General features: G+C 37.8%; 3 protein-coding genes across 3 annotated transcripts; all 3 read left to right on the forward strand.

Moving 5' to 3' along the window:
- Nucleotides 1-23,275: 23,275 nt before the first annotated feature.
- On the forward strand, nucleotides 23,276-24,217 carry LOC149156683 (uncharacterized). The gene has a single exon (XM_089444834.1). The coding sequence runs from the start codon at nucleotides 23,276-23,278 to the stop codon at nucleotides 24,215-24,217; it is 942 nt and encodes a 313-aa protein (XP_089300960.1).
- Nucleotides 24,218-32,430: 8,213 nt separating this feature from the next.
- On the forward strand, nucleotides 32,431-35,046 carry LOC149156684 (uncharacterized). The gene is made up of 2 exons (XM_089444835.1): nucleotides 32,431-33,945; nucleotides 34,345-35,046. The coding sequence occupies exons 1-2, from the start codon at nucleotides 32,431-32,433 to the stop codon at nucleotides 35,044-35,046; spliced, it is 2,217 nt and encodes a 738-aa protein (XP_089300961.1).
- Nucleotides 35,047-62,682: 27,636 nt separating this feature from the next.
- Nucleotides 62,683-64,403, forward strand: LOC149156685 (uncharacterized). The gene is made up of 2 exons (XM_089445126.1): nucleotides 62,683-63,364; nucleotides 64,005-64,403. The coding sequence occupies exons 1-2, from the start codon at nucleotides 63,221-63,223 to the stop codon at nucleotides 64,248-64,250; spliced, it is 390 nt and encodes a 129-aa protein (XP_089301252.1). The 5' UTR covers nucleotides 62,683-63,220; the 3' UTR covers nucleotides 64,251-64,403.
- Nucleotides 64,404-72,089: the final 7,686 nt, after the last annotated feature.

The following is a 72,089-nucleotide window of genomic DNA, read 5'->3' on the forward strand; positions in this document are numbered from 1 at the left end:
TAAGCAATGACACATGGAAAACAACATGGAATTTCATTGTCAGAGGCAATGCAACTTGATAGGCTACTGGTCCAATCCTCTTAATAATCTTGAAAGATCCACAAAACCATTATGTCAGCTTGGCACATGATCCAATCCACAAGGAGCTCTTCTTCAGTTTGATGTGTAAGTACACCTATTCGCCAACCTGAAACTCCTTGAAGACCCTGTTCTGATCTCCATATCTCTTCTTCCTATCTTGTGTTGCCTTTAAAATCTTCTTGATTACCTACATTTCCCGATCCATGTCCCCCAACATGTATGGTATAATAAACACCCTATTAATTTGATCACTCCAACTGATGGGAGTATTACAACTTCGTCCATACAATGCATCAAACAGACTCATCTTCAAATATTCTTGATACCCATTGTTGTAAGTGAAATCTACCAGTGGAAAGTACTCTTCCCACTTTCACTGATGATGCATCCCGTACATCCTCAACATGTCCTCCAATACCCAGTTGATCTTCTCAGTATGTCCATCTGTCTGTGGATGATAAGTTGTACTAAAGACCAACTCTATGCCCAATCCTGCAAACAACTCCTTCCAAAACTTGGAAGTGAACTTTGCATCCTTGTGTGACAAAATATTCTTTGGAACTCCATACAATATGACCACGTCCCTGATGAAGACCTATGCTACATCACTCGTTGATAATGTAGAATTCACTGGAATGAAGTGTGCAACTTTTCTAAACTTGTCCGCAACAACCATCATGGAATCATGATGTCTAATTTTCCCCGAAAAACCTCTGATAAAGTCCATGGAAATGACATCCCATTTCCATTATAGAATCACAATTGGTTGTAACAGTCCACCTATATTCTTACACTCTGCCTTCACCTACTAACAATCCAAGCACCTAGCCACAAACTCTCCTACATCCTTCTTCAGATTCGGCCAATCATAAAACTTCTTCACTACGGTCAATGTCTTATGATAGACTGGGAGACCTAAATATGATTTCGCATGAAACTCCCTCAAGATCACCTTCTTGAGCTCACTATTATCTGGCACATATATCCTGTCTCTAAATCTGATCAATCCATCTATCGTGAGACAATAGTCCACATCTTGTTTACTTGCACCTGTACCTATACATGTACTTTGATACAACTTGTGCACAATCTCCATAGAGCTATCATCATGTTGACTTGCCTGAAAAATCCTATCCTATAAATCTATCCCATAGGAGCTCATAGCTACTATATGATTCACCTGTATCTACCTAGTAATAACATCTGCAACCATGTTCTCTTTTCCCTTGATGTACCTGATATTGAAGTCAAACTCATTGATCGCGGCCAACCATCTAGCTTGCCTGACATTCAGATTTGGCTAGTCAAACAAGTATCTCAACCCATTGTGGTCACTCATCAGTACAAACCTCCTGCCAAGAATATAGTGCCTCCACATCTTCAATGCATGTACGATCTATGCTAACTCAAGATCATGTGTCAGATAGTTCTGCTCATGCTCATTCATATTCCATGACTCATAGCAGATTACATGTCCTTCCTGCATAAGGACTCCACCAAGTCCTCTCCTGCAGGCATATGTACATACTACAAATTATTTTTCCAGATCTGTGATCTTTAACACTGGAGCATGTGTCAACAACTGCTTAATCTACTCAAAATTGGCCTCACACTCCTCTGTCCATTCAAACTTCTTACCTTTCATCTGCAATGATGTAATGTGATAAGCAATCTGTGAGAAGTTCCTAATGAACCTCATGTAATAACCTTCCAATCCCGTGAAGGGTCTCACCTCATCTACATTTTTTGGAGCTTCCTACTCCATGATGGCTCTTACCTTTTCTAGATCCACTGCTATGTCCTCCTTGGAGACAACATGTCCCAAGTAATGTACCTCAGTTTGAAAGAAACTGCACTTGTTGAGCTTAACATACAACTGATGCTCTCTTAACAACCTTAAAACTACTACTAAATTCTCATGTTATGTGGACTTATCCATATTGCGGACAAGAGCAATCTCCCTATACTTCAAATAACCCAAGTAACAAACAAACAGGAAGTGTTATCTTTCTCTAGACCCTAATTGACTGAAAGAAAATACAATGATAGAGGAATCTTACCGATTAAAAGAAATGATTGAACAAGTCCCGCTCAAAGCTTCAGTCTATTCACTCCTCAATGATTTATATTTCCTCTCGTCACTGCCTGTAACTTCTCCATAAAATCCTGAAAGGGATATGCATAGACAAAGAAAAATAAGAGATCAAAGCATCCAACATATAATCAAATAGATAAATGGACTAATTAACCCATCATATGTCATAAACTAGTCAATATGTAATCAAAATCTATGTAGGTGATCAAGGAATCCTACAAATTAAATGAAAAAAGATGTAATTGAGAAAGAACAATTTATTTTATATTAATAAACTAAAGAAAAGCCTTACAACCATATATCCTTGATGTTTCGATTACCTTCTACAATATCCAACCCTTTCCCTTGCAAGAATATCCTTCCAACTTTATTCCAATATCATAAACCTACCTCCAACAGTCCTCCCCCAATCCTCAGACCTATAGTAGCTTTAGAGGCCAAGAGTTAGAAGTTATTGATCCATTATCCAAGGGATGAGGTCCACTAATAGTGGGATAGGAGTTCTAAAAAGAAAGGAGAGTTAATCCATGATGGGAGGGAACAAGGATGAATAGGCACCCATTTGAAGCTTGTTGGTTGGGATAGATGCTACCAACAATGCTTCTAGGCTTTAATTTTTATTTTTTACATTGGTTGAGTCATGTTCACATGTCATAGTGTAAGACAATGGGTACTTATGCGCAAAAATTAACTAGGGAACTATGAACGTAGCCAAAACAGGGCTTTTGTACCATGGGATCCAGGAATTCCACTTTCTTTGGGATGATTTAGATTCTAAATTTACATGGAAATGCTCTTGGGACACATTTGTGGATAACGAAAGATCCAAATAAATGGTAATTTTCCTAATGTGACAAAATGACGTGTAACAAATTTCCCCCTAGAGAGAAAAGTCAGAAGAGATATATGATAACTAAAGTGCTTTATCATGCCAAGGTTTGGGTTAGAGGCTTCAATTAGAGACCTGAAACAATCAATCAAATGTTACAATGCAATATATAATATCATCGTTGAGGTGGTAATTCCCATACTCAGAACATAGATGTCTCAAAGAACAGTATGGAAATACATCTGAAGATCCATGTCAAAATATGACATAGTATGAAAGAAACCATCAATGGATCTATGTTTACAATCATGAATATTTAATAACTCCATGCAACCTGGATGGATGAAACTAGATCCAGGGTCTTGATCTCCATCTCTCGAACCGTAGTATGAATCTAGTAATGAGAGTGTATGTCTCAAAGTTGAACATGGTAGAAACAACTTGATTACTAGTCAATGATGTGAACCCTTAACAAGTGCGAGAGAAACCACCAATAATGATAATGGATCTCAAGGAACATCCAGTACAATATATGAAGTGTGAATCGATGTGCTAATGTCGAACACTCATAAAATCATCCAATTTGATGCAGGAGCATCAACCCACGAAAATCAAATTTATTTTTCATGCCTTCTAGAAGTTGATGTGGACAGCAAAGCTGAGCGACGGGAGGAAAATCTGCTTAAAACATATTTGAAGTGGATTAAAGCGGATATGTCTCAAGAAGACTTACTATTATTAACAGTCTTGCATCAATTATGGAGCATTCTGTTGGAGGAAATAGTGTTTGTTGTGACTCAGTTGAGTGAGTTTAAGGATCTTATGAGGGAATAGCGGATCTGGAATGATCCAATCTATTTCCATCCATTCTTATAAACTAGTCTTCGTGCATTCGTAGGCGATCCAGGCGCATGTATATCCAGCACTGCCAAGGCAACCTGGCTCATAAAAACGTATTGTAATCTGAATTCAGAATTAATAAAAGTCATGTGTTTTTCGGTTATAAGTTTCTTTCATTATGTATACAAGTATGTCAATTCTTAAACTGATCCTGCGTGTTGTTCTGAGAAGTATGAGACGGCATAGCAATGGACAGTTGTAGTGGGTTGCAAATCATATTTGGGAACGTTGATTAATATCACATCGGTTTGTTGAAACTACCGATTGTTGGAGATCATCGTGAACGATCAGATCAATCAGATCGAGGGTGTAGTCGTATGTATAGAATCGCTTTTTTTAAACGCATTCAAACAATGTTTAAAGGGATGGTTCAATAGTTAAAGAAGATCTATGTTTAAAAGTTTTATAACGCTTCCGTCGAGGCTTCGTGGGCATAACCCACAGGACCAGGTTCGAGTTTTTTTACATGGAAAGGGATTTTGGCAATACCGCAAGATCTCTTTTCATCAAGTGGTATCAGAGTAGGGAAAGGATTTCCTGCGAGAAGGGAGAAGAGTGCAAATAGAAGGAGCAGAGGTACAATTGTTGAAGACTGGAGAATTTATGGTATTATTGTCGCACAGAGATCGACAGTAGAATGTGAGATGATTTACAGCAACCTAGAGCAAGGTGTGCTCAATTGGTTCTAGAGAAGAGAACCAGAAGGATGCCAAAAGACCGAGTGCGGAGGGCTTGGTGAGGTATCGTGTAACAGAGGAGACTGTTACTGCAGAGGTTGGTTGCAGCTCACAAAGATCATAAAAGTAGTTCCACTGAAGATATGCAGTGGGTAAAATTGCTAACGACAAGCGGAAGCATATGACCAGAAGGTCATAAATTTTTGTGCCTCGGGAGTCTGATGCAGGAGCATCAACCCACGAAAATCAAATTTATTTTTCATGCCTTCTAGAAGTTGACGTGGACAGCAAAGCTGAGCGACGGGAGGAAAATCTGCTTAAAACATATTTGAAGTGGATTAAAGCGGATATGTCTCAAGAAGACTTACTATTATTAACAGCCGTGCATCAATTATGGAGCGTTCTGTTGGAGGAAATAGCGTTTGTTGTGACTCGGTTGAGTGAGTTTAGGGATCTTATGAAGGAATAGCGGATCTGGAATGATCCAATCTATTTCCATCCATTCTTATAAACTAGTCTTCGTGCATTCGTAGGCGAGCCAGGCGCATGTATATCCAGCGCTGCCAAGGCAACCTGGCTCATAAAAACGTATTGTAATCTGAATTCAGAATTAATAAAAGTCATGTGTTTTGTGGTTATAAGTTTCTTTCATTATGTATACAAGTATGTCAATTCTTAAACTGATCTTGCGTGTTGTTGTGAGAAGTATGAGACGGTGTAGCAATGGACAGTTGAAGTGGGTTGCAAATCATATTTGGGAACGTTGATTAATATCACATCGGTTTGTTGAAACTGCCGATTGTTGGAGATCGCCGTGAATGATCAGATCAATCAGATCGGGGGTGCAGTCGTATGTATAGAATCACTTTTCTTAAACGCATTCAAACGATGTTTAAAGGGATGGTTCAATAGTTAAAGAAGATCTATGTTTAAAAGTTTTAGAATGCTTCCGTCGAGGCTTCGTGGGCATAACCCACAGGACCAGGTTCGAGTTTTTTTACATGGAAAGGGATTTTGGCAATACCCCAAGATCTCTTTTCATCACAATCGAATGTGAATGATGAGAACATATCATTGAAGGTGAGAAACCTACCATTAAGGCATGTAGGCTCCAAAGTACTAAAGGTTCCTAGATAAAATTCCTATATAGTGAGATGAAGTCTATAGAAAGCGATTTGTCGCAGGAGGGCTTACAATACGACACTCATGTCAAGTTTTGAGAACAACAGTTTAGATCAATTCAGGACTGAGTTAAGGATGGTCAATGCAACTAAAGGTGAACACTGACAAAGTAATTTGACTAAGGTTAAACTTCTCTTGAACATATCAAAGACATGACATGATGACTTGGTAGTATTTGACTCAAAATAAACCAAAACCAACCGAATACTTTCAATGAGGTATGGTCAGCTGAGAGGCAATTGGATTTCCCAACTTGAACACAAAAGTGATGGAGTGTCATGTTCAAGAGCGACATACTGCCCTTTACAAATACAAAAAAAAGATTCTTTCTCACTTTTCCCCCACCATTATTGGGAAGTACCTCTTTATTTTTTACTATCTTGAAGAGGATAACATATGCTTGTCCTGTAATCTCATCCTTTGGATGAGTCCTTCGAATAAATTTTTATGAATCATAGGAGGGAGTGGTTTAGTCTCATCATGCTTAACGAGCCTTGTACTGTTTAATTTTATGAGTCCAGTAAAGGGGAAACTCGATGTCGTTTTCATGTTTAAAGAGTTTGAAAATACACGAAAAGAAAACTCATACAACTCTTTCACCGTAAAATTTTAAAGAGCCCGGAGAAAGTAAAGGTCAGTGTTTTTCAGTTTCAGGGAGTCAAGAGAAAAATATTAGTAAACTCCACAATTTCCTTTTTCATAAATTTAGTCCTTCAAAGGGATGGACTACACAAGAGATCCGGACATGCCATTACCTACTGGGATGTAGTGGGGTGATATAGGTAAAACTTCACACTTAGGTTTATTTTTGAAATATTTCATTTTTCATTGTTTCTTGGCATCCAAAATTAATTATCCGAAATGATCATGTAGATTTGGCCCCAGTAAGACCAACTAGCTTACAAAGATATCATAGGTGCGGTGAGCAGCTAATAGTTCCCATAGTTCCAAACTTCAGATGCGAGAGAGAGACTAACATAGATATAACACAACCTTGAGAAGTTGACCTTGGATATCCGGATGTCGCAATATATGATATGCCTCTCCACTACCAGAGGCATACTGCAGGGTTTCCTGTACCTATTAGTTGTTTACTACGACGAGTAGCATGCATTATTTTCTGCTACCATGATCATCATCATGCATAGTGACTAGTCTCAAGGTTAGATTTTTTTATTTTTGATGATGTATCGACATGTTGGGAAAATAAAGGCCACAAGACCTTATATCTTTTGATGAATTTTCTGTAAAATCCACACGTTCTATAGATGCTTATCTAATGAAAGCTACTACTTCTATTTTAGTCTATATTGTACAATATATGGATGAATATTGCATTTAATTCATTACAGATGCTTTACAAATTCCAATTTAACACATAATTAGAAAATGCATTAGTTAATCTGCTTAGCTTCTCAGAATATGTTGATACTCAATGTAATCAAACTCTCTTTCCAAGAGATGAACCCACAAAATCATTCTTAACATGGAAGCACTTCTAACTAAATAAAAACCATTCAAATGTAATATTATGAGTTGTGAGTCTAACCTAACGATTAATAGACGAATTCCAAATGAAATGGCATCAGATAACAGATCAATCACTGTGCTATATTCTACAATATTATTCGTTGTTTGAGCAAGGCATATCCCATGAATAGAAAGTAACTCATTTGTGGGTGAATAAACGACCTAGGCAGTAGAAGACAAATTCCGAGTCCAGTAAAGGGGTAATTTGATGTCTTTTTTATGTTCAAAGAGTTTGAAAAGACATGAAAAGAAAACTCATTCAACTCTTTCACCGTAAAATTTTAAAGAGCACGGAGAAAGTAAAGCTCAATGTTTTTCAATTTTACTGAGTCAAGAGAAAAGCATAATTAAACTCCAGAGTGTCCCTTTTCATAAATTTAGTCCGTCAAGCCCAAAAAAATGGTAAAATAATATAGGATAGAACCCTATTGACCATTGTTAGTCAACATATGCCTTTATTGTAAATAGTCTGGTTCAGTCTGTAAAAGGGGTAAAAAATATACTAAATAGATGGTTGTTCATTTAATTTTACGAGTTCGAAAAATCAAGTACTTAGCGATATTTTCGTGTTTATGGAGTCTGAAAAGGGCATAAAGATAATTCCAAGATTTTTATTTTTCATAAGTTTTAATGAGTTTTGAAAAAGTGATAAAATGTACTCATTACCAAAATGATTCTATTTCTGTTAATGACCTGTGAACGACACACTTTAACTCGAAATAATTATCTATGTGTAAAAATAAAGTGAAAAACATTATAGAATTGGATTTTAAAATTTAATAGGCAAAAAATAATATTTAAATGGCCCTAAATACTTATAAAAAAACACAAAAAGTAAAAAAAATTACCATTTGTGTTTTTAACCTTTTGTGAGTGATAGAGGTCATTTTCACCAGAAACTTCAGATGCTGATCTCGGGAAAACTGTAGGGAAAAATTGTGATTTGTCTCTTCTAGGTAGATTATCTTTCCAATATCTTCATTTTTGTATCTTTTATTTAGTATTTCACTGTATATTTTGGCTTTTTTGGGAGGTTTTTCAAAATAATTTTTCACCTCGATGTGCGCAGGTCACCCTTATCAGGCCTACACACATCAAAGAGATTTTTGATATTGTGTGCGTAGTTTCAAAGAAATATAATGCGCATATGCATAATGTTCATGACATTCATCTGCACATAACATCAACGACATAAAAAATAAAATAGAAAAACCCCCAAATTCTTTGTTAATTCTCTCAATGATTACTTTTAATGATATTTTGTGTTTATTTGCAGGGTTTTGAACTACAAATATGAAATGGAGAGAATATGAGAATGAAGATAAATACATACATTCTCTAAAAAATCCTATAACCATACATGCCTTGAAAATTTTTGGCTTGTACAAGTTTTTCCCCATTCCAGAAATTAAGGCCCAATTAGACTTGCTAGAATGGATGGTGGGCAAGTGGAATGATCAAGAAGAATGTTTCATAGTCAGAGACCATAAACTTGTCATTGATGTTGATGAAATTTACTTCCTAAGTTTACTTCCATGTCGTGGGGTGGAACTCAATCTATATGGGAATAGGCGAGGTGATGAAACAAATGCCACCTAATTTCTACAACATTGCACTCGAGGGGATGCTCTCAAATATGGCAAAATTGACATCAAGACGATAGCTCAACTTCCTTTGAAAGTTATCGGGTTCATTTTTGCACGGTTGTGTGGTAGTGCAACTTTGCATTCACTCACAAAGGCTTAGATAAAAACCATCGTAGAGTGTTTGTAACCTAGCATATTCAACTGGAGCGAGGTTGTAGTTGCTAATATGGAAGGGCAACTAAGTAAGGTTAGATGATGTAAGCTCAAAAACTTTGGGTATGGTGCCTTTGCTATTTCATTTGATTTGGAGCAGATTCCTCTTCTAGCTCCATAGGTAGCTATAGAGAGAGGAGGACCTCGTGACCCTTACATGGTGAAATGGGTTACTCTTATGGCATGCCATGGAGGTGACGAAGGACCAACGATCAGATACACATCTAACTTTTTCAGGTGGCTGTAAAATCAAATCATCATGATTGAATATTTTTCTTATGTAGGGATGGACTAAACAAGCAATCTAGACATGCCACTACCTCCTGGATGTAGTGGGGTGATATAGGTAAAACTTCATACTTAGGTTGATTTTTCAAATATTTCATCTTTTGTTGTCTCTCGGCATCCAAAACTAATTATCCAAAATGATCATGTAGATTTGGCCTTAGTAAGACCAGCTGGATTAGATAGATATTATAGGTACATTGAGCAGCCAGTAGGTCCCATAGTTCCAAACTCATATGCGAGAGAGACACTAACATAGATATAACACAACCTTGAGAGGTTGACCTTGGATATCTTAGATGTCGCGATAGATGATATTCCTCTCTACTACTAGAGGCATACTAAAGGGGTTCCTAGACCTATTGGTTGTTTACTATGATGAGTAGCATGCGTTATTGTATGCTACCATGATCATCATCATGCGTAGTGACTAGTCTCAGGGTTAGATTTTTTATTTTTGATGATGTATCGACATGTTGGGAAAATAAAGGCCACACGACCTTATATCTTTCAATGATTTTTTTGTAAAATCCACACTTTCTATAGACGCTTATCTAATGAAAGCTACTAAATTCTATTTCAATCTATCTTGTACAATCTATGGATGAATATTGCATTTAATTTCATTATAGATGTTTTACGGATTATAATTTAACACATAATTAGCCAATGCATCAGTTAATGTGCCTAAATTTCTCAGGATATGTTGATACTCAATGTAATAAAACTCTCTTTCCAAGAGACGAAATCGCAGAAACATTCTTAACATGGAAGCACTTCTAACTGAATAAACACCATTCAAATGTAATACTATGAGTTGTGAATCTAACCTAATGATCAATCGATGAATTCCAAATTAAATGACATCAGACAACAACTCAATCACTGCGCTATATTCTGCAATATTATTCATTGTTTAACCAAGGCATATCCCATGAATAGAAAATAACTCATTTGTGGGCAAATAAATGACCAAGGCTGCGGAAGTAAAATTCTGAGTACTATGAATAACACCATCAGTGAAGCCAATGTAAGTTTTAGGGAGTATCAACATTTGCAAATCAAATGTAAAAAAAGATAAGTAGGAGAAGTAGCTGAAAATCGTAAAAAAATGCTAAAACTTGCCACAGGTAAACTATGGTACAATAATATAAAAATCTTTCACCAAAAAATCTAAGCATAATATCTATTTAGTTAAAGACCATTTTTGGGCTTTCCCAAAGGGATTCTGTCATAATCAACTAGTTCATAGGCCCATTTTATTAGTGTGCATTTTACAACATAAGTGCCATGCCACATGGGCTTGAACTTACCAACACCTAACTTATTGTGCTCTTGATCATAAACCAATACTAAATCACCTTCTACATACGAACGAGGTTTGGCATTTTTATGTTACTGTGCTTTAACTGATTTCTTTTGGGCATCCCTAGCTAATGCAGCATCACGGGGAATCTCATTGAGATGCGCTAAGTAAAAGAAACATTCTTCTTCAGAAGAAGTAGATGGAAATAATTCAATTTCTAGTTTCAAAGACGGTATCTCACATTCATGTTAGAAAATTATACATTACGGAGAAATGGAACACATAAAATATTGCAGAAATATAAACACAGAAAACACACAAAACAAGAGAGACACAGATATACGTGGTTCACCCAGTTTGGGCTACGTCCACCCCGAACAGCCAGTCCTTCCTTTCTATTATCCAGCAAAATGAAGAGACACAACCTACAAAAAATCTGCTGTAATATCCTCTGTTTTCTCTCACAGTCTCACCTCTCTGTTTCTCGCTCACAAAATAAACATCTATTTTTCACAGCCTCAAATAAATACCCTCATACAAAGAGAGGGGTTGCTTTCTAGGGAAAAAAAACCCTAAACTAAACATAAGTTCTACCATCAGATCATCCGCGTGGAGGGGTGTACAAGACTTCCTGGGGTATACATCCGGCTGAAACAAAGACCTTTGAACAATCATGCTCCACACACAACAATCTCCCACTTGGAGAATGATTGTAGTAACTCCACTGCTGCTTCATTTGCTGGACAATGACTCCTCTTTGGACCTGGTTGTTTTTCATCTTCATCGTCATCCTTGAAGACCAATTGAAACTGAGCATGTTCTCAGTTTCTCCCTGGTTACAACTTTTGTTAGCATATCTGCAGGATTCTTGCTAGTGTGTATCTTTTCCAGCTTCAACTCTCTATCTTCCAACACTGGTCGTATGAAATGGTACTTGAGTTGTATGTGTTTAGTCCTGGAATGAAATGCTGAGTTCTTTGCAAGATGAATGGCACTTTGACTATCACTGTATAACGTGCCCATATCATGCTCCTTACCCAATTCACCCATAAACCTTTGTAACCAAATCATTTCTTTACTAGCCTCTGTAGAAGCAACATACTCTTCTTCTGTTGTTGAAAGTGCAACAACACTTTGGATTTTTGAAACCCAACTGACAATTGTTCCTCCAATAGTAAATACATATCCTGTAGTGCTCCTCCTGTTATCTCTGTCACCTGCCATATCTGCATCAACATATCCTTGTAGGGAGATTTTTGAACCACTAAAGCATAATGCTTGATTTGTGGTACCTTTCAAATATCTGAGAATCCATTTCACTGCCATCCAATGTTCCTTTCCTGGATTGTTCATGTACCTGCTTACAACTCCCACTGCATGTGCAATATCAAGCCTTGTGCAGACCATTGCATACATTAAGCTTCCAACTGTTGATGCACATGGAACTTTAGACATATAATCCATGTCTTCTTGGGTCTTTGGGCACATTTCCTTGCTAAGTTTGAAATGGCTAGCAAAAGGTGTACTAACTGGTTTTGCATTGTGCATGTTAAATCTTTTCAACACCTTTTGTATGTACTCATTCTGAGACAATGTTAATTTAGGATTTTTCCTGTCTCTAGTTATTCTCATACCAAGGATTTGTTTTGCAGTTCCCAAATCCTTCATTGCGAATGAATTTGCCAATTTTCTTTTGAGCACATTTATTTCCTGCATGTTAGATCCTGCAACAAGCATGTCATCTACATATAATAACAATATAATATAGCTGCCATCATTTTGCTTTTTCAAATAAACACAATGATCAGAGTGACATCTAGTATAACCTTGTTCAGACATAAACTTGTCAAATTTTAGATACCACTGCCTTGGAGCCTGTTTTAAGCCATACAAGCTCTTCTTCAACCTGCACACTAGTTTCTCCTTCCCTTTCACCTCATATCCTTGTGGCTGCTGCATATATATCTCTTCCTCCAAATCCCCATGGAGAAAGGATGTCTTTACATCTAACTGCTTAAGATGCAAATCTTCAGCTGCTACAAGACTTAAAATGGTTCTGATTGAAGTTATTTAACAACATGAGAAAATATTTCATCAAAATCAACACCTTTCTTCTATGCAAACCCCTTCACCACAAGTCTAGCTTTATACCTCTGTTTTCCTCCATCTTCTTCCTTCAGCTTGTAAACCCATTTATTCTTCAATGTAGTTTTTCCTACAGGCAACCTGACTAAATCCCAAGTCTGGTTATGCATTAAGGAGTCCATCTCTTCTTCCATGGCTACCTCCCACTTCTTCCTGCTTTCAACTTGCATTGCTTCTTAATAACATTCGGGTTCACCGGAATTAGTCAACAATAAACAATATAATGAAGGAGAGTATCATTCAGGGGGTCTACTTATCCTAGTAGATCTTCTAACACCACTTTCAGGTGTTTGGGGTGCCTATTGTTGTTGTGGTGGTTGCTGTTGTTGTGGTTGTTGATTACTATTATTTTCAGGCACCTTTCCTTTTTCAGTGATTTCATCAAGAACTGCGTATTCCTTGTTTTCCTTTTCCTGTTTCTTTTCCTACAACTGATTCTTATACAAGACCTTTTCATTGAATATTACATCTCTACTCCTAATGATTTTGTGATTTTCATAATCATATAAGCGATAACCAAAATCATTAACACCATATCCAATAAAGGTACATTTCTTTGACTTTGCCTCAAGCTTTGTTCTATTTTCTTTATCAATATGGACAAAGGCCTCACAACCAAAAGGCTTTAAAATAGAGTAGTTTACCTTTTTACCTGTCCATGCTTCCTCTAGAACACCACCATCCAAGGGACTTGATGGCCCTCTGTTTATTAGATAAACAACAGTATCTACAGCATCTGCCCAAAACTGTAAAGGCAATCCTGCATGCAATCTCATGCACCTTGCACGCTCCATCATTGTTCTGTTCATCCTTTCTGACACACCATTTTCTTGTGGTGTTCTTGGAACTGTCTTCTCTCTGCAAATTCCATGCTCTGAACAGTACCTATCAAAATCTTTGCTGCAATATTCACCTCCATTATCTGATCTAAGACACTTCAATTTCTTTCCTATCTCAATCTCAACCAAAGCTTTCCATTTCTTGAAAGTATCAAATACATAATATTTATTCTTAATACAATAAATCCAAGATTTTCTAGTTGCATCATCAATAAAAGTGACATAATAACGAGAGCCACCGAGAGATGATACCTGAGCAGGTCCCCATACATCTGTATGCACAAGCTCTAATTTTTCATTCTTCTTTTGTTTCGCAACTCTGAGAAATTTGACTCTCTTCTGTTTTCCATAAATGCAATTCTCACAGAAGTCAAAATCAACATTCTTCAAACCCGGCAACAAATTCCTTGAGTGAAGAATCTTCATCCCCTTTTCACTCATGTGTCCAAGCCTATGATGCCATAATGTTGCATCTGCTCCTTTGGAAGTTAAAGCATTAACAGAGTTAGAAATACCATTGCCTAAATACAATGTACCAACCTTTTCGCCTTTTGCTATTACCAGGGCTCCTTTGGTGACCTTCCAAGATTTATCTGTGAAAGTTGTCACACAACCTTCACCGCCTAACTGCCCTGTTGAAATCAGATTTTTCTTTAGATCTGGAACATGCCTTACCTCCTTTTATAGCCATTGGTATCCATTCTCCCGTTTTACAAGAACCTTACCCATTCCAACGATTTTACAGGGTTTATCATCACCCAGACGAACTTGTCGAAAATCTCCTTGAACATAGTCATGAAAGTATTTCTTATCAGGTGTGGCATGGAATGAAGCCCCTGAATCTACCATCCAGGAATCAGTAATATTTTCGAAAGAAAGAATCAAAGCATCTTGTAACACCTCACCTGTCACATTTGCTTCATGATTGTTTCCTTGCTGTGCATCTCCTTCTTTTCCCTTTCGAGATCTACAGTCTTTCTTTAGGTGTCCTTTCTTTCCACATTTCCAGCACTCTATCCCCGATATGGACTTGGATCTGCCTTTCCTTGATTTACTGCGATATCCTGAGCTCTTTCCTCTTTCCATTTTTCTTCCTCTAGACTCTGCACTCAAAGCATTTCCTGATGTCTCACTGGAGCTTTTCCGTCGCATTTCCTCGCTAAGGATAGCACCGAAAACATCATCAAACTTTAAATTACTAGATCCAGAAACGGAGTTACTAATGGCCATTACCAAACCATTCCAACTTTCTGGTAATGAGCATAAGAATAACAGATCTCTAACTTCATCATCAAAGTTTACCCCTACAGAACTTAACTGACTTGTAACTGTATTAAAATCATTTAAATGGTTTGCAACAGATCCACCTTCCGACATATTCATATTAAATAGCTCTTTCGTAAGAAACACCTTGTTTGAGGCCGAGGGTTTTTCATATAGTTTCGACAACGTCTGCATCAAACCCTCTGTCGTGGTTTCCTTCGAAATGTTGAAGGCGATTGACGCAGCAAGGCACAACCGTATTGTTCCGAGTGCCTTTCTATCGAGAAGGTTCCATTCTTCGTCTTTCATACCCGTCGGCATCTTTGTTTTTCCGCCCAATGGTAGGTATAGATCTTTCTGATACAGATAATCTTCCATCTGCATCTTCCACAACGAGAAGTTTTGGCCATTAAATTTCTCGACCCTAAACTTACCATCTTCCGCCATTGCTCCCACTCGAACCAGGAACCCTTCTTTCCTGTGAGTTTATCAGCCAAATAGACCTTCAGCTCTGATACCAGTTGTTAGAAAATTATATATTACGGAGCAATGGAACACATAAAATATTGCAGAAATATAAACACAGAAAACGCACAAAACAAGAGAAACACAGATATACGTGGTTCACCCAGTTTGGGCTACGTCCACCCCGAACATCCAGTCCTTCCTTTATATTATCTAGCAAAATGAAGAGACACAAACTACAGCGAATCCGCTGTAATATCCTCTATTTTCTCTCACAGTCTCACCTCTCTGTTTCTCGCTCACAGAATAAACATCTATTTTTCACAGCCTCAAATACAATACCCTCATAAAAAGAGAGGGGTTGCCTTCTAGGGCAAAAAAAACCCTAAACTAAACATAAGTTCACCTTTGGGGGGAGGCACTGATGCCTCCCCCATCAGAGTGTTCATCTATTTTGGCTACCAGATGCATCAAACCTGCATTGGCAACAGTACTGCTTGGACCTGAGAGGCTTCTTTCTCTGTCTTTGCGTCGTGTAATGGTTTGTCACAAACCCTAGTCCACCATTTTCCTTCCAGCTCACCTTCGCACTATTAGTTTCAAGTTGATAACATCAGCCTTCGTTCATGAGAAACCCACTATTGTTATTATTGTGCCCTTACATTATTATTGTTATGTCAGTTCTCATTATATTATGACCCCTTAGACTCCTATATATAGAAAGGAGGTATTGTCATTTATATCATCAAAGAATTGTTCATTTGTGTAATGTAAAGGAGGTTGCCACCTCGAAGAGGCTGAATTCTAAGGTGTTTATCTCTCTTTTCTAACTTTTTGTGAGATGTTTTCATAACATTTGGTATCAGAGCTTTGGATTCTAGTGTTTCGTTGCTCCAAATAGGACATTGTGGCATTGTAGCTATAACGTTTTTACTACGACATTTGAGAAGATAAAAGAAAACATTCATTTGAGCTAAAATCATTTTGAACTTTGGGTCTGAATTTTAGAGATTATCTCACTATATTTTCAGAGATATGATATGAGGAAGTTAGGGTTTTGCAGACTCCCGAATTATATTCCAAACAGGTGACCTAGGGAAAATCGTCATAAATTTTGTTTTGAGCATCAGATTGAAATTTCATAAGAAGTTTTAGAAAGAGGACGACCTGTAGTTTTCTTTACATCAGTTTTAGGTACTCAAGTCAAAATAGTGACACGTGGCACTTCATAAAAATTCTCTCTATTGAACCAGTCTATAATCAAGTCACCGTGGAAGATTTGGCATAACTCTTTCTTAGAGAATCCAATCCTGATCAGACTTACCGGGCTAGAAAGAGGACTCCAAGGGCTACTGCAAGACATGATTTTAAATATTCAAGATCTGTAGTTATACAGATACAACACATTCAATATCAAGCTCTTACAAAGTGAAAAAAAAAGGTGTGTAGTTTTTTTTCTAAATTTTGCATAAGATTGGTTTGAAAAACTAGTTTGAAGGAATTAAAAGGGAATAGTGAAGAATTGTTAGCATTAATCGATGCCCTAAAGAAAGAAAATGGAAACACCTAGTAAGCAACCTGAAATCTCTAGCATGTCTCATCAAGAAGAGGAAGAAATGTAACATGATATATCAAAATTACAAGACCAAGTACAACAAATTTCACTCTCACAAAAGGTAACTAAAGCTAAGATGAATGATGTGGAAGCTAATATGAATGGAATGCAAGTTAAAATGGATGGCGTGGAATCTAAGATGGATGGCATGGAAGCTAATATGAATGGCATGGACGCTAATATGGAAGAATTGAAGATAAATTTTAATAAGTTGCTACAATAAATGGTTACTAATGGTGAAAGGGTAGTAAAGGAAACTCCTGATGAGAACAAAAGAAATGTTAATAATGATTTAATAGACTCTAATGTTGGATTGAAGACCCACCATGTTCCAAAAATCGATATGAGGAAGTTTGATGGCAAGGATCCTGGAACATGGATACTAGAGATGGAGCAATTTTTCAATCTCCATAATGTGAAAAACACACAAAAGGCACGTATTGCAACTTTATATTTGGAACCAAATCTATTTGTATGGTATCGATGGCTTTGCTCTCGTAAACAAATTGTCACTTGGTCAATTTTTATGGAAGATATGATAGCACATTATGAGGATACAAAAACAAAAACCTTTTATAGCCAATTGATAAATCTCAAACAAAAGGGTTCAATGATGGAGCACATTGAGGACTTCCAAAAATTGAACATAAGGGTAAAAGATATTCTAGAGGAGCATAGGATTGATGTGTTCATAGGGACTTTAAAGGATAATATCCAACATGAGGTTTGCCTTTGGGAACATGATTCATTGGAGAAGGAATTTAGGTTAAAAAGAAAAATGGAAAGCAAAATTCTGGCAACCAGGAAGCCTACCACTCACAACTATAAAGATGGAAGTGTTGTTGCCCCTAGCCTTACACAACCTACAAGGTTTACACCACAACAATTGGAAGAAAAAAGATCAAAAGGGCTTTGTTACAGTTGTGATAGAAAATACACTAAAATTCATAAGTGTGCTGAGAAGAAATTATTTTACATAGATTGTGAAGAGGAGGAAGAAAAGGAACAAGAAATGTCAAAAGAAGAGGATATACTCCAAGAACACACCCTAGATAAAGAAGAATTGAATCTGGCCATATCTTGTAATGCATTAGGTGGAATTACCACTCCTCAAGTTATCAAGATAGAAGGACATATCAATAATAGAAAGGTAATAGTGTTGATTGATTCGGGAAGTACCCATAATTTTATTCATTGTAAGATAGCTAAGGAATTGAATTGCTTCCTATATCCAAAACCAGAGTATCAAGTGATGGTTACAAGTGGAGGAACCCTAAATTGCTCTGGAAAGTGCCATAATATCAAGCTATCCATGGGAGAATATGTATTGAATAGCCCAATGCTTTCCATTCTAATGGGTCGTGCTGATGTTGTACTACGAGTTCAATGGCTACAATACTTGGGTACAATAGCTTTTAATTTTCAAGAACTTTTCATGAAATTTTGTGCAGAAGGAAAGGAAGTTGAATTAAGGGGTATTGCAAGGAAACCGAGAAATATAATAAGCTCTAATGGTATGACAAAGATTCTAAAGAAGGAACAATGAGGCGTAATTGCACAATTATGTTCGCTAGAGGTTCCCACATTGAAATCATCTATTTCTCTAGTTTGAGACTCCCAAAGGCCTCCCACCTATTCGTGATCATGATCATGCTATTCATTTGATTCCAAGAAGTGTTCCTCCAAACATCAGGCCATACAGATATCTCTATGCCCAAAAGAGTGAAATTGAATGTATGGTTGCATAAATTCTAGAGGTTGGTATAATTCAACCTAGTCAAAGTTCTTTCTCTACTCCATTAGTAATGGTGCACAAGAAGGATGGATCATGGCGCATGTGTCCCGATTATAGGGAGCTCAACAAGCTCACTACTAGAGATAAATTTCCCATTCCTGTCATTGATGAATTATTGGATGAATTACATGGATCAATTTACTTCACAAATAAGGATCTTCGTTCAGGATATCATCAAATCAGAATGAAGATTAAAGACATTCTGAAAACAACATTTAGAACTCATGAGGGTCATTATGAATTTTTGGTCATGCCTTTTGGCCTTACCAATGCACCTTCTACATTTCAAGGTTTGATGAATTCCATTTTCAAACCCTTCCTTAGAAAATTTGTGTCAGTATTTTTTGATGACATACTAATCTAGAGCAAGTCTTGGAAGGATCATGTTCAACCTATTGACAAGGTGCTCAAACTATTGGAGAAAAAACAATTATATGCAAAAAGCTCCAAATGTTTTTTTGGAGTACAAGAGGTGGAATATCTGGGTCATATTGTATCTTATGAAGGTGTTAAGGTAGACCCTAGAAAAATTAAAGCCATTAAGGAAAGGAAAATCCCCACATCCATCAAGCATCTGCGAGGATTTCTAGGGTTGACAAGGTATTATCGCAAGTTTGTTGAGAATTATGGGAAAATAGCATCACCTCTAACAACATTATTGAAGAAAGATGCATTTTCATTGACTCCAGAAGCAACAAAGGGCTTCGAACATCTTAAAGAGGCAATGTGCCAAGCACCAGTCTTAGCTACGTCAGACTTCACAAAAACCTTTGTGGAATGTGATGCTTCAGGAAATGGAATTGGTGTTGTTTTAATACAAGATGAAAGACCCATTTCTTTCGAAAGTTGTCCAATCAAAGGAAAGTATTTACACAGAGCTATTTAGAGAAGGAAATGTTGATAATACTACATGCACTTAAGAAATGGCGACCCTCCCTAATGGGAAGACACTTCAAGGTAAAAATGAATCATGATAATCTTAAATACTTTTTAGGACAAAGATTATCCTCTGAAGAGCAACAAAAATGGGTCACAAAGATGTTGGGTTATGACTTTGAAATCACCTACAAAAAAGGGAAGCAAAATTTTGTGGCAAATGCACTCTCAATAAAGGATGAGGATGTGGAAGCATTGTTGTGCGCTATTTCTATTATCCAACCAAATTTGATAAACAAAGCAAGGGATGAATGGAAGAATGGAAAAGGAGGGTAAAGATCCCAGTTCCAACAACATTGCTAGAACTTGACAAGGAAGGAAAAATCATATTGGAACCTGAAGCATTCACAGAACCGAAAAGTCGACAGCTACAATATCGATCAATTTGAGAGTATCTCATCAAGTGGAAGAACTTACCTGGTGAATATTCCACATGGAAGGACGAGAATTTATACAAAATCATCAAGAACTACTCAAGCGTTGAGGACAACACGTTTTGAAGGAGAGGGGCATGTTAGTTCCCTATACTACTAGTGTAACCCCTTATTGTTATTAGTAAAACCCAGTTATTATATTGTTGTGCCCATGTAGTCCCCATATTGTTATTACTGTTCCCTTACATTATTATTGTTATGCCAGCTGTGATTATATTATATATAGAAAGGTCTTCTCATTTATATCATCAAAGAATTGTTCATTTGTATAATGTAAAGGAGGTTTCCCCCTCGAAGAGTTTGAATTCTAAGGCGTTTATCTCTCTTTTATATCTTTTTGTGTGCTGGTTTCATAACAGATAAAGTGGAAAATACAGTCACAGAACATGTAAAGTTCTACTGCTATTGTTTTATACTCTCTAATGACGAAAAGTCAATTGTGGAAGTCTACCATGTAGTATTAAAGGCTCTTATTGTTCTTTCCCATAGCACGATAATAACCCATTCAGAATGCACTGACTTTTAAATTAAAGTAAAGTGACCAAAAATTAAAATGGATTTTCTAGAGAAAATTTTAATTTTTTTCTTTCTTTTAATTTTTTTTTTCTCAATTTTGATTGGTTAATTAGCCTGGGCTCTTATTTTTCCATCATTATATTTGTGCTTTGCAACAGGTCACATGGAAGATTTCATATCAAACATGTAATTGTCCTGCTCGTCGGCCTAATTTACAAGGTCCCTCACATTATTCTATAGTCATGCTTAATATTTGGCTCCCTTGTTTTTATCTGGGCTTCAAAACGTAGTCATTAAGTACTCTGGGAAGTAATTAATATAATGTAAAGTGCCTTCGAATTTGGAAAAATTATTGTAATTTCACCTTAGCGAAGCATTTCTATATGGAAACTTTGAAATAATGGCCAACATTTGGATAATACAATGGCAAAGAGAAAGGATAATAAAACAAAAGGACTTTAAAGAGTGTAAAGCATTTCATGGATATTTCTTTAGTTCCTTTTGTTCATTATAGATACAATTATTTCCAAGAGTATGGATAGAATTAGACAATGATAGGTTTGATTATGTATGTACACTTGGAAGGATGAAGAATATTTTATTTTAAATATTAAAATTATATTTTTTTTTATATTTATCAATCTTGTGGTGCAAATTACCATGAATGTTACATTATTTAATTATTTTTCAATGATCCATAGTATGTTATTTCTAGAGGGATCCTTAATGAATTTTAAAGTCACATGTCTGTAATATTTTAATGGATTCTAAATTGCAAAGTGAGTGAATGATAATGATATGTTGTTTAAACTCGGAAAAATGGAGGTTGCTTTGAGCGGGAGAGAGCTAGGGTTCTGAGGAAGAAACCCTCGACGGCGCCGACAGCACAGAGGAACGCGTTCACGCTCCGCACAGGAATCTCTGCAGCGTGACAGAGCTGCAGGGGATCAGCGTAGGACGATGGGACCTCCTCAGGGGGGGGCGTCAGGGCCCTCCCCTTCACTGAATAGCCCAGAGCAAGCGGTCATCTTCGGATCAGTTGATCCGGATATTCTCAGCAAAGGGAAAAAGCAACAAGGTAAGGACAACAATCCACAGGAAGAAAAAGAGACTCAGGGGAATAGCCCGAAGGTTACTTCATCTACCTGCCGACCTGTAGCCAAAGAAAGGCCTCGAATAGAACTGCCAGGAGACAAGATCGATAGAAGGATAGAGTTCATGAAAGATCACGCCATCATTGGAAAATTCATAGGGTTTTGGCCAACTGAGAGAGCATTAAACGGATGGATTGCGGCGAAATGGAAACCCAACGGAGATGTGACTCTCCAGCTTGGGCCGAAGGGCTTCTTTACCGCCATCTTTTTCTGCCTTGAAGACAAATACAGGATCCTAGTAGGGGGGCCGTATTTCTTCAACTCGGCAAGTCTTTACATAAGGGATTGGATGCCAAGATTCAACCCGGACAAGGAAGATCTCACTTGGGCACTAGTGTGGATCAGGCTGTACTCACTCCCCGATGAATACTGGGAGGAAGATTGTCTAAAGCGCATAGGAAACGGAGTGGGAGAATACATCAGAGCGGTAGAAGAAACCAAATCCCGTAAGTATATCTCCTATGCAAGAATATGTGTCTTTATACGTCTGAATGAAGCTTTACCTGAGTCAGTAACCCTTGCCCATCGCGATGAGGAATGGATCCAGCCTCTCGATTATGAGCACGTACCCTTCAGGTGCAGAAGATGTCATGCGTTGGGGCATCTATTCAGGGATTTCCCTCTCAATGCCAAAGCTAATTCCTCTGATCCTTCTGATCCCCCATCTCATGATGGTTTCACTAAAGTCCCAAGTCGGAAGCGCTCGCATAAAAATCCTCAGAATGGGTCTAAACCCCAGCCTACCAGACCCCAAAACCCCGCTTCTAAGAACAGCTTTGACATCCTAGGCGACTTCTCAGATGATCAGCCCCTAGACACTGAGAATATCCATGCACGCCCTTGCTCTTCCACCCATCCCCCTCCTTTCGGCCCCCCTCCAAAATCTCAGCCTCCCATTATTATCCCGTCCATCCTTAGCAGATTCCCGAAAGACACAGAGGAGATTCCAAAGGAAATGGAGGTGGATGGAAAGACAAATCCCCTGCAGGACTCGGAGACTAATCAAGAGGAAAGCAGTCAAGTGCACAAAATGGAGGAAGAGCCAGAAAGCATAGATCTACACGGTCTGGACATTATAGAACTAGAACTGGCTTGCAAAAAAAAAGCATATGAATCCATCTCTGAGACCAATCTAGAAAAGTTGGAAGTGGTCATCTCCAGAGCCTACCACCAAAACCAACTAGGTATTCAACCCGGCAGTACTTGGGACGGCAGCTTGCGTCCAAAGGACACCAAAAAAAGAGGGAGGAAGACAGATCTCCAGAGAACAATAGAGATTGGGAAAATTCTGGTGGACTCCGGAAGATATGCGAAGTTGACGAAGTACTACAGTCCTGCCCAAACTAGTTGAACCATGAAGCTTGTATCCTAGAATTTAAGAGGGCTTAATAGCCCTGGAAAACTCAGGATGTTAAAAAACATGATCAAGATGGAGAAACCGCAGATGTGTTTCCTCCAGGAAACTAAATGCAATAGCGCCACGCTAGGCCGCATACTCTCAAAAGCCTGGCCAGGATGCCGATCTATTGTTGTAGATGCCTCGGGAGCTTCAGGGGGGCTCGCTATAGCATGGAATACCCAAGCTGTAACTCTCGCAGATTTTCATGCCTCCCATCACCTCATACAGGCGACCTTTCATATTCTAGGTACCAACATACATGGTAACCTATCCAACGTCTATTTTCCGCAAGACACTGGAAGCAAAATCGCGCTCCTGGACACCATCGAAGCGCTGAGCACAAACAGGCTACATCCACTTTGGATCGTGGCAGGGGACTTCAACATGATAACCAAAATAGAGGATAAGATAGGAGGGAGAACCAGATTGGAACCAGAAGTAGATCGCTTCAAGGACTTTATCCAAAATGCCTCTCTCATAGATATGCCATTCTGTAACGGCACCTTCACCTGGAGTAATCGCAGAGGTGGCAAGCATCAGATTGCTTCCAAACTAGACCGCTTTCTAGTCTCGGACAATGCGGTGCATCTCGGAGGCGATCTTTCGGCGGCAATTTTGGCTCATACTGGTTCGGATCACTGGCCAATCGCTCTGCAGTGGCAAAGACCAGGGGATCGAACCAAAAGACCTTTCCGTTTTGAGGGATTTTGGCTCACACACCCAGCATTCAAGGACTTCGTCAGAACCATCTGGGCCTCTTTCATCCCACCAGAGGGATCGAAAATGTACCAGCTTCAACAGAAGTTGCGATTTCTAAAAAGTCACCTAAAAAGTTGGAATAGGGAGACCTTCGGGAATATATTCAAGGCGCAACAGGAGTTAAATCAGGAATTGGGGGATCTCCATCAGAAAATAATTAATGAAGGGCACACGGAGGCAACCCTGGATCAAGAACGGCACATACACAATTAGCTTGAAGAAAGGAGAAAGCAGGAGGAAATTTATTGGAGGCAAAAGCCAAGGGTCAGGTGGCTAAAAGAAGGGGAGTGCAACACAAAATTCTTCCACAGAACTACAGTGCAGAGAAGGATGCATAATAATATTCCTTTCATCCAGAACCAAGAGGGGGCAAAAGTTGAGAAGCATGAGGAAATCGAAGAGATCCTCCTCAATCATTTTCAGCAGGTTCATCAAGAGCAAGCAGTGGATCGGCAACAGGCGATTGGAAAGATAACCAGCTATATACCCAAACTTGTCACAGAGGAACACAATGAACTTCTCATGCACCCCATTCTTACCCAAGAAGTAGATGAGGCAATGACGTAGCTCAAAGAAGGTAAAGCCCTTGGACCAGATGGTTTCACAACCACGTTTTTTCATGCCTTCTGGGATTTGGTTAAAATGGAGGTCTGGTAGATTGTAGAGGAATCCAGGGCTTTACGCTGGCTTCTCCCCTCCCTCAACTCCACTTTCATAACTCTCATCCCCAAAGAGGAGAACTCCATTACACCTAACAAATTTAGGCCCATAGCTCTCTGTAATGTCATCTATAAAGTCATATCCAAAGTCATTGCTAATAGGTTGAAACCTCTATTACCCATGCTCATCTCTCCGGAGCAGTCGGGATATGTAGAAGGCAGACAGATAATGGATGGCATTCTCCTCACGCACGAAATCATTCACTCGCTAAAACAATCCAAGCAAGCCGGTATGTTACTCAAGTTGGATCTCTCCAAAGCTTTCGACAAGCTCAACTGGTCTTATATTCAACACATGTTGATAGCTTTTGGTTTCTGTGCCACTTGGGTTCGTTGGATCATGAGCCTTATTACTTCCACTCATTTCTCCATCCTGGTAAATGGTATTCCCTCCCTCCCTTTCAAGCCCTCTCGAGGCATAAGACAGGGGGACCCCCTTTCCCCTTTCCTCTTTGTTCTTATGGCTGAAGGTCTTGGTAGACACATCAAGCATGCCCTCCACTCTCAGCAGCTAAAAGGCATCTCTATCCACAACTCCCCTGCCTCCTCTCATCAACAATTTGTTGATGAAACCATGCTCTATGGCTACCCCTCGGTTCAGGAAGCTTCCTATTTAAAATCCCTGCTCAACGACTTCTCAGAAGTCTCTGGTACCCAGGTCAATTGCTCCAAGTCTCAAATTTTCTTCTTCCATACCCCTCCGTTGGTTAAATCTGCTGTTTCCCGCATCCTAGGCTTCCACTCAGCCTCTCTCCCCTCCACTTACCTTGGAGCTCCTCTCACTGCCTCTGCCATAAAGCAGCCTGCATGGCGCATTCTTATAGAAAAACTTGAATCTACACTCAATCTGTGGACTCACCGTTCCCTCAATCTAGCTAGTCGGGTGGTGCTCATTAAGTCCATCCTCCAAGCCATGCCTCTCTACCTTTTTTCTATCCTAGCTGCTCCAAAGTGGGTATTAAAAAGGTTGAGGAACCTGCAGCGTGACTTTTTGTGGGGAAGCTCAGCCACTAACCGCAAATGGGCATTAGTGAAATGGGCTACTGTCTGTATGCCCAAGAACAAAGGAGGCATTGGACTCAGAGATCCTGAGTACAGCAACACCATCATGAACGCCAAGATCTGGTGGCAATGGATGACTAATCCAGATAAGCTATGGGCTAAAATATGGACCGCCAAAGACGCCAACAACAGGCCCCAAGCAGAGCTCATCAGATTTACACCTGCTGACAAGGGATCGCTAATCTGGAATGCCGCCAAGCAACATCACCAGCTCATTCAACATCACAGCTTTTGGGAAATAAGGAATGGTCACATTGCTAGATTCTGGAATGATGCTTGGAACCAACTGCCCAAACTCTCAAGTGTTCTTTCTCCAGCAATGGTTCCGAACAGGCAGGAGCAGCAGCAGGCAACAGTCCAGCAATTCTGGCTACAGGAGACAGAGAATGGGTTCAGGAAATGGCGACCGAGTAACCAGATAATCAGCAACACAAACACTCAGGAAGCAGCAGAACTTGAGAACGAGTTAAGAAAAAGGAGCATACGATATGAGGATAGCGATGACATAATCAGATGGGGCTATCTACCTAAAGGATCCTATTCCACCTCCGAGGCCTATAATCTCATCGGTAACTTTCCCACTAGACCGGATCCTCTCTGGGGAAGAATTTGGGGCTTTAAAGCTTGGCCCAAAATCTCCCACTTCCTTTGGATGGTAGGACACAAAAAGATTCTCACCTGGGACAAGCTAAGGAGACGCAACTTTCAAGGTCCTTCAATATGTCACAATTTCTTTCAAGACGAGGAAACCTTGCAACATCTTCTGGACACCTGTTCACTAGCCAATCAACTATGGGAAAAGGTCAGCTTCAGATGCCAAAAAAGGTGCAAAGGAGACGGCGATATCATTGACTCCATCCGACAGTGGTCGAAAAGCCCCTATGACTGTGCGATCCTCAATCACCTATGGAATATCATACTGGGCATAGTCTTATGGAACATTTGGAAGGAAAGGAACAGGCACATATTTAAAAATCAGAGCTCTCCCATTGAGGAAATCTGGAGTAGACTGCATGGAAATCTCAGAGAAACCATGCTTCTACGATCATGGACTAAAGAGGATCTCCCTACCACAGACAATGAGAAAAACATTCTCGACAATTGGAAGCTACAACTGCCACAAGAGTATGCCATGCATCAGCCAGCGAACTGCAATACCAGGGAAAATAGATGCTGGACTGCCCCCCCCATCAACTCATACAAACTCAACTTTGATGGGGCATCCAAAGGCAATCCTGGACCAGCAGGATTTGGAGGCATTATCCGAAACCATAAAGGCACTCCCCTGCAGATCTATTTCGGCAATATAGGATGGGATACCAATAATTCCGCAGAGTTGGAGGGACTCTGGCAAGGGCTCTTAGTAGCCAGGAGACTCAATCTTCAACCCTTGATAGTGGAAGGAGATTCCCAGATCCTCATCAACATGGCCACGCGCATTCAGAATGGCTCTCAAGCCAGAAAAGTTTCTAACAGCTGGAGACTAGAAGCAAGGCTAAACAACATTGCTCATGAGTTGCGCAATCACAGAGCCCTCTCCTTTCATCACACAAAAAGAGAAGGCAACAATATTGCTGATCTCCTAGCTAATATTGGGGTAGAAAATAACCAAACCCTCCTATCAGGTAATTTGGATATAATCCCAAGCAATCAACAGACTCAGGACTGTGAAAGTCTCATCCAAAGAGACGCTGAAACCCCGGATGCGGGTGATGACATGTCAGGCAGGGACGAGCCACAAGCCCAGCATGTGCCGCCCCATGCCAACGACGCAGAGTAATGGCTCACCGCCGCCGAGGTATAACATTCAGCAGCCCGAGCTCTGGGCATTCAATGCTGAGCAGAGTGAAGCGACGGGGAGGCAGGAAGCAGTTATGGAGGGCTCTGTTCGAGGGAATGTTGGGAAATATTACAGGGAAGTCGGATCATTGCAGATGCATTGGCTTGGTAAGGTCTGGGCGGTGCAGGCGCGGAAAGTCTCCGGACGGGTGGGCGCTTTCCTCCCTCAAAACGCAGTCACTGCAACCTGGTATTGTGAATTTGGTGAATGGCTCAGAAAGGAACAGAACTCCAAGAGCAATTGGAGCGAATTTGAAGCGGAAATTGAAGTCTCTCGCTCGGGCAAAGTCTGCTCCGGGTTTGCTACTTTTGTGCGTGGTCTTTGGGCAGTGGAGTTCCGCCCTGCATCATCTCAGATACTGTTATCCTTTGGCAGTCACAACGGGGACTTCAAACCCACGCGCTCGGTCCTGGAACCAGCTGAGGAAGACGTGGAGTCTATGGCTCGATTGCGGGAGAGACAACCGAGCAGAAGGGGACCAGGGTGAGGTGCTTCTTCTCGCCCCCCTGCAGCAGATGTGCACCATCACTGCTGCTGCTGCTACTGCCACAGGAGAGCGAAAGCCACCCCAATTCAAGCCAACCAGTTCATGGAGGTCGGCAGCTCCAGTGGAGGGGAGCCTGTGCTTCCAGCATTTGGCTCAGTCGTTTTCACCTTGGGCAGCTCGAAGGATAGTGCAGGCATCAGTGCACATATCTCAGTCCTCTTTACCAAGGTTCCTGAGGAGAATGAAGATGGAAAGCCACCAGGTTTGGCTGAGCTACTTCCAGAAGGCAATCGTGAGGAGAGTCCAGTGCTGCAGCCATCAATTGAAGAAGGAACTTCAGGGAAAGAGCCCAAGCAAGCCCCTCCCCAACTTCCAGAGCAGGAACCTCTGGCCACTGCAAAGGATCCAATGGCAATGTGGGCAGGCGTCCCTGAAGGCCAAGGATGGTGCTACGTCGTGGAGGAAGAGCCTGAAGATTGATCCCCAGAAGCACTCTCCAGCCCTCTCTTCTCTCTCTCGGCTATGGTCTACCTCAAAGGTCTCTCTCGGCTACGTTACTGTGTCTGTCTATTTTCAGTTCTTAATTATGTCTTGTATTTTGAGGTCATGCGTCTGGGCAAGGATTCACGTGAAGTTTTTTGGAATGGAAGCCCCTGCGTGGGCCGTATCGCTACTGTCTAAGCTCAATTCTGTTTCATGTTCTGTTTCGGGTTCTGGTATAGCCGTGTCATTATTGTCTTTTGTTTTGGTCTGTTTTGGAAGTGTTTTGGTATATTCAGGAGGTGCTGCCCCTGCGAGGGAGCATTTTGGTGCCAAGCTAAGTCATCCAAGGTGCCACAGTTGGCCCTGAACAACCTGTCTCTCTGCATGTAAAGTTTACTTGTAAATATAATATAATAGATTAGCTAGTTTTACCGAGAAAAAAAATATTTTAATGGATTCTCAATCACCTATTTTTCATGAGGTTGGTGTTGTTTCCAATGGTTCCGTTTGTTTCCAATTCTTTGTCTTGATGTTGTAGGTGTGGAGAATATTTTTTAAATCATTTTTGTAGATTTTCTTTGAGTGACATTAAAATATTAATGCCTTTGGTAGCTTTCTCTCTTACTCATAAGGTATTCATTACTTGATCATATCATGGATGGGTACAAAGAAATGGTATTTCACATTAAATTTTTATCTTATTTATTTATCCAATAATTAGTGATATGTTATAGAATTTTAACATTAAATTATTATCATTACTTATTTACCAAATTATTATTATCATTATTTATTTTTCTAATTACTATTATATAATGTTTTCTTTAAATAAAATATTAGGTTTTTTTAATAATTTAATTAATAAATAAAGTATAAATGTATACTATATTTTAATCAAACAATATATTGTGTTAAGGTATAGTTGTTTTAATGTATCTGAATTTGTCTTATATATTTATAAGAATTTTAATTTCTTATATTTTTTTTTTTTTTGTGGGGAATTGGATATTGTATAAGAATTTTAATTTATTATATTAATTTTTCTTTTTGGGAAATAGGATATTGTAATGGTGCATATTCTCATATTGTATTTTTTTTAATATGTATTATAATTAGAATTCAATTTAAAATATAGTGTTTTAAAAATATTATTATTTTTAATATTAAAATTATGTATTTATTGTAAAATTGTTTTACATTTTTAACTATTTTTAGTTGTGTTAATCTCATATGGAAGAAATGTTGTAATATCTTATCTTTCTAAAGTTGCACATTGAGAGAATATGCTAAGCAAATACAAATTTCCAATTGTGTATTATTAAAATCACTGAACATCCTACCTCTAAATATGTATATATAAATATAATCATTCAAAGTATCTTTTCTTTATCAAATAATACACCAAATTTGAATTTAACATTGATTTGAATGGAATGGTTATTAATATTATATTAAACATTATTAATTGTCATGCAATTAATCTTATAACAAAGATTCCATTGGTTCCATGTGCTTCTTTTTAACAAAAAAGTCATCAAATACAAATTTCCAATTATATTTGCAAATAAATAATAAAGTTGCACATGGGAGAACATGCTAAGTGTATATAAATTTCCATTAATGATGAAAAACATGAAATAATATACGTTGGCTCCAATGATTTCTGTAAGTATTAAATAATATGGATAAAAAAAAGTCTTCATTATTTTTACACATAATCAACTTGGGAAAAACACATTTTAAATTGGAACTCAACCATCCAAATATATGTCATAAATACTTGTTCATATATTTCAAAATTCAATAATTAAACTAAGTGGCTAGGAAATGCTAACTATGTAGCCTTGTTTTATTCACCCAAAAAACTTTTAGCATGAATTGGATTTTAAGGAGTCAATGTATCACGTGTTTTTTTAAATGATCATGTTTGGAAGTTATTTTTGTTGTGATGTGAACTGATTTTTTTTAAATGTAATACATTATATAAACAACATTATATGTTTTGTTTTTTAATATCGAGAGTTGGAGGTAATCAACCGCCTAACTGATCCTGACACCACTCGAGTAGTTGAGATCTGCCTCACTTCCACCTTTTTTAGTTTCGAGGGTGATTTCTTTGAGCAAACCTGTGGGGTTGCCATGGGCTCACCCCTATCCCCTATTGTTGCAAATCTTTTTATGGAAGATTTTGAATCCAAGGCTCTAAACTTAGCTCGCCTCCTGCCTAAGCTTTGGAAAAGATATGTAGATGACACTAATGTCATCTGGTCTCACGACCAAGAGGAGTTAGATCTCTTCTTCGATCATCTCAATAGTCAATCCGTGGCCATTAAGTTCACTAAAGAGCAAGAAATCAATGGTTGCCTCTCTTTCCTTGATATTCTTATCTCTAAGAATAGTGATGGTTCCCTCTCCCACCGAGTATTTCATAAGAAAAATCATACGGAGTAGTATCTTCATGCTAGTTCCCACCATTTCCCTGCTCAGAAGTTGGGGGTTCTCAACACCCTTGCTACTCGTGCCTTAAGGCTCTCTGATGAAAAGAGCTTTGAGCAGGAGAAATCCCATCTCCTTAATGTTTTTGTTGAGAACGATTATAGTAGACATATGGGGCATAAGGCTTTCCTCAAAGCAACTAGGAATTTGTTAACTAAAAGAGAAACGAAGGAACAGATTCCTGGTGTCCATCTTCTGTTTGTTCTGGAGACCACGGATAGGATTGCGAGGATCCTTAAGAATCATAATGTCCCTTCGACCTTCAGACCTCTTAACACCATTCGTAGGTCCCTCGGATCAGTGAAGGATCCTATTGACCCTAAGGACATGAAAGGGGTATATATTATTCCTTGTTCATGTGGGACCCCCTATATTGGTTAAACTATTCGCTCCATTAATCAAAGGATTAGTGAGCACGTTGCTGACCTTAAGCATATGAGAACCAACTCTTCTGCTTTAGCAGAACACGTGGAAAAAACCAATCATCATGTCTGTATCGAGGAGGCTGGTGTTATTGCTAGAGTGTCACAGTTCCATCACCGAAAATTTAGGGACGCCCTTGAGATTGAAAAAAAGCCGAATAATCTCAATAGAGAGGATGGTTGGAAGATCAGTAGTTGCTGGGTCCCAGCCCTCTCCTCCTAGTAATTTTCTTTCTTTCTTCCCCTCCTTAGGTATAGTTTTTTCTTATTGTCTTTTAAGTAATTTCCCCTTGTTTCCTGTGTTTCTTGTGACCTTTGTTCTTTAAGGTGTGGTTGATATAGTTGGAGGTATGGTTATAGCACTTAATTTATGCTATTAGTTTTATTCTATTAATAGAAGGAAAATAATCTTGTAATTAATCTAGATGAACCATCGTTGCTGGTTCGAAACGTCGATGGAAAAGAATCCTTATGCGATGGATCCGGAAGAGAATCTAAACAATGATGTAACTCGCAGAAACCTCAAAGACAAGATAATCTATGATAATATACTATTTTTAACCCTTAAATAAACTATTAATTAATTTTAAATATTAAAATATTCTTTCTAACACTTAAATTACTCTAATATTTATATGTTTAATAACTTTTATAAATAACTATTAATTTAAAACTAATTTATTTTCATTTATAAATATATAAAAATATAACTAACTATTTATATATTGATCTACTATTTATATATTTAATAAATTTTACAACTACCCATTAATCACTCTAATATTTAGGGGTGGATCGCTCGGATTAGGGTTCTGAGGAAAACCTCGACGGTGCAGACTGTACAGCACTGGATCCATTCACGGGCTGGACCGAAACGCCTGAATCGCAACAGAGCTGCAGAGTACTAGAACAACCCGATGGAATCTCCTCAGGGGAGGGCGTCAGAGCCCTCCCCTTCGCAGCACGGTCCTGAGCAGGCATTCGTCTTTGGATCTGTCGATAAGGAGGTTTTGAACAAAGAGAATAGGCAACAGCACGGAAACAAGGAGACAGGCGGTCGGAAGGACAAAGCCAGAGTCACACAAGATAGAGAGGAAAAACCAGAAGAAGGTCCGAAAGTATCCTCGACAACATGCAAGCCTATAGCCAAAGAACGGCCCCGAATAGAGCTGCCGGGACACAAGATTGACAAGCGAATCGAATACATGAGGGATCATGCCCTTATTGGGAAGTTTATAGGGTTTTGGCCGACAGAGAAAGCCTTATACGGATGGATTGCGGCGAAATGGAAGCCCAAAGGAGATGTTACTCTGCAGCTAGGGCTGAAAGGCTTCTTCACAGTGATCTTCTTCTGTCTAGAGGACAAATACAGGATTTTGGGAGCAGGGCCCTATTTTTTTAACTCAGCGGGTCTGTATTTGAGGGAATGGATACCAAGATTTAACCCGGATAAGGAAGATCTCACTTGGGCGCCAGTTTGGATCAGAATGTACTCACTTCCATATGAATACTGGGATGAGGACATTCTCAAAGATATAGGAAATGGATTGGGGGAATACATCAGGGCGGCAGAAGAAACTAAAATGCGCAGATATACTTCTTATGCCCGTATCTGCGTCTTCATGCGGCTGAACGAAGCTCTGCCAGAATCGGTAAGTCTCTCCCATCGTGACGAAGAATGGACACAACGTCTGGAGAATGAGCATGTGCCCTTTCGCTGCAGAAAATGCCATGCTTTTGGGCATCTATTCAGGGACTGCCCTCTGAATGCCAAAGCCAACGCTCCTGATCACTCTGAAACCCTAACCCAGGATGGCTTCTCCAAAGCCCCCAGCCGAAAGCGCGCGCACAAAAAACCCACAAATGGGTTTAAACCCCAGCAAAATAACGCCCATGGCCCAGTTACTAAGAACAGCTTTGAAATTCTTGCCCAGACCTCTGATGAGCACCCCCCGATCTCCGAGACTAGCCCTGCTCCTCCTTCTTCCTCAGCACAACCCTCTCACTCAGCATCCCCCTCCAAACTCCATATCCCCATTATCATTCCAGATAACCCCAAAGAAGGTCAGGGAGAGCCGGCAGGGAAACACAAGGATATGGAAGTCGATGGAAAGCTAGATCCCCCTCAAGGCTTAGAGATTAATATGGAAGGCAGCAGCCAAGTGCAACAGATGGAAGAAGAACCAGAAAGCATAGATCTGAATGGCCTAGACATTCTAGAACTAGAACTAGCATGCAAAAAGAAAGCATACGACAGTATACCAGAGAATCAACTCAACAAGCTGGAAGTGGTCATTTCGAGGGCCTATCAACAGCATCAACTAGGGATACAGCCAGGAAGCCATTGGGATGGACGCCTTCCTCCAAAAGACACCAAAAAGCGAGGAAGAAGAACGGATCTTCAGCGAACGATCGAGATAGGGAAAATCCTGGTAGACTCAGGCAGGTATGCTAAATTGACGAAGTACTATAAACCCTCTATCAATAGTTGAACCATGAAGCTAGTATCATGGAACCTAAGAGGGCTCAATAGCCCTGGTAAACTCAGAATGTTAAAAAACATGATTAAAATGGAAAAGCCGCAACTTTGCTTTCTCCAGGAAACCAAATGTAACAGCTCTACTTTAGGTAGTATTCTCTCCAAAGCATGGCCAGGGTGTCGTTCGGTAGCGGTTGATGCCTCTGGAGCTTCTGGAGGGCTTGCTATAGCCTGGAACACACAAACGTTAACCCTATCAGATTTTCACGCTTCTCATCACCTCATCCAGGCAGCCTTCCACATTTTGGGCACAAAAATACATGGAAATCTATCAAATGTATATTTCCTGTAGGATACAGGAAGAAAAATCGCGCTTCTCGACACAATAGAAGCTCTGAACAACAACAGGAGGCACCCGCTCTGGATTATTGGAGGGGATTTTAACATGATCACCAAGCTAGAGGAGAAGATTGGGGGGAGAAACAGAATGGAACAAGAAAATGCCCGCTTCAAGGACTTCATTCAGAATACCGCTCTCATAGATATGCCCTTTTGCAATGGTACTTTTACATGGAGCAATCGAAGGGCTGGTAAGCATCAAATAGCATCCAAACTGGATCGCTTTCTCATATCAGACAACGCGGTTCATCTCGGAGGAGACATATCGGCTGCCATACTTCCGCATACAGGTTCGGATCACTGGCCGATTGCCCTCCAATGGCAAAGACCAGGCGACTCAACCAGAAGACCCTTCCGCTTCGAAGAGTTCTGGCTTTTGTATCCCACATTTAAAGACTTTGTTAAGACTACATGGACATCCTTCACCCCACCAGAAGGGTCCAAGATGTATCAGTTCCAACAGAAGCTCAGGTTTTTAAAAAATCAACTAAAGCGGTGGAACAGGGAGATCTTTGGAAACATATTTAAAGCACAACAAGACCTAAACCGGGAATTGTCGAAACTCCAACAAAAAATAATCACTGAGGGGCACACTGAGGCGACTTTGGAACAGGAACGACGCATCCACAACCAACTTGAGGAAAGGAGGAAGTAGGAGGAAATATATTGGAAGCAAAAATCCAGAATCAGATGGCTGAAGGAAGGAGAGCGAAATACCAAATCCTTTCATAGAACCATGGTTCAAAGAAGAATGCGCAACAGCATCCCTTTCATTCAAAAGAAAGGGGGGGCAAAAGTAGAAAAGCATGAGGAAATTGAGGAGGAATTCCTTAATCACTTCAATCATGTCCATCAAGAGACTGAAGGAGACAGGCGACCTGCAATTGCTAGAATAACCAACAATTTGCCAAAGCTCATCACGGAGGAACATAATGAGCTTCTCCTTCGCCCTATTCTGGCCCAGGAGGTGGATGAAGCCATGTCCCAGCTTAAGGAAGGAAAATCCCCTGGCCCGGATGGTTTCACCACTACGTTCTTTCATACCTTCTAGGAGATGATAAAATTGGAGGTCTGGCAAATTGTAGAAGAATCAAGAGCCCTCTGTTGGCTGCTTCCCTCTCTCAATGCCACCTTCATTGCCCTTATCCCAAAAGAGGAGGATTCTATCACCCCTAACAAATTTAGGCCGATTGCTCTCTGCAACGTCATATACAAAGTCATATCTAAAGTTATTGCAAATCGTCTAAAGCCCCTCTTGCCTCTACTCATCTCTCCGAAATAGTCGGGGTACGTGGAAGGGAGACAGATCATGGATAGCATTCTCCTCACGCACGAGATAATACACTCCCTCAAGCAATCAAAGAAGGCAGGTATGATTCTCAAGCTGGATCTCTCTAAAGCTTTTGATAAACTTAGCTGGACCTACATTCAGCAAATGCTAAAAGCCTTTGGATTTTGTTCTAGTTGGATCCGTTGGATCATGAGTCTAATCACTTCCACACACTTCTCCATCCTTGTGAACGGAATCCCCTCACGCCCCTCAAATCTTCCCGAGGAATCAGGCAAGGGGACCCCCTCTCCCCCTTCCTCTTTGTTCTAATGGCTGAAGGTCTTGGTCGTCACATCAAACACACCCTCCACTCTCATCAGCTCAAAGGCCTCTCTGTTCACAACACCCTTGCAACCTCTCATCAACAGTTTGTTGATGACACCATGCTATTTGAATACCCTTTTGTCCAAGAAGCCTCATGCTTAAAATCCCTGCTCAACGATTTCTCTGAAGCCTCAGGCACCAGTGTCAATTGCTCCAAATCGCAGATATTTTTCTTTCACACTCCTCCTTCTGTCAAGACAGCGGTTACTCGTATCCTAGGATTCCCCACTGCTACCCTCCCCTCCAAATACCTTGGAGCCCCCCTAACCGCTTCAGCCATAAAGCACTCCTCTTGGCGTTCTCTAATTGAGAAGCTGGAAGCCCGTCTTAACCTTTGGACGCACAGAACTTTGAATTTGGCCAGTCATGTGGTGCTCATTAAGTCAGTCCTTCAGGCAATGCCTCTTTATCTATTCTCAATCCTTGCAGCGCCGAAATGGGTATTAAAAAGAATCAGGAATCTTCAGCGTGACTTCCTATGGGGCAGCTCGGCAACTAATCGCAAATGGGCACTTGTAAAATGGTCCACCGTCTGCATGCCCAAAGACAGAGGGGGCATTGGGCTGAGAGACCCAGAGCACAGTAACTCCATTATGAGTGCCAAAATTTGGTGGCAGTGGGTCACTAATCCAGAAAAACCTTGGGTCAAAATCTGGACAGCCAAATATGCCAATAATAGACCACAGGAAGAGCTCATCAGATTTACTCCTACTGAGAAAGGCTCACTAATCTGGAACGCTGCCAAACAACACTTCCAGTTAATTCAGCAGCACAGCTTCTGGGAAGTGAGGAACGGGCGGACGACAAGATTCTGGACCGATGCATGGGACTAGATGCCAAAGCTCACTTGTGTTCTTCATCCCTCTCCGGTATTCAATAATCAGGATCAGCAGCAAGAAAAGGTCAGACAGTTTTGGATGTAGGAGACGGAGCACGGATTCAGGAAATGGAAACAGGGCAATCAACTAGTAAATAACACAAATCTTCGGGAGGCTGAGGAGCTGGAGAAGGAGTTGCAAAAAAGAAACATTAGGCATGACGAAGGCAGAGACATCCTTAGATGGGGATACCAACCAAAAGGTACCTTCACCACATCAGAAGCTTACAAAATCATATGCAATATCACCACCCCTCCTGATCCAATCTGGAGCAAAATATGGGGTCTTGGATCCTGGCCCAAAGTCTCTTATTTTTTATGGTCGGTAGGACATAAAAGAATCCTCACTTGGGACAAACTAAGGAGAAGGAACTTTCATGGTCCCTCCATCTACCACAACTGCAATCGAAATGAGGAAACTCTCCAACACCTCCTGGACACCTACCCACTAGCCAATCAGATATGGGAAAAGGTAAGCTTCAGATGTCGAAAAAGATGTAGAATGGAGAACGACATAACCAACACCATAAGACACTGGCCACAGAATCCTTACAAAAGCGAGCTTCTCAACTGTTTGTGGAATATATTCCCGGGGCTCATCCTCTAGAACATCTGGAAGGAAAGGAACAAACGTATATTCAAAAACCAGTGCTCTTCGATCGAAGATATATGGAATAGGCTATGTGGGAATCTCACAGAAATGTTGATGCTCCGACCTTGGACACAGGAGGATCTTCCTTCTCTAAACAATGAGAAAGGCATTCTAGGCAACTGGCAACTGCAACTGCCTCAGGAACTACACAAGAAAGGAACTTCCAAAAGCAGTCTCATAGACAAGAACATTTGGACCGCTCCTCCTGAGCATTTTTATAAACTCAATTTCGATGGTGCCTCCAAAGGCAATCCTGGATTGGCTGGTTTTGGAGGAATTCTGAGAAATCATGAAGGCACTCCCCTGCAGATATACTTTGGCAACATAGGGTGGGATACCAATAAATCAGCTGAACTTGAGGGACTCTGGCAAGGGCTCCTTCTCGCTTGGAATCTCAACCTTCAACCCCTGATCGTGGAAGGAGACTCCCAGATCCTTATAAATATGGCCAAGCGCCTCCAGAATGGCTCTCAAGCAAGGAAAATCGCAGCCAGTTGGAGGCTCGAAGCAAGGCTGGAGGCCATCGAATTAGCGCTACGCAATAAAAGGGCCATTTCCTTCAATCATATAAAAATGGAAGGCAACAAGGTAGCTAACCTCCTAGCTAACATAGGGGTGGAAAATGAGAATACCCTTCTCACAGGAAACACTACTATCATTCCAAACAATGACCAGGCTCAGGAATGCGCTAGCTTGCTCCAAAGAGATGCTGCTTCCCCGGATGCGGGTGACTCGACAGGTGGTAATGAGGAGCCACATGGTAGCCATGTGCTGCCTCATGTCTAAGCTGGGCATTCAATGCGAGGAAGCCGCCAAGGAATAAAGGATCGGGCAAACAGAGGAGGCAATTCAATGCTCCGTCCGGGTTATTGGAGCGCCTGCTGCGAGCAGTTATGGCAAGCAAAGATCGAGGTAGGGATGAACAAAATAATAAAGGTGGCAGGACGATGGTTCAAGCTCAGTGTTTTGTATTCGGAATTCAGGCTCCTGCCTGGTCTTTGGTCCTTCGGGCAAAAGCTCTTGCCATCCCCCTGTCTGTTGGAGGCCATTGCTATTCTGAAAGGCTGGTTGGGTGCCATCTTAATACTGTCGGGTGCCGTCTCAAGCCAGATAAACCCTCCTATTTTTCCCTGGTCCTCATCCCCGGTGCGCCTGCAAAGATGGTTAGTCCTCGACAGCGATTGCTCAGCCGTCGAGGCTCTGCCCGGGGAGGGTCCTCTCGTCCTCCAGTCGAAGAATCAAAAACCCATTGCTGTCGTTGTCATTGCCACCGAATTGTTGAGGCCAACCCCCTCCAAACCAGCCAATTCATGGACTCCAGTAGCCCAGATTCTGACACAGCACCCATGCCCGCCTTTGGTTCTACCATTTTTACCTTCAGTAGCTCTCAGAACAAACCCCGTATCAATTCCCACGTTTCAGTTCTCTTCCTTGAGGATTCTCAGAATGATGGCGATGGTCATTGCAGCAAGGGGAAGTACCCGGGTGAAATTTCAGAGAATGTCAAGGGGACGCTAGCGGATGCTCCAGCGCAGGCTTCCAACCTTCCTCAGCCTCAATCGGTGTCGACACCCCAGGGGGACAATGTCAACATGGCGCCCTATCCGTCTGCAGAGGAAAGGGAGAAATATGGCTGGTGCAAGGTGGTCGAGGAGGAGCCGGATGAATAGCTGTCCAGCAGTTCATCATTGCACCCTCCAACGCTGCTCAGGTCTTGTTTTTGGCTTTCTGTTTATGTAATGTCAGTTCAATGTCTGTTCTTGCTGTATTTGCATCGCCCGAAAGGGATACTGCTGTTGGTCTTTTGTTGCCCCTGCGTGGGATGAACACTTTCGGTCTAGAGCCCCTGTGCGGGATGACTAGTTTTCATATGGCTGCATTTTTGTGGTTCAGGGCCCCTTTGTGGGTTGTTTTGCATAGATATGGAGCCCCTGCGAGGGCGGTCTTTTTGATTTTTCCCACTCCAGAGTGCTACAGTTTAGCCGCTGGTAACACGGCACTGTGTATGTAATTGTCTTTCTGGTTCCTGTAAATAATAGAATAGTAGTTTTAACAAGAAAAAAAAAATCACTCTAATATTTATATATAAAAACTTTGATAACTAACTATTAATTTTAAATTTATTTATTTTAATATATATTTAAAATTATAAGTTTATAAAATTGGTCCATTTACTTTGAATTTAATAAGAATATAACTCGCAGAATTAACTTATTTAATTAAATAAAGGTTTTAACACTAATCCTGTCCAAACTAACCGTTTACCGATCAAATCTAGACGTTTTCAATTTAGCCGTTCCCTGATCATGAAATTTAGCCGTTGGTTGTTCTGCTCGATCTATTTAATATGCAACTTGTCATGACAATGAACCACACTGGTTGGCTCGAAATGCATAGACAAATGAAATGCCATCTGATTTACGTCGAAAAATCTATCCTATACTTGATGTTATGGTTTTCAATGCATAAAGAATAGACAAAAGTTTTTAAGTCCCAAAAAACTTGTAATAAGTCTTATTTTGGAAATGAAAATTCACTTTGAATAATATTTGCAATTATGTGCAAGAACACGTTCTATTAGAAGTTCGGGCCCATTCAGGCTATTGTTTTTCCCAATTAGTTTTTGTCTATCTCCCTTGCCATCTATCTTATACACGTCTTAAAGATGTCGATTAAAACTAGTGTTTATTTGATCAATAATTCATTAATAATTAAAAAGATCAGTATAAATTATTTTAAATATGAATCTAATATGAAAGGAAAAAGATTTAATTTCTTCATATATAAAGTTAAATTTATATGAATCAATATTATTTAAATTTTATATGAGCCAATATTATTTAGATGTTTTATGTAGTTAAAATTCAACTTTAATTACGGATAAACAATGTTATACATTATACTAAATTGTAAAATAAATTTCTAAACTCAATTACAAAATATCAATTTAAAAAAATCAAAATAACTTTATATCTTACAACGTAAGCAATATCATATAATAATTTTATAATAAAAAATTAATTAATAAACCAAAAACTTGAAAAACACATACACATATTATATCTGTAATAATAATCAAATATTATAAATATAATAATAATCACTTAATATAAAATAAAACTCAACAAAACTATTTCAATAATTATAACTACAACATTACAGAGAAACTAACGAAACTATTTGAATAATCATAACCACAACATGAGGGCTTCAAAATAATAAAAAAAACAATAAAAAAATAGTGATCACAATGTAAATTAATAAAATATATTGAAATTTTAAAATAAATAAATAAACCAACCAACCAACCACTCTCTACCACTATAAAGATACCGAGACTTCTATGAAAATTTTGATTTTCACCAAAACTATGAATTTGAAGGATGCTTCTCAATTGTAACTTATCCGCCCCTCGTCACCTCGTCATATTGCAGATACTCTTGACTTTAAGAATCAATTTTCCCATTCGTACATAAATCAACATTAAAAGGTGATTCTTGCAAATAGGTGCGAGATGACTTATTTAGAGATGCTTTAGTTTAGGTTAGGAAGGTGTTTTATTATTCAAAACTTCATTAAATGAACTCTTGATTTTTATATGACCCCATAAAATTATATGATTTATTATGCAAACAAACCATATTATTAGATCAAAATGATTGTAATTATTAAAATTTTATAGGATTAAGTTTTTATTAAAATAATTATGTTAATTTTTAGGTTAAATATTAATATAATTATATAAAAAAAGCCAATAAATATTTATAGGTATTAAAATAATTATTTTATAATATATTTGTTGGTTTGGAAATGTTGACTAAATTTTAAAGATGTGATTAATCCAAAAGACATGTATTTACAATATGGATAATAAAAGTCTTAAATCTAACACTCATGATACATTCATATTGTCAAAATGAAAAAGGTAAGCAAAAATATGTTATTACTTTATTATTATTATTATTATTATTATTATTAAAAAATAATATATGAATTAAACGTCCCCACACACACATATATAATAAGATTATTTACCATAAAGATTTACTTTTAATTTTCTATGTTGATTCTTGATTTATAAATAGGCTTTGTTACAATATTATGGGGCAATAAAATGACTTACTAATACCACATTCTAGAAAAATCATCTCATATTCATACGAAAAATGTTCAAATGACTTTTCTTAATATATCCAATTAATTAAAAAAGAAAAAATGTCATAACGACTTTCAAAATAAATCTTAAACTTTGTTTGTGAATAAAAATATTCTAAAATATTTCATGGAACCATCTATCTAATAATTATAAATAATTAAGTTAAAACCCTAAAAATTCTATTATAAAATAAAAATATTAGAAATAATAAATAACTATATATCATTATATATTAAATTAAATGATAAATTTTATTATTCTAAAATAAAAATATTAGAAATAATAAATAACTATATATATCATTATATATTAAATTAAATGATAAATTTTATTACGCTAATATGGATTATTCGTAAATTACCCATTCTTAGAATTGGATAAAGGAAGGACTAAATAAAATTTCTTATATTATAATAATTTTAAAATTTTAAATCGATTTAAGCCTCAAAATTAATAAAAATTAAAACTTACCATCAAAATGCTAAGAGCTTGGGTGCGAGAAATGTTTGCAAATCAAATCTTTTTTCAATAAATCCCGTTCTTCCGCAAGCCTTTTTCATTCTTCCACAGTGGCATACATAAGCTTGGGAATCATCGATCAACCTTGATCGAGATGGCTCCCAACTTCGCGAAGATAACTACTGGCTCAGTTCCGTCTGCCTCTAGGGGCAAACTCTTGCCCATATCGTCAGTGAAGCCCCAACTCCCACTGTCCAAGTGGTCCAGGCCTCACTCGATGAGGCTTTGAAGTTTTCTGAAAGTGCCCTAATCTGTCGATTCAATGGTTTTTGGCCGCGGCTGACAACTCTTCACAGTTGGATCTTGGAGGTATGGTAGCCTGTCATTTCTGATGAAATTAATATCTACCCCTATGCTAAGGGTTTCTTTATAGTAGATTTTGAAAACTCTGAAAGCAGACAATGCATTCTAGATTCTGGCCCTTGGTTTTGGGAAAACTCAGGCCTATTCATGAAGCCATGGAACCCATCATTCGATCCCTCAACAACAGTCATAACCTCAACACTAGTTTGGGTGAGATTGCCAAACCTACCCTTACATCTCTGGAATTTCTCCTCACTCAAAGCCATTGGAAATGCAATTGGAAAATTTTATTGCAAGTGTCCAGAAACAGAGGAATATGCCAAAACCACCTATGCATGCATCTATGTGGAAATGGACTTCAACGCCGGATTCCTAACTGAAATAAACTTAACAAGTAAATAATATGTGTGGAACCAAAAACTCAATTATGAAAGTGTCCTCTTCAGATGTTCATCCTACTTTGAGATAGGCCATCTAGCAAAAAATTGCCCAAAAGCCTCCCAGAAAAATTATGCTAGAAAGAATCACCACAGATCTACATGGTGGGAAGGAGCACAAAAAGAACATTACATCGTCATCAAGGAAGAATACTCTCAAGAAAACTCTGAATCGTAAGAAATTGGGCAAGATAGTAACAATTCTCAAGATAAGCAGGGGGAAAGCCCTGCCCAACAAAAAAAAAGTTAACTCGACAACCCCTCAAGCATCAAAAGTTATGATGAATCGAAAACCACACAAAATAAACTTCATTTAACAGTAAAGTAGATCTCCCAGACCAAACTTTTTCTCCAACTATCTTCAAAGGGACGAACACAATAGATCGCAAAGCTAAGACACCAATGTCCCAAGAACCAGAAGAGATGAAGGAGATGCAAGATAAAGGAAGTTGGAATACCATAGAGAAAAAAAAGAAATCTACAACACCAATCTCACCAAGAAAGATGAGAAGCCAAACAATTAAGAACTAAGAAAATTATAGGTTCGATAGACCAGTTTGGTCTCAGTGGACGTTAACCACCACCACCATCATCATCATCAATATTGACCAATGGGAGTCTTCATTGTGACACAACCAGAACCCTACAGTGGGACACTTTTCTCATTGCTTGTGGGACTTAAGCACTAGGTGTTTAGCTAGCCCTCAATCTGATGCTATCCCACAAGACCCAACCCGACCCAACCCCTTGGCAGTTCTCACTCGTTTAGCCCTTACTTGTTTTTGACGATTACGATCAATTGGAGTAAATCTATAGTGCACGTGGATCTTGCTCCTGCTAGGGCATCCCCATGTGACATAAGGGGAAGAGGGGGGCAATAGTCCAATGACTTGGATAAATTGGTGAGGATCGATGGCTTATATGCACTATAGGGGGCATGACCCCTAATGTTAGCTAAAGGACGAAGGCACACTTGGGCTCTGTCCTCACGTCAAACACAGGTATTCTCCATAGAATTCAACCATGACTTTTGTTTGGGCTTAGTGCTTGAAAATCCATCTGGATTAGCGTGTGATCTCGTAACTTGACCTTCGATATATGAGAATTTCCTTAATACCGCAACTCTGACCACCATTCATACTTTTAGTACGTATTCTTAGACCTCGCTGGTTATACAATGTGCTAGCTTAACACAGATTTCGCTATCACCTTTTCATATAGAAATTAGTACAACATTGATTCGAACATGCAATAAAATATGAAACACACTCTGTTCTATTATATTTGAGGTTGTAGATAATTACATAAGGTGAATTTTCCTACAATAATCCTCGTTCTTAATAGAATATGTCCACCAGGCAAAACGTAGTTGTAACAGATAGTCCATGGAGATTCGTATAAATAATGTCCCCATTCTAGAAGACTATATGCCACTTTATACTATCAATTAATTACATTTTTCCTCTAAAGACACTTCAACAAAGCTAACAAATTCCTACGACTTAAATTATTTTTGATATTCTTAATATTTTTTGTATCAAATGTAAAGGAAAATTCCGTGGATGAATTTGCATCAAATTTTTATAATATAAAAATGTTCTATGGACCTTTGTCTGTGAGATATTCAATGGATATTTCATATTTTTAGATCTCTACAATATTCATCCACGTTGCATCATTAGCTAGAAGACCTTTCCACTTGACGAAATACTCATAGTAATCATTCTCTCTAATTCTCTTGGCAACTGTTTAATCAAGGATCTTTTCCATCTATAACTTCTTGGCTATACATAATTGTTTCTTCCACTGAATTTCATGTTGATCCTCTCCATCATGTGCTTTAGGTTCTCTATAAGGATATAGATCTACATCATTATAAATAGGTGAGATTCCAATATCAGGTGGTAATTCAATCTCATAGGCATTGACATATAATTTTTTTCAACATTTTACAAGGTCTTATCTTCTTCAGCTTCAATTTGTTAGATTCATTTCTTGGGAATCTCTCCTTCCACAAATGAGCTAGTGCCATATCTCCAACTTCAAAATTTACTTCCTTTTTCTCAAGTCCACCTTTTGCTTGTACTTTTGGCTACTGTCCTGAAGCTACCCCTTAATGTGTTCATGCAAGTTTTGCATTTTTGTAGCAAATTCCTCTGTATCAACACTTCTCAATTCCTCTTTTCCCAAGTTCCTAAGTTAATAAATTCACATAGGGTGCATACCATATACAATCTAGAATGGGTTTCTTCCTATGATTCTGTTAGACGAATCATTGTAGACAAATTTAGCCGATAAAAGAACTTGGTTCCACTAAGTTTTGTGCTCATTTACTAAAATTCTTAGCAAATTTCCCAAGCTCATGCTAACCATTTCAATTTGTCCATCATCTTGAGGATGATAGGTTGAACTAAAAGTAAGATTGGTACCAATATTTTTCCATAGTCCTCCAAAAATGGCTAACAAATTTTGTGTCCCTGTCTAAAATTATACTCATGGGTAGTCCATGTAGTCTCACAACCTCTTCGAAAAATAAATTTCCAATGTGGGTTGCACCATTGATTTTATGACAAGGAATACAATGAGCGATTTTGAAGAATGTGTTTACAACTAAAAAGTCAAATCATTTTCCCTCTAGGTTCTAGGTAAACCAAAAACAAAATCCATGCTTATAGAATCCCATGTTCTACTCGGTATGGGTAAGGGCTAATATAAACCAGCGTTTTGTTACTTCCCTTTTTCATATTGACAAATTTTACATATGTCCACAAATTTATTTATGTCGGACCTCATACTTGGCCAAAAATAACAAGAACTTAGCTAAGAATAAGTTTTACCATGCCCAAAGTGACCATCTAAACCTTCGTTGTGTTTTTATTTCAACAAGTTGCCTCTCATTCAGAATTTAGGAATACACAATTGGATACCTTTAAATAACAACAATTCGTGAACTATATACTACATCCAAGGGTTCTTATTTTGTAGTGTTGGGTTCTCACAAGCTTTATAACTTGCTCCAAATTATGGGTCCTCCTTTTACATTTCCTTGTGATGTTCAAATCCTAAAGCTTTTATTCGAAATTCCTACAAAGCCAAACATATCATGCTCAAAGCATCTACAACCTTGTTAGCATCTCCACTAATGGGTTAAAGGACAAAAGTAAAACTTTGGATAAACTTAGTACCCATTTGGCATGTCTCTAATTTAATTTCCCCTAGATAGTTATAAATTGTAGAGCATGGTTCTAAGTGTACAAGAAAAACTCTTTTTGAATAAGGTAATGCTTTCTTCAAGGATTACACTACTACATAAAGTAAATTGTCATAGGTCAATTATTTCTGCTTGGCCTCATTCAATTTTTCACGAAAATAAGAAATGGGTTTATCTTCTTGAGTCATAATAGTCCCAATGACTATCCCACTTCCATCACATTTTACTTCAAAACGTTTATGGAAATATGGTAGGGCCAGAACAGGTTGCTCTGTTATCTTTTCCTTCAGCAATCTAAATCCCCTTTTATCCATTGCTTTCCATGTAAATGGTTGTTGTTCCTTCCTAATAGTTTAAACTATTGGTGTAGATATATGGCTAAAACTTTAAATGAATTTTCTAAAAACTAGCCAATCCATGAAAGTTCCTTACCTCACAAACATTTTCTGGAGAAGGCTACTCCTTAATAGCCTTTACCTTCTCTAGATCCATGTTTATTCCTTCTATGAAAATAGAAAACCCAAAATATACAAGCTCTATTTTCATTAAGGAACATTTTTTTAGATTTACTAAAAGCTTCTCCTTATTCTAGCTTTCTCAACGCTGATTTTAAGACCCATAAATTTTCTTCCTTTTTTTTTTGTAAACAAGAATGGCATAAATATATATAATCATAAATTTACAAATAAAGTATTAAGAACTCCATTCATGAGTCTCATGAATGTACTAGGTTCATTGGTCAATCCAAAAGGCATGGCAAGTCATTCATACATTCCATCACTTGTTTTGAATGATGCCTTCCACTCATCTCCCTCTCTCATCCTAATCTGATGATTTGCACTTTTTAAATCGATTTTGCAGAAGAAACTGGGACCACACAAATCATCCATTAAATCATATATGTGAGGTAAAGGAAATCTACACCTTATTTCTATTTTACTTATTTTTCTAGAATTAATGCATGTTCTCTAACCTCCATCCTTCTTTGGACTTAAAATTATTGGTACAACACAACAACTTAGACTTTCTCTATTCATCCCCTTGTCCAACAACTTCTTGAACCTGTTTTTTGATTTCCTCATTCTCCTTGGGTGTCATCTTATAAGCTTCCTTATTTGGTGGACTAGCTCCTATGATCAGATTTATGCGATGACTAATGCGACTCATGGGTGGTAATTCATTAGGAAACTCATCAATAATAATATCAAAAATTTCATATAATAATTCTTGAATTTCATAAGGAAAATCATTTAATATAGTATTAGCGAAGACTACTCTTGGTTTTCCAATTAGAGAAAATTGTACCACTTTTTATTCCTTAATTTCTTGTAGTACCTCCCTCCCACTAATCATTAGCATGCTTGGGCCTGCTTCTTCCTTTTTCCTTTCATCATTGAATGGTAATAGCACATGCTTAATACCATCCTTTTCAAGTATGTATATATTCCTCCTTTCATCATGGACAACTCTCTTGTCATATTGCCAAGGCATTCCCAAGAAAATGACACAGATATCCACAGGAATAATATCATATAGTATTTCATCCCTATAGCTACTAGTCTAGAATCTCCTCTCACTTTGTTCACTTACCAAAATTTGGTGTCTTTTCTACAACCAAGACATTTAGTATGCATTGGGATGCGTCATCCTCTACAATCCTAACTTCTCCACAATATTCGTATATACCATATTCTTGGTACCACCACTATCAATGATCACTTTATAGAATTTTCCTTTGCCTTTGCATACTGTTCTAAAAAAAATTCTTCGTTATGTTGGTTCACAACTATCTTTTTCTTGTTGAACCAAATCTCTTTTTAGCATCAAGGATTAACCTCTCTCGGGAGTTTCTTATTTTTCCTCGGTACTTGGTTCCTCTACTTTGGCTTTTATGATGTGAGCCCCTCTTTAACTTGTTGTCTTATTTATAGGAAAATTACTTGACACTTGGAATGGAGTGGGATGCACCAGCCTTTGCAATCCTAGATTCTCCACCATCTTTATAGATACCATATTGTTGGTACTACCACTGTCAACGATCACATTATAAACATTTTCCTGTCGCTTTGCATACTTTCTTAAACAAATTTATCCTTTATGTTGGTTCATGAATTTGAATTTTGGGTTAAATGAAAAATATTTTCAGCATCAAGGATTCACCTCTCTTGGGATTTTTTACGTTTACATATGTACTTTGTGCCTCTTTTTTGGCTTCTTCAATGTGAACCCCTCTCAGATTTATTTTCTTATTTTTCAGGAAAATTACATGACATGTGTCATGTCTTCCCAAAAATATAACACACTACTTCTTGTCCTCTGAATTTGTGCCTTGAGAAGAATATTCTACCTCTTCACTCTCCTCCCTTGGGTGATTGGATGCTAGAGTTTTCTACTTCCTCCTTTCGAGTTTAGAATCATCTTATACTAGTGTAACACCCCTCCACTGTATGTAAAAATTTGCTAACCGAATCTAAGAAAAGCTAGGTTTGATGTGTAACAAGAAAAATAAATACTTTATTATGAAATAAATAAAATATTTTAATGACTTGGAAAAGCGAGACACCAAGAGATGAGATTCTTGCCAAATCCCATTGGTGAATGGGAAGGGATAATTATTTCATTATAAGGCTTCTAGATACAATTATAGATAAGCTTAATTGATTGGAGATAAATATCCATTAAGCTACTTAACTAAAGAAAGATGCTAAGTTAATAAAAACATAAAGGCCTTGCGAAAGAGAAAGGAAAGATTTTATGAGGAAAATCCTCACGAAAGATAAAGGCGAGATTTTCTGGGAAAAGCCTAGGAAAATGGATAAAAATATCCATAAAAGCGGGACCCTCCTAATGGAAACCATGTCATGAAATACGGTCTTAAATACCCATGGAAGAGATCAACAGGATGCAGTTGATCCGTGGCAAGAACTCTCGGCTCGAGGGTGAACTGGTGAAAGCTAGTTCTAGGTTGGGTTGCAGTGCTTGTTTATTCGAGTGACATTATTTCCAACTACTCTTGTCTGAACCATTTGCATGGGATGTAATGTATGTTTAATCCTTTCTTTTTATGTTGTTGAATTGTTCAACTAAGATGTATAGATGTATGTGTTATCTTTATGATATAATTATATACAAATGTAAGGGATATCTATTGCATCTAAATTTAATCACAACTAAATTTAGTGAAGGAACATAGTACGTCTCAAAACTTATGTGATATCTATGTTTTTGCTGTGGCAAATATTTATGCATGAGACATCGATGTATGCAGAACAATTATGTTTTAAGGCTTCCAATTTTATAGCCTATGGTTCAAGTTATCTATGCTATACATTATGCGCCACAAGAATTGCATCCAATGAGGCTAGTTATCTATTTATGCATATTTCATAAGATATATGTCATTAATAATTTCGACTATGCCAGTAGGACTATGATCATGATTCATTGCCATACTAGATATAGTAGACTCAAGATAATGTTCCATTAATGCTTGTGTTGAGTCATCAAAGAATCTTATTGGTTTCATGCCATGATTAATTATTTTCTCCGAGCTGTAATTCATGCTTAAGGGTTGATTTAACATGTAAGTCTTATAAATGAATTTAAAAGTCCACATCATGGATCCAATAAAGTATAGGATTTTGTAGTATTGTGCCTAGGGGGGTATGGTTCATTACTTTTGATGTTGTCAATTTTTTCAGAGTATGAGTATAGTTGCATGGATAATATTTGTTCATGTAATGATGGAATAATTATACTTGTGGTGACTATTGAATCTAACTTTAATCAAAGTAAATTTTATGGGATCCTAATAGGTAATTGCCCAGTTGTGCCCAAGGGCTATGTGACAAATGGAATCAGAGCTCTAAGTTCAAACATTTTAGCCTATGGCCCAATCCACCTCTATAATATATGAAGAAGTTGAGGGTACTAGACTAGGCCCTACACAAATAAGAGGTTCCAATAAGAATCCATAAAGGTTGAAATGAGAGCTTAAAATGATTTATTGGAGGAGGATGAAATCAAATATGATTTTGAACTAGGGTTGTTATTCCCTTCGAATTAACTATCTATTTATGTTGTAAATCATTCTTCTATTTAATGGTTGTAAGTAAATGAACTTTGTTCAATAGTAAGATAGGAGGAAGTAATATTAGATAAGATAAAAGATGAAGAAATGTAAGTGGAGATAAGTAATAGTACAAAAAAGGTAAATGCAACTAGCGAATGAAAAGTATTAAATAGTTAAAGTATGTTAGAGAGTAATATTTCAATGTGTGGTATCATATTTGAATTTTGATCTTAACCCCAAGCCACACATTTCACCAAACCTTGGTCAAAAATTTCATTTCCTATTGGCAACATATATGTTAATCTCTAACTACTGAAATTTCTCTAATTTTGGTCTTTGACCACCCATGGCTTTTGACCACTTAAAGTCAAAAAAATTGTTGAACAATGAATAGCTCTCCTGCAAACATATATTATATCATACACAGGAAGGAATTGTTAATCATGTTTTTTTGTATAGTCTTAGAAAAAATAAGGGAACCAATACCATGTCAGACATAATTATTAATGGAGCTAAAAATAGAGTACAAATACAAACATGGTAGGGAGGTTCTACATATGCCAAATGAATAATTTTCCAAAATCTAAGCATGACTAATGTCTCAAATCCTATTATTATCAACCAATATTACTGCTATTGTTACTTGCCATGTGATGATAAGTTTAAACCATGCTCAAGTTATGTAAGTACAATTCTCCTCTAATTTCCTTGAATCAAGGGAAAATTCGATAACACGTTTTTGTTTCAGAGTGTTGAGTCTTCTTGTTGTTATGTTGAATATAGACTTTAGTTTTTAGTATTAGCAACAACAATAAAACTCGTGCGTAGTGACACTGCCCATAAAGTGTTCACATGCAATCCATGTGTTATAGAAGATAGAAATGCTGATGGTTGGTAAATTAAAATAGTGGGCACGGTTTTGAATGCAAACCTAGGCATCACACAAATTGCGATCTCTATGACTAAGCTTAAGAATCTCGCCTTTTACTATTACCTGAGATGTCAACCATTTCTAGGTACAGACTATAAACACAGAGGAAAATTTCGTCGACAATGTTTTCGAGATCCTTGATGGTGGTATCTGTAAGTTATCGATTTAAAAAATAATTGCCCCACCGCAAGCCTACAATCCCAACACTCCTCCCCCTCCTCTTGCTCTTTCATTGTCTGTGGGATTTGATCCCACGCTTTCCTCAGTTATCTTCTCAATTTTGTCCCTCGGATAAAATCATCTCCACCAATTTACTTGTAAGTAATCATGGGATAAGCGATTGTGTGTGTATACACCAAAACTATAATAGTTTAAATGAATGACTCTGAGTGATGATGTTGGGTTTTGGCGGCTTTAGGATGTGCGTGGATAATTCGTAGTTTAAAACTCAAACAACACCTTTTTGATTGGATTACTATTGTTTTCCTTTCAATGCGTTTTTATTTTTCCTTGCTTTATCCATGGTTCTGGAGGCATTGGATTAACTGTTGTTTTCCTTTCAATGCATTTTTTAATTTTTTTCCTTGCCTTATCCATGGGTTGGGAGAAATTCAATTGCAGATAAAAGCAGGCAGTGTGGATAACAGTTATCCCGATCTTCACATTGACAATGTAATCTTATCCCTATCTCTTATTCATGGTATGACAAAATCATTCTAAATATCTCCTATATCTAGTCGATATGAGGTTAATTATGTCGGGAGTCATCTTCGAACTGTTCTGCAGAATTGCAAGGTGACCCTGCTACCAATGACAACAATGAATATAGAAGATATGTGTCTTTGCAGGCAAGTAAGTGGCTCATGTCATGGAGCATCCATCTCATTGAGTCACATCATTTCCCAAGGGATATCAGGAGTAGACCGAATCATGGAAGTTATCTTGGCGGGCAACAATATTATCATGAAGAACCTTGATTCTAACAATGCTGCTCAATTTATGGTTTTTGTCTCAAAAGTAGAAGCTATGCGCCATTGCTTAGACGGGATGAGAGTGACAGGCTGTTGTGGGTGTTTGAATCCTGTTAAGGTCCAAAGGCTAAACATGTGTAGTTCATAAAGGGCCTCTTGGCAACATATGAAGTCACAGTGCAACAGGAGAGCAAGCTTAAGAAGGACCAGGACATGGACACATATATCGACGTATTCGATGCCAATTGCACTCCGCATGTCTCGTCATTGTTACATGAAGTTGTGAAGGTGAATTATTGTAATAATTTATATTATTCTGTTGTTTTATTAAAAGTGTAAATACTACTACTTAATTATATAAATGATGAAGCAAAATAACTATATACCTGATTTAATTTATAACTGATACGTCTATAGTAAGCACCAGGTATGTAATCTTTAGACATTGGAAGTGTCATTAACATATTAGTAAAGCATGGTTAGAGTAATGATGGTAGGTAAATAGTTAGAAGATACACCTATGCATATGCTCTACTGCAACTAGAGATGGTGTTATGCCATACAAGATGAATTAACATAGATATTCCAACTGCAATAAAACCTTGTATGAGACCAAACATGAACCGCGAAGGAACCATTCTGTGTTGAATTGATTTCCATTAAGTTTTGTTGGTTTCAATTATCCTCTTAAGGATCTGAAATTCTGCCATTATCTCTCATATTCACCTTTCTTCAAAAGATAGTTAATCAGGAGAGGTTAAGGGCGGTGACTTAAGAACATCTACTCAAAGTTTGAACCCCTCAGTCTGTAATTTTTAAAGGCAAAGTAGTTCTAGAAAATCAGTTATTTGACTCTTCTTACGAATTGTAGTGATTTTCGGATGTAGTAAGTAATTTTTTTTCAGTAACCCATAAAAATATGAATAATTTTTGTTGATTAGGCTTTGAAGATTGTATGGCTATCTTTTCTTCTTTGGCACAGGATGAGTGGGAAAATGCATTCTCACATCAACATGGAGACTTTTAATCCAACGTCAACTTTTGTATTGGCAAAGGTTTTGGTGCATGTAGCACTTCATAAACCACATCACGATAGTTGTCAATGCGATTATTAGACACGCTCACATCCATTATTTTTGTATTTTTTTGTTACATGATTATAGTCATAACAATGTGGTGTGAAATCCTCAAAGTTGGATTGTCCATTCTATAAAAAGAAGTGTAATAATCAACCATAGTGATAATGATCAAACACATTCATATACTTACATGTAGATATGACAATGTGTGCTTCATGCAATGATGGCGCAAATTTTCATTAATTATCTTGGTTTAAAAAAAGAAAATTTGATGTAAGGCTTTACACATGATAGTCTAAAAATTGATGTACGACACATTACCGTGATAGAGCAAAATTTTAGACAAGCTTGATGAATGACCAAGGTTGTATGTAATACTTGCAATTTAGATTGAAATAATCAAGTCTAAGTTATAGTAACATTGCGGGGATGAGAAACCATGTAATATTATATTGGAACAAATAATTATGCAATAGAGAGTAATGCGAAGAAATTGCAACAAATAATATATTGATTATTTCAATGAGTAAGAAAGGGTCTACCATAATTTGGTTATCTTTTTTTGGGGCCTACTTATTGAGTATTAGAAATTACATGCAATTAAGGGGGATGTTATAACATAGTGTTAATGAGATATCAAATTAGATAAAAATATATAGCCTTGAAATTAAGGTGAGAGAAGGCTCAATTACTAAATGCCTCTACATAAGAGGAGTAAAGAATATAACTAGCTTTAGGAAGGATAATTGATATGAAAATTATGAATAAATGATGGTGGTGAATAAATGATTTTTAAAGTATGGTTATTAAAATTTGATGGATTTTAGAGATATGGTCATTATATCATTTTACTCATATTAAAATTATATTATGACTTGTGTGATTTTTATGCAAAGACATAGCCTAATAAAATACAAAATAATTCCAGTAAAGATAGTCTAGTCAATGACATAATGTAATAAAGTTTATACTCCTATAGATCTTAAGAAAGGATGAAAGTAAAAGGAAAGAAACAAGGATCTTCCCATAGATCATGGAGAAAATTCAAAGACAGAATATATAAAGGGAACCTATATAAATCACCAAAATAAATCTCGTGACATTCTATCAACATTAACCAGAGGTGATGGTTAATTGATTTCCATCCTTGAACAGTTTCCGAAGGTCTTCTTAAAATTGTATCTATTCAGGAAGTTCCCCTAAAAAGAAGACAGGTCTCTATATGTGGTATGAGACTATGTAATTTTAAAATTTCCTTTCAATTTAATATTTTGTGTTAATCTACATGTAATGATGCGGTTCATTTTGGATATGGTCTTGCCATTGGTTGAGCTGTTAATTCACCTTATTGGGAAAATGCTTCAAATATACACTATTGAATGGAACTATGTCTTACTAGGTTATTAGTCAATATTCATATTTAATGTGACATGCATAGTTTGGAAACTACAAGTTTCTTTTCAATAAAGAAATATCTCAATAATTATAACTAAGAGATGTAAGAGGCGTCTAGATTGAACTAGGGTAAAAAATGTGACGTGTATGAACACATGTAATACAACTCACTATCTGCATGGTAATGCATGACTTAATAATAAGGCCAATGGCATTGCCACCCAATTATACATCTGGTATAAGTGCATAGTAGGAGTATAAAAGCAGCTCCTAGTGCTTCTTGATTATTAGCAATAAGACAATATTAAATACAAGCTCAAGGTCACTCAAATTTCAATATGTAAATTATTGCAATTCAAAGTATGCAACCGAAAACTTTACATTGATGTGCATATCCATCGAGATAAATGTGGGGTTCTATTAATGTCTCACAAATAGGAACCTTTCAAATCTGTAGCATGAAGAGGATGCTTCCAGTAGAATGATTGTAGATCTTACACATGTGCGTCTTGAGGGAAGTGATAAGATTAAAATGATATGTGTGTATATATATATATTTTATATGAAAAACAGATTGATATGTTGGTGTTGATTCACTTGAATTAAAAATAGAGAAATCCAAATGGAGCCTAATGACTAGTAAGAAGTACACTAGATTCGGAATATGACTAATCTGAATTAATAAACCAATCTTTAGTAAACCAAAAGTTTTCACATTAATACAACCTATGATAATCAAAGGATCTTATGCTTGTAGTAAAATAATGCACACATCAAGTAAAATGGAACATATAAAATGTTCTAGATGAGGAAGAGAGAGAAGAACAAATAATGCAACAACTTGTTGCTAAATTAAGAAGATGATGGCAAAAGCGGCACTGTTATTCAGGATTGTTGTGCACCAAATATATTGGGTATCTAGTAAATAGACAACCGTATAATATGAAATGCATATTGTAACATTATTTCCTATCCAAAAATCTTGAATAAGTATGCTTGTGTGACTGCATTGATAGTGTTGTCTGGTTATGAATAGGACAACATAACAAGTATTGCATAAATGATACATGAATTCACGTTAATAAATTTGATAACTAATAAATGAGTTATATTCTCTTTGTTTTCAGGGGTGACTTAATGTTAAATGAGGTGTTAACATGTAAATAATCTAGTATCACACCCTGGTACACATAGTGCCTAAAACGTAGAGTGTGTGGAATTGAAAACATTATAACTTTAATTTATAACTCATGTATGGGAAATGTATGTATTTGCAAACTATTTGTTGAATGGGTTTAGAACTACCTTGAATTATTCATGGCCAACAAGGTGTTGGAAGAAGTGTAAAAAGAGCAACAGTAAGTCATATGAAATGATTAGCTAAGTATGGAGTAATTTTAAGTACCAAACAATCATTTTCTTGGTTAAAGATATAGTTAAGGTTGTAAAGTTCTATTATGTATCTATGTTATCATTTGCTAAAAATTTCCTGCAACCACAAGATACATGAAAAGGATTAGCTAAGTAAAATCACTTGAGTACTTTGACATTAAAAAATTCAGTTATACCCAGGTTGCAAAATTCCTTATTTCCTAATCGACGAACCACAAATGGTTTGATTGGACTTGCCTAAAGGTAAGATGAATACCTGAAGGAATTGTCAACATAATACTAACATTGTTGGAAACATGTGGATGAAGTATATGTCATGCAAGTGATGATATGGACATCAGTATGGTGTACAAGTTGTAAAGGTGATACTGTGTACAAGCGATACATATGGCATCGGTATGGATACATGTATTGCATGATAATATATGAAATGTATATTTGTGTGTAATGCACACTATGTATAGGTGCACATGAAGACACTAGGTGATTTCCTAGTATGGAGACCAATCTAGAGTGTGTACATAGGCAGGATAAAAGTGGAAACTAAGAATTGGTATGGGAAACTAAGGATAAGTATCCATGTTTTTCTTCAATCTTAGTATACATATGAAATACGGTTATGCTTATGATGGTTACATATGGGGTATGCTTTTGATGGTTATGTTTGAGCTAACTTGATATGATATTTTATACATGATGATTAATCAAATGTGCTAGTTGACTTGCTATGACTAATGCAGGGAAGCTGGAGGAAGCAAGTGTTTGGCCAAAACACAAAGGCTTTGAAAGAATGCAGGGGAAGAACGTGCATTTATTGAAATACAATGAACATGAGGAATCATATTTCAATGGCGGGAAATATAACCTGTAGTTACTCAAATAGTAGTACTACATATCAAGTTATGATATTAACTGTGGTAAACAAAGTTGAGTTTCTACATCTAAAATCTCTCACAAAATTGTTTGAAACAAATGTTACAAGTAGTTATGGAAGGAGATGCGCTCCTTTGTAACTGATATATATCAGAAGATCTGAATCAGATGGCAAGGCCATGGGAGCTTATAAATTTAGAGACAGTTATGTGTGAACGAGGAAATAATATTGTAAGATCTAGTAATACACCGAGGACAGTGTAAATTTAAGGGGGGGAGTATGTAACACCCCTCCATTGTGTGTAAAACTTTGCTAACCTAAGTTAAGAAAAGCTAGGTCTGATGTGTAACAAGAAAAGTAAATACTTTATTATGAAATAAATAAAATATTTTAATCACTTGGAAAAGTGAGACACCAAGAGATGAGATTCTCACCAAATCCCATTGGTGAATGGGAAGGGATAATTGTTTCATCATAAGACTTCTAGATCCAATTTGAGATAAGCTTCATGGATTGGAGATAAATATCCATTAATCTACTTATCTAAAGAAAGATGCTAAGTAAAGAAAAACATAAAAGCCTTGAGGGAGAGAAAGGAAATCTTTTATGAGGAAAATGCTCAGGGAAGATAAAGGCGAGATTTTATGGGAAAAGCCTAGGCAAATGGATGAAATGCTCCATAAAAGATAGATGCCGCTAACGGAAACCGTATTATGAAAGAGATTATTAAATACCCATGGAAGAGATCACAAGGAGGCAGTTGATCCACGACAAGAACTCTCGGTTTGGGGGTGAACTAGTGAAAGCTAGTTCTAGGTTGGGTGGTGGTGTTCGTTTATCCAAATGCCATTCTTTCCAAATGCTCTTATCTTAACCACTTACATGGGATGTATTGTATGTTTACTCCTTGCTTTTTATGTTACTGAATCATTCAGATCAGATGTATAGATGTATGTGTTATCTTTATGAGATGATTATATATGGATGCAGGGGACATCTATATCATCTAAATTTACTCACAATTAAATTTAGTGAAGGAACATAGTATGTCTTGAAACTTATGCGATATCTCTATTTTCACTATGGTGAATATTTATGCATGAGACATCAATGTATGCGGAACAATTATGGTTCAAGGTTTCAAATTGTATAGCCTATGGTTCAGGTTAACTTTGTTATACATTATGTGCCACATGAATTGCATCCAATGAGGCTAGTTAGTTGTTTATGCACATTGCATAAGATTTATGTGAGTGATACTTTCTACTATGCGAGTAGGATTATGATTATGATTCATGGCCATACTAGCTACATTAGACTCATGATAATGTTCCATTAATGCTTGTGTTGAGTCATCAAAGAATCTTATTGGTTGCATGCCATGATTAATTTCTTTCTCGAAGTTGTAATTCATGCTAAACGGTTGATTTGACATATAAGTCTTATAAATGAATCTAAAAGTACACATCATGGATCTAGTAAAGTATAGAAGGAGTTTGTAGTATTGTGCCGAGGGGATATGGTTCATTACTTTTGATGTTGTTAAATTTTTACGAGTATGAGTATAGTTGCATGGATAATATTTTTTCATGTAATGATGGAATAATTATACTTGTGGCGACTATTGAATCTAAGTTTAATCGAAGTAAATTTTATGGGAGCCCAGTAGGTAATTGCCAAGTTGTTTCCAGGGGGTATGTGACAACTCAAAGATCATTTTCCTTTTGCTGGACTCCTTCCCCTACTTCTTAGGTTTCATTTTCTCGCCAATTTCTCCTTTGTTCTTAAACATGCCTAGTAGGCGTCCTCCATTGTCTTCAAGGGAAAGAGACCAATCTCATCTTAGATATCATACCTTTGGACATGTATATATCTAGCCAACGTTCAACATCTTCTTCTCACGCCAAACACATGTATTATCCTTAGAATTCAACCCTGACTTTTGCTTGTGTCTGTTGCCTCACGGGCAATGTGGCTTAGCTTGTGATTGGATAACTTCACCTTCGACTGCCGAGAGTTTCCATACTATTGCAACTCCAACCATCGTCCATAGTTTTAGTAGTTCCTTCCGGGCTTGATTCGTAAGGCAATGGGTTAGCTAACACAAATTCAGTCATTTCCTTTTCTTACAAATATTAGTATAACACTCATTGAGACATGCAATAAAATAGTAAACCCATAATTCTATTATATATTAGATTGTAAGTAATTACATACAAAAGGTTATTTTTCATAGGCCTAGCCATGAACAAAATATCTCTCCTCTTGTTTTATATCCCGCATCCTAAACAAAATATCTCCATAAAAAAAATGTTGTAACAAACAACCCTAAAAGATTCCTTCATGTATCCCCATTCTAGAAGAGTCGATTCCACCTTATACTATGAGTTAACTACATCTCTCTTCTAAAGACATTTTAATGAAAACTAGCAAATTCCTAACTAGAAATATCTTTAAAAAAAGCTATTTTCAATATTTTAAAAAAAAGAGAATTTCGTGAGATACTCCTTCATCACATTATTTTTTCAAACCCCAATAGCTACTCATGGAAAATTATTAAATAAATTACCAAAAATAATTAAACATAAAAAATTCATTTTTCAAACCCCAATAAGTACTCATGGAAAATTGTTTATTAAAAAAAAAGTGTCTCATCAACCTCAATTATTAAATAAATTACCAAAAATAATTAAACATAAAAATGTTCATAAGCATCGAAACGAAAAAATGCGTCACATATTCTATATCCATATCTTTTCACTTGAAGGACAATTATGAATAGACCGTAGTGACTAATATCGGGGAGAAATATGGCACCACCCACCAACCATTGTGTATGGCCAAGGTTTCTCGTTGGAAGTTTCCAGCGAGAAATTCGCGTCCAAAGCACGTTTTTGATATTCCATCACAGATGCCCAGGAATGGTTCCCACGAAAAAATCGCGTGAAGATATTGACACAAATAGGTTGAAGTTAAAAATCATTTGGATCCGTTCATGCATCTAGGTATTTCGATAATTAAATACGATTAAAATAATTAGTTACTCATCATGATCATAGGTTTTTTTTCAAGCACTACTCATCATGATCATAGGTTTTTTTTCAAGCACTACTCATCATGATCATAGTTACGGATAAGACGGAAAAAAATTTGAAAATAAAGTTCAAACTTTTGAATTGTTTTGTTTGTTTTTTTCCTTAGAAGTAAAATTGGGATTCGTATTTACTTAGATTTTTAAATTTATGAATAAATTTTATAAATATGTTTTAGAGATTTTAGTTTCGCTAGACAATTTTGGGTTTAATTGTATTTTTAAATAACATAAGTTTGAATTAAATTGATTTTTTTATGTTATTTAAAATTTGTTTTTAAATTCCCTCGATCGGGGTGTGGAGAAAAGTAGGTGAGGGAGGCGGAATTATAATCATGGCAGGAGAGAGGGTCTAACCCATACGTACGACGTCGTCTTTCGAGAAAAGTAGGTGAGGGAGGCGGGGGGAATTATAATCATGGCAGGACAGAGGGTCTAACCCATACGTACGACGCCGTCTTTCCAGCTAGAGCAATGAACTGCATGTCAGCACACTTCTCAAAAAACTGGAGTGGGGGAGGTGGAATGAAAGGGATTAGCAGTAGTGGTGGTGGTAGTGGAAGAGGGAGAGGGACAGATGCATTGTATTATATGAAGGTGGTGAAGTTTAGAAGGAAGGGTCAACTAGGTTGGGAGGAAGAGGAGCAGGGCGCAGCGCAAACAGAAGGAGCTTCCAAGGAGATTAACGATTTTGGGTATGTTAACTCCGAGACCCCTTCAATCCTTTTCTTTGTCAAGACTGGTATAATGGATAAATTTAATACATTTGAAGCCTCTGAGGAAGAAAAAGGTTGGCGTGAAGTCGCTCTTCACTTAGCAATGCATTGTGAGGGTGAATTTGGTCAGAGTCAGGGAAGGGTTCTTGATGGGTGGAGGAATTGTTGCCATAAGAATAGTCCGGGAAGAAACTTGGGGGGCCGTATCAACCAACCCACTGCAAAGGTTAAGTGAGAGACTGAAGTGGTGATACAAACATCCTGTTCCTAGCCCAACAATTGATATGAATGACTGAAGGCCTTCTTAAATTCTTGCATCCCGAAAACGACAAGCATTGCAACACCCAAACAAATGGCGGTGACTGTAGTAGGAGAAGAGGAATAACCACCAAGAAAATTGAGGAGGAAGACAGTTATGCTAAACTTCAAAAACTGACCTCTGTGAATGAAAATTGTCAACAGGATAAGGTAAAAAGCAGGATGGCGCGCCCGGGTCATGGCAGGGGGTGTGGAAGCAGAGGACGTCCGAGACAGGGGAATCAAGAGGACCGGCCAACTAATGCTCCAAGTAGCCAGAATAGAGGGAGAAGATCTACTTTGACAGTAGTCCAGGATGCTGCCAGAGCTTATAGGGAAGGCACGAATGAAGATATTCATCAGATCATTCAAGAAATGGAAGCTAGTGTGATGGAGGAACAGTCTAATTCTGAGACAAAAGAGTGGGCAGAAGTGATCAGAGATCCGGGGAATACGCGAGGAAGGTTGACGCTATATAGGCAGACTCTTCACATCTACTGGGTGTTAAAACACCTTCTTGCAAAGGCTCTGGAGCAGGTGGCGAAGGAAATGGCTGAAATTGCAAATGGCATGCCAAACCTGCAAAAAGAAATGAAAAATTTCCAGGTTATCATGATAAGGCAGAATAACAAGCTGGAGGAGATGCATCAGCAGCTGTCTCGGATGGCTCATACGACTTCAAGTCAGGCTGAACCAATGGATACTCCCATTGATATGGACCCGAATACTGGTGGCAGAAAGGAATGATCCTTTAGAGTCTCTTATGTGCTTCAGTGAACCTTTTTGCTTTTACTATTTTATGCATGCTAGTAGCTTACTAAGTAATTTTAAATGTATAGTGCATATCCCCAGGATGGAAAGACTTGTTAAATTTTGTTTTTGGAATGCATATAGCAAACTGAGGTGGCCAACAGACCTGGTTTCCCTTCGGGGCAGGTTGAGGCCACCAACACCATGTATCTAGTCTCTTTGGTTAAAATAAATAGAAAAGAAAGACACTACCTACACTTAAAAAAAGAAAAAAAGAAAGAAAAGAAAATTAAATTTATATATAAATTTATTCTACCAAAAAAATATTAAAACATTTAATTATATAAAATATATTGGTTAAATTTTCTATTGTAACAAATTCCTATCAAATTTTGTAGTCATTAACTTAACAAATTGAATACAACTAAAAAAGCTAAAACTTGTTATAAAACTTCATAGTGTGATTCTAACCCGTTCGTGACCAATTTCAAAATTAATTAAAAAAAAATAACGAATCCTTAACCAGTTTCATAATTAATTAAAAAACATAACAAATCAATAACAAGTATGGAGCAAAATTAATCACAAAACATAATCGAAAAAGTGCCAAACCCTAAAAAAGTTACCAGGGTTTCCAAATTCCAAGTCTAGGTTTCCAAATTAATTAAAAAAACATAACGAATCCCTAACAAATTTGGAGCAAAATTAATCACAAAACATAATGGAAAAGAGTGCCAAACACGGAAAAAAGTTACAACTTGCGAGGGTTTCCAAATTCCAATTCTGCGTCTCAAAATTAAATTAAAAGAGATAACGAATCCTCACATGTTTGCAGCAGAATGAATCACAAAACATAATCGAAAAAGTGTCAAACCCTAAAACAGTTACAAATTGCACGGGTTTCCAAATTCCAATTCTGGTTCCATCGTGTTAGGCTAAAAACCACTTACAACTTGCGCGGGTTTCCAAATTCTAATTCTGGCTCCATCGTGTTATCCTAGAAACCAGTAGACAGATTTACGGAAAATTGGACGACTTTGCAGGCTTTTTTCGTGACTGTCGTCTAATAATTGTACCTGAAAGGTGATGTTTTGTGTGAACGAATTTTAAGGGAAAATAATGCTAAGAAAGCTGTTCCCTACATAATATATTTCGAGTGGAATTGTTTTGCTGATGAACAACGCTGGTGCTTGGAATCCAGAGGGGCCATGAACATTTCACAGACGCCGTTAAGTGTTCGGAAATGGCTATGTCATCAAATTACTCCATGTATCTTCAATGAAATGTGTGCTCGCTCCGTACTTCTGAAACATATCTGTAGTAATTTGATGACATGTCTATTTCCGAACACTTTGTGTACCCATAGAAACTTCAGGCCATCGTTTGCCGGAAAATATGGAGCGAGCACGCAATTTTTTGGACATTTCTTTCTGTTGATCTTGCAAGCAGCGGATGGAAATGTGGACGTCATCTCTGTATTCTAAGCGTAGTGTTGTTTATCTGCAAAACAACAAATATACAGGAAATATATTCTGTAAATGGGCACGGCGTCTCTGGATTCTAAGCGTGTTGTTCATCTGCAAAACAAACCCACAGGTAATATATTTTGTTGGTAACAGGTATTTTTTTTGTTTGGTTTAAAATTCATTATTTACCAGTTGCTTACCTTCCTGTCGCTGGTTGCGCATAGTCAAATTTGAGGATGGAATAGGAATATTTTAATTAATAAGTTTAATAAGCTATTTATAAAACATTTGTCATTAATTTTGCATTCCAACTATTATTCACTTTGCAGTCGAACATATCAGCAGTAATTTGATGGCACGACCATATACTTTCTGTACCCATAGAAACTTTGCGGGTCATCCGCTGAAAAATATTAGGGATTTATTTACGTTTACAAAATTACTCAAAGGGATTTGGGGACAGCCATAAAGAAGTATGTTTCTTGGTATTAGGGGCTGAGGGTCATGCCCAAGGGAGGAGAAAACTTGGTCGGCCTTTCCCTCACCTTGTGGGACTTATTGTTGAAGTATGTGCAAAACAATATATGTGAAACTGATTTTAATAGCTTTCTGGAATGCCTTATTCACTTTGTTGGAGAGCACTAAGTAGGGTTTTTAACCTTGGTATGGGGTTTTCAAAGTCAGGCTACAATCTCCCAACTTCTTGGGCCTCTGTATCAGTTTTTCTAATAAATTGATTCTGTTATAAAACTTCTGTTATTGTTTTATAGGATCTTCCCAAGGAAACAGAAGATTTTACGCAGAGAAAATTTCGAGTTCCCGTACATCGCTGTGGAGGAGTAATCAATTATCTCCATAAAAAAACTTGGAGAGGCGTACAATCGCAGTTAGTTTCGACAAAGGCAGAGCTGCAATCCCAGTTGGCTTCTACCAAAGCAGAGCTGGTTGACATTAACCAGAGACATTCGAATCACTGGACGGTCATTACAAAATATCATGAAGGTTCGGGGTGTTAATTACATGTTTCTATGCAATGCAAAAGTATGGTGAGTTGCCAGGGAGGACCTTATAACTGTCTTTTTGTAATATGCAAAATTAAAAATAGCACAAGCATGTTTAGTAATGTGTTAATGTTCTGATAAATATTTTTTTTAAATTAAGGGCTATAATTACTGTATAAATCAAGGCCGTATTTGTGAAATTATAGTATTTTATAATGTTTTTAAGTAAATCCTAAAAAGTAATTTTTTATTTGTTAATTTATAATATACTTTTATAATTATATTATATAAATGTTTTTTTTTCTTAAGTAAATTTAATTTTATTGCTATTAAAAAAGCTTTTTACATGATCATTAATTTATTTTAGCTAACTTTTTTTTACATTTATAGTCTTTACTTTTTTTATGTTTCTGTTTCTTTGTATTTCTTGTTCAGATTGACTTATGGATTTTTCCTTTTTACTTTTTTCTTTCTTACATCAGTACACCCTTCCTTTTACATTTTTTTTCTTACATCAGTACACCTTCCAGAGCTATAGATATAGCTAAAATTGGAACAATACTTTGAAGGAGCTCAATATCGGATGAATATGCCCTTATTATTATTTTTTTCTCCCTATTGAATGGTCAAATAAATCTCAAAAGATAATTTGTTATTTAATAATTTTCATGGTAATTTCATTATTATATTTAGTAAAGATGAAAATATAAGATAGTTTTAGAAATATAAATTATTTAGTCTTTACCTTTTTTATATTTCTGGTTCGTGGCATTTCTGGTTTAGATTGACTTATGGATTTTCTTTTTACCTTTTTCTTTCTTACATCAGTACACCCTTCTTTTTACCTTTTTTTTTTTCTTACATTAGTACACCCTCCACTATAGATATAGCTAAAATTGACACAATACTTTGAAGGAGCTCAATATGGGATGAATTATTATTTCTTTCTCCCTATTGAATGGTCAGATTTCTGAGATAAATGCCAAAAGATAATTTGTTATTTAATAATTTTCTTGGTAATTTCATTATTACATAAGGTAAGGATGAAAATTTAAGATAGTTTTAGAAATATAAATTATTGAGTCTTTACCTTTTTTATATTTCTGGTTCAGATTGATTTATGGATTTTTCTTTTTTTCCTTTTTCTTTCTTAGATCAGTACAACCTTCTTTTTTCTTATATTAGTATACCCTCTAGAGCTATAGATATAGCTAAAATTGGAACAATACTTGAAGAAACTCAATATTCGTTATTATTATTTCTTTCTCCATATTAAATGATTAGATTCTTGAGATAAATGCCAAAAAAAATTTGTTATTTAATAATTTTCATGGTAATTTCATTATTACGTATGGATCTCAGTATGGGTTGGCAAAAAATGGTTCTTACTCTGGATTCTCGGGTAGCTAAGTCAAAAGCTATAAACCACAGAGGTCTTAAATCCAGAAATATAAATTATTTAGTATTTAAAATTTTATTAATAAAAATATACTAATTTTTTATTTATAACAATAAAATAAAAAATTTAACTAAAAAAATTAATCTGTCAACTGCCAACATGAAAAATATTTATCTCCGTAGTATTAGAAAATGAAGCTTTTAAATTTGAATATAAAGAAATATATAAACCAAAATTTTGTTGGAACTACGACACACCTACATGCTGACTCTTAGTTAGAGCATGGGACTACATGCAAGATTCCTTCTACATGATTTACTCATTGATTTGCTCCTAATTTAACTCCGCAACTGGTTAGTTATTTTGCATGATTTACTCCCTGATTTGCTCCTTCTACATGATTTACTCATTGATTTGCTCCTAATTTAACTCCGCAACTGGTTAGTTATTTTGCATGATTTACTCCCTGATTTGCTCCTTCTTTAACTCCGCAACTGATTAGTTCTTCTGCATGATTTACTCCCTAATTTGCTCCTTCTTTCACTCCGCAACTGGCTAGTTCTCTTCGGAACTTGTTGGCTAGTTCTCTTCGGAACTTGTTGGCTAGTTGAGTCTTCTCATTGATCACCACTATGGTGCATTACCTTGGGATCTTCACCCAGTAATGCTATATCATGAGCATTGTAACCAATTTTCTAATGAATCATTCTTTTGTTCTTTCGATTTTCTTTTAGTGCTTTTGCTTTGCAAAGTTATGTGTTCAACCTTTACTAGCTACATTCATTTGTGAAGGTTTTATAACACATTTGTATGGTATCAAAGCCCACAAGTTGCTAGATAAAAGGCGTGCTATTACTTTATTTTGCAGGTATTACAGCTTGGAGATTGAAGATCGACAGAAAAATGGAGTTTTCCAAAGCATCGATCCTAACATCGTACAACTATCACAAATGAAAGGACCAAATGGCTCGATACCTTCGTCATAAAGGGTTGTACAGGATTACCATGGCTACATAAGTGGAACCCACTTCAGCCATAGAGAAATCCAAGTACCTCAACTGTATGGATGAGGCCCACGAATCCATATGCATGTGCATCTCTCCAGAGTTGCAATTTCATCTATTTGCCTGCAATACTCCCAATGAGATTTGGAAAAAGGTTGAAGAACTCTACGGGAAACAGGATGAGATGAAAGGATATCTGCTCGAAGTGGAGTTGTTGTCATTGGATCCATGGAACTATGACAGAATTCAAGACTTCTTCACCAAATATAATGATCTATTGCTGCAACTCAAGGGTTGTGGAATTTACAAATCCAAGGTGGAGAGTCGCCAAGTTCTCTCTATTATGTCAAAGCTCGGACCGGAATACTCCGTCTTTGTGTCTACATTTAATTCAGTAAGGCTCGCAACAGGTAAATTCTACACTATGCCTTCTCTTAAAGAATTTATGGAGTCCCTTATTTTTGAGCAAGATAAACTCATTGGCATGGGGAAAATCAAACCTCCAAAAGAGCATGCACTTGTTGTGCATGATGGCAGCCAAAATAAAAATCATAGATATAATTCAAATCAGAAAAATCAACAGCAAAAAGACAAGGGAAAAGTGCATTCCCATCCAAAGAAGGAAGGGTACACCAAGCCCTTCAATGACTCCTTCGGCTCGAGAAATGAGAAAGGGAAGAAAGGAAACATATGCATCTATTGTCAAAGAGGATTCCATCCAGAATCCTCTTGCATGATGAAACAAAATGCCCAAATGGCAGAAATACTTCAGAATCACAACCTTGGGGACCACATCCCTCAGGGCGCCAAGAAGAAAACTGAGGATCCACCACACGGGAAAGGTAACAATTTTCATGCTTTAGTTTCAATTAATTCTTCTCCTGATGCATGGATTATAAATTCTAGTGCATCACATGATATGGCTGATAGAAAGGAAGTCTATTCCTCTTTGGATGCATGCAAAGGACCTCCCATCCTCATGGGAGATGACTCACCTATTGAGGTCACCAGAAAAGGTAGAGTGGAACTTTTACACGAAAGCTTTAAAGATGTGCTTCATGTTCCAAAACTTTTGGTAAACCTGCTTTCAGTTTATCAAATCACTCATTCCAGCACTAGAAAGAGAGTGGAATTCATTCCAAATGCAATGAACATATATGACCTACATTGCAGCTCGATAATTGAAACCGGTGAGGTAAACAATGGAGCTAGATTGTATACATTTTTTGAATTTATTGAATCTGAATCCTCTTTATTGCTTACACATGCTGATGATAGTAGTAGGCTTTGGCACGAGAGGTTTGGTCACTTAAATTATAGGTATATGCAGCAGCTAAGCAAGAATGAGATGGTGGAAGGCTTTCCAAATATCAGTTTCTCCAAAGGAGTTTGTGAAGGGTGTGTCCTTGGCAAACATCCTAGAGAAAAGTTTAACACCGGCAAGACTCACAGAGCATCCTCTCCTCTAGATCTGATCCATAGCGATCTCATGGGGCCTTTTCCTCATCCTTCCATCAACAAAGCAAGGTATGTGCTTACATTTATTGATGATTTCTCACAGTATGCTTGGGTGTATCTTCTCAGGGCCAAATCTGAAGTTTTTGCGCACTTTGAAGATTTCAAAGAACTAGTTGAGACACAGTCAGAGAGAAAGATCAAAGCCCTATGTACAGACAATGGGGGGGGAATATGTTAACACAACACTTCAGAACCTTTGCCTTCAGTTCGGCATACAGTTGCAGTACATAGTTCCATACACTCCGCAGCAGAACGGAGTTGCTGAGAGAAAGAATTGATCTCTCAAAGAGATGGCTTCTTGGATGTTGCATGCTAAGTCACTACCTCATAAGCTATGGGTTGAAGCACTTAATTGTGCTAACTGCATCTAGAATAGATCTTGTCATAGTTCTTTCAAGGATCAGACCCCCTATGAGGCTTGGAGTGGCACTAAACCAGGGGTCACCCACTTCCATGTTTCAGCTCTCGAGCATGGGCCAGGATCCCCTCTAAAAAGAGAAAAGCTCTTGATCCACAGAGAATTGAGTGCATCTTTGTTGGATACCTTGATGGTGTGAAGGGATAACAGCTCCTGATTTCCTCTACGGACAAGATCATCATTGAACGAAGTGTCAAATTTGAGGAAAGTCTCTTGCATGCACCTCAATTGCCGCATGCAGACACCTTTTATCTACCTCATGTCCACGATGATGACTCATTACACTCAGATGTAGATACAGAGCATGCAGATGCCGAGGTAGAGCATGCAGATGCAGAGACAGAGTCTTCAGATACAAATCTAGTGCATGCATATGATGATCCACATCCAAGCCCAGATCGGGCTTCCAGCAGTGAATCATATTCCCCTATCATAAATCAGAGAACAAGGAGCTTACATGAGATATATGCACAAGACCACCCAACTGCTATACATGGTCTTGTGGGGGATAATTCTGATTTGCAGAGGACTAGCTCAGAGTTTATTGAACCTCCTCTTGCCCTCACTGCCATTGAACCATCGCCATCCTGGCATTGTCATTTGGTTCATTCTTCTAATCCACAGTGTTATGCTGAGGCTGCTGAGCATCCATCTTTGGAGTCCATCATGGAGGAGGAGTATAACTCCCTCCTCGAGAACCAGACCTGGGATCTGGTCCCCCTTCCTTCAGGAAGGAAACTTGTCTGATGCAAATGGGTCTACAGGACCAAGAGTGTTGCAAATGGGCAAATCACCAGATGGAAAGCAAGGCTAGTAGCCAAAGGCTGCCAATAAGTGCATGGCATTGATTATGACGAGACCTTTGCTCCAGTAGCAAAGATGGATTCCATACTCCTTACACTTGCCATTGCGGCTGCCCAAGGGTGGGAAGTACATCAGATGGATGTGAAGAATGCCTTTCTTCATAAAGACCTATCTAGGGAGATCTACATGGAGCAGCCACATGGTTTCATTCAGGATTCATCTTTGGTCTGCAGACTGAAGCAATCTCTCTACGGCCTTAAGCAGGCCTCGAGAGCTTGGTATGCAAAGATGGATTCTTTTCTCTTATCACAAAACTTTGAAAGATGTAAGTCTGATCCAAATGTTTACATGCTCAGGACACATGATTCTCTTCTTATCTTATTTTTGTATGTGGATGATCTCCTAATCACTGGCAGCTCAGCTTCAGCCATTGCTACAGTCAAGAGGGCCTTGCATGATAGGTTCTTGATGACGGACATGGGTCCATTACACTTCTTTCTTGGTCTTGAGATCAGCTAGGATGCCACAGGCATCAAAATCTCTCAGGCTAGGTATGCACAGATCTCCTCGAGAGATTTCGCATGACTGACTGCAAGCCAGCACCGACTCCTTTTCTGTCTGGGGTCCACCTTGAAGATGGAGGTGACACTCCATTAGTTGACAACACTCTCTACTGACAACTAGTGGGGAGCTTATTGTACCTCACCCACTCTAAACCAGATCTCTCATATGCAGTAGGGGTAGTTTCCAGATACATGCAGGAGCCGCATGAGCTACACTGGAATGCTGCCAAGCGCATCCTCCGATATGTGCAAGGCACCATCACCTTCGAGATTCACTATGCAACAGGCACTGCATTGAATCTTCTTGGCTTCACAGATTCTGATTGGGCGGGAGACAACATTGATCGCAATTCCACCTCCAGATATTCACTCAGTCTAAGATCTGGCCCTATTTGTTGGTCGAGCAAGAAGCAGGCTGCTATTTCTCTCTCTTCAGCTGAGGCCGAGTACAGAGAGTATTCAACATCACCATTCAGGCTGTGTGGCTACATAACTTCCTCACTGAATTGGGCGTCCAGTTCCACCAGCCAATTGTCATCTGGTGTGACAACCAGAGCACTCTCAAATTTTGTAGGGATCCAGTACAGCGGCAACAAACGAAGCACATAGAGATCCATATGCACTACATCAGAGACTTAGTACATGATCGGGTCATTGATTTGCAGTTCTGTCCTTCAGTAGAATAGACTGCAAACATCTTCACCAAGACATTCACTAAGCAGAAGTTTCGCTCTCTACGTAATCTTCTTGGAGTGAAGGACAAAGTTGCTTAGCAACTGTTTTTTCTTTCTCTTTTCTTTTGATTACATTGTATTTTGAGGGGGGGTTTTTTCCCATGAGGTTTTCCCTCTTTCCTCAATTTTAGTACAAGTTGCAATGTATTTTGGGTGACCTTTGGCCTTAGTTTCTAGGGGCCATTTTCTATTTTTCCCCATAGTGGTTTTCAGGGGGGGTGTTGGAAATACTACACACCTACATGCGGACTCTTAGTTAGAGCATGGGACTACATGCAAGATTCCTTCTACATGATTCACTCCTTGATTTGCTCCTTCTTTAACCTTGCAACTAGTTAGTTCTTCTGTATGATTTACTCCCTGATTTTCTCCTTCTTTAACTCCGCAACTGGTTAGTTCTTCTGTATGATTTACTCCTTGATTTGCTCCTTTCACTTCGCAACTGGCTAGTTCTCTCCGGAACTTGTTGTAGGTGTTGAGTCTTCTCATTGATCACCACTATGGTGCATTACCTTGGATCTTCACCCAGTAATGCTATATCATGAGCATTGTAACCTATTTTCTAATGAATCATTCTTTTATTCTTTCGATTTTCTTTTAGTGTTTTGGCTTTGCAAAGCTGTGTGTTCAACCTTTACTAGCTAGATTCATCTGTGCATGTTTTCTAACACATTTACAAATTTCATTAAGATTTAAAATTTCATTACCCGAGGGGGTGTTAATGAAGCGCTAAGAGGTGCATCTATGAATGCAGTGTCATAACACTTGGGGATTTGGTGACGGCTGGTGATATCTGATAATCAAATTGGTTTCTTAGTATGCGTGCTGAGCGTGGTGTCATGCAGAGTAATTATTATTTAGCTTAGATGAGAGAAGATGGTAGATGCCTCTCATGGCATGGCATGGACTCTTCGTCATCTTCTGCTGGTGTATATCTCTGTCATGTTGTGGGTTGGCATTATTTATTACATTCACTGGTGGTTGGGAGCAGGTGGTGTGTCTCTATTGTACGGTGTTCGCTCTGGGTTATGTTTTTGGAGTTTGATGGGGAGATGCCTGGTATACTCGGTGTTGTTTTTGTAGCACAATAAATTTTCTCCACTTTTATGGGTCTCCACATTAGGTTTCTTCTGGTTATAAGTTTGTTCCTGGGTGTTTCAATCTCTATGGTCTTTTGGGTTGGATATGTTGTATAATTTTCAGCTTTTAGGATGGCATTTACTAGTTATGTTGTGGACTCAGAGCAATGTTGTAATGGATTTGTAATGGGTCATTGGTTTTCCTAGATTTTATATGTTAGTTATGCCTAATCACTTATAGTTTTGCAATGAAATATAACTAGTTTATATCTAGATTTTATATGTCAGTTATGCCTAATCGCTTATAATTTTGCAATTAAATATAACTAGTTTAT

The sequence above is a fragment of the Pinus tabuliformis genome, chromosome 9, assembly GCF_031772625.1.
Source record: "Pinus tabuliformis cultivar Carrire ecotype Pingquan chromosome 9, CPIR1, whole genome shotgun sequence".
Taxonomy (NCBI): domain Eukaryota; kingdom Viridiplantae; phylum Streptophyta; class Pinopsida; order Pinales; family Pinaceae; genus Pinus; species Pinus tabuliformis.

Coding starts and splice junctions, on each gene's coding strand:
- LOC149156684 (XM_089444835.1), top strand. CDS start 32,431: ATGGAATCTCCTCAGGGGAGGGCGTCAGAGCCCTCCCCTTCGCAGCAC. Junction 33,946..34,344: donor TCGAGATAGGGAAAATCCTG/GTAGACTCAGGC, acceptor TATTTCCTGTAG/GATACAGGAAGAAAAATCGC.
- LOC149156683 (XM_089444834.1), top strand. CDS start 23,276: ATGGAGAAACCGCAGATGTGTTTCCTCCAGGAAACTAAATGCAATAGC.
- LOC149156685 (XM_089445126.1), top strand. CDS start 63,221: ATGGAAATGTGGACGTCATCTCTGTATTCTAAGCGTAGTGTTGTTTAT. Junction 63,365..64,004: donor TCTGCAAAACAAACCCACAG/GTAATATATTTT, acceptor ATTGTTTTATAG/GATCTTCCCAAGGAAACAGA.